Below are 58,814 nucleotides of genomic sequence, written 5' to 3'. Positions count from 1 at the left end.
GGAAGGTTGGGGGTTCACTCCCTCAACTTCCTCAAGTCTGCATATCAAAGCAAGATACTGAAGCCCATGTTGTTCCCCATCAGAGTGTGAGAGTGTGAAACAATGTTAGATTCTAAGAAATTGAAAAAAGCACTTCAAGCATTCAGAGTAGTACAAAAATGTATCAATTTATTAACTGACTTATTAGGAGGGTTTCTTTGAGCCCACTGACATCCTTTCCTTTGAGGAGGCAAATTCTGGGGGAAAGGGATGACTGGTCTATCCCTGGGCATGAGGTCAAGGAGGTAGTTAAACAAGGACATTTTTCAGTAGTTGGGGAGAGAGCGGTCTGGGCATCTTTGCCAAGACAACTGCCTCTGTAACCCAGACAAGCTGCAGTCGATGGATGGAAAACGTTTAAATTTCTCATTTAAGTTTGTTTTATAATGTGATACAGAATATTTTCAAATGATGAAATCCTTTTCCACTATATTCCATTCCATTAGGATAACTTAACTTAAGATAATTTTGATTTCCACTGTGTAATTTAACCACATTTATTTTTTGTATTTTGAGGATTTGAGGATAAAGAAAGCTCAAAAGCTCAGTCGGTCAAATGATTGGACAGGTTGTATGGCTTTACAGTGACAGGTCCTGTTCTCTTTTAGCTGAAGAAGAAATCAGCATGCGACTCATTATGACTGGGTTTTAATTTTAAGAGGTCATAGGTCAGGTTTGACTGAAGTGCTTAACAATAGTCTTTATGCAAACATCCTTTTTTGGAGCATAAAAATGCAACTTCTAAAAGTCATAGAAACTATTTTGTGTTTATAAAATTTTTATTGTCACTATATCTAATGTCTGTGTGTGTCCTGTGACAGGTGTTGCTCATTGTTGAAAATATGAGAATAGTAATTATGTTAACTGCGCACTTCGGTTCAGTTCGACTGAGAATTTTAGCATCTTATGCACGACCAAGAGGCATGTGGCTCATGCAGTTACATGTTACCAGATCAGATGGGCTCAGGTATGAACGGTGATTCCTGAGGAATTCAGACTGAAAGTTTGTTCTTTTCTCTCCACAGGAGTATGAATTTGTGGTTCTGCCCAATGCTTTCATGATCCATATGCCTCATGCACCCAGCTTTGACATCACCAAGTTCCGCTCCAATAAGCAGTACCGGGTCTGCCTGAAGACCCTGAAGGAGGAGTTCCAACAGAACATGTCGCGGCGGTACGGTTTTGCCGCCCTTAAGTACATGACGGCTGAAAACAACAGCTAGCCACCACTGCGGACCCTCATAGCCCCAACTCTGAACTACTGACATGCTCCACAGGCTGCACGAGGGGAGCATAGTGTGAACGGAAGCCTGTGTGGGTCCTGGGGATACTTTGAGACTTAAGTCCCTCAGAACATTGGACACTGAGTGTGACACTGCAGGGGCTCTTTTGTTCCAACTTTGTCATCAGTTGTGGATAAAGGAGAAAATGTGTGAAGTGTTTCCTTCTCCCAGGATGTTAAAGCTATGAATGATCGCACAAGGGACTGCTGGGGCTGGGCCCCAGGTGTGTGGGCCTCAAGCTTCAGTTATGGAATATGATAGACAGCAAACAAAAATATTGCCTTGCCATATTTCTAAGACCAATGACAGTGTTATGGCTATGTGTAACATTATGTGTGTGTGTGTGTGTGTGTGTGTGTGTGTGTGTGTGTGTGTTCTGCCAGGACAGTGCTTAGCAGGGTGTAGAGCACTGTGGACTAAGCTTTCCAAAACTATGAAGTAACAGGAAGCTGCAGTATGACTGACAGCACAGCCCCGGCTCCAATGCAACCGATCTGCAGGCAGCAGGACAAAGAGGTCAACATGTTGACAGAGAGTTAAAAAACCTTGTTGTGACGAGTGAGACACACTCAGATACTGAGGGTAGCAGCCATCTGACCATCTGCTGCTGCTGAATTTGTTTCATGGCTGATACAGATCAGAATAAATCTTCCTACTCGTATGACAAATAGGCTAAAAGTGTAATAATGTCTGGAGACCATCCGCTTGGTTAATTTTCAGGGGATCTCCACATCAGCCCTGTAGTGTGTCTTCGGTTTTGGTACGACTACAGAATGTGACAGCAGATGGAAGCATTGTCGCTTAGTTAACTGCCTCCCATAACAGAGTGCAGCAACAAGGCCCAACAGTCAGCATTATCTATGAGTGGGTTAAATGGTTGATGGGTGGATGGGAAATCTGTAAAAATCTACCAGTTCCAGTAAGGTGAGTCCCAAACACTTTCTTCCTCACGCTCGTTCTTTCTCCCTCTGGCCTCTAGTTTGACAGCAGTTCAATTCAGGTTTTTTTATATAGCGCGAAATCACAATAATAGGTCCCTGAAGGTGCTTTAATGTAAGGTAAAGACCCTACAATGATACTATAGCAGCCAAATGAGCCAATAACACAGTGCCAGTGTGCGCTCTCTTTGTTTGTGAGGTGTCACACCATCAGTTGGTGTATCGTCAACTTATTATTGGTCTGGTATGAATGTTGTGCCACTAATTTCATGTTACCTGGAGAGGCTGTGGACAGACTGGCAGCCATAGAGTCCTGATAACAAGACACTACTGGGCATTAATGTCCTGTATGATATTATAAAGAAAAACTAAAGTTAGATACGGGTCTAAAGACATTAGGAACACAAATCACTGCAGGAATAATTTTGTAATCAATACAGTGAAAGTGAAACTGAACGTTTTGACTTCAGTGGAAAACATCATGAGGTCAGGTGAGGAAAGAAGTAGTGAAGCAGAATCCCGGTATTTAACCCAGATTTGTTTTGTCACCTTTAAAATGGTCCTGAAAGTTGCTGACCCACTAATCATCATGTGATTTGCCCCAGGAGTCACAGTGTGAAACGGCTGTGTAAAGGTCCGATCGCTCCTCCTGTGCACTTCACACATTGCTGTAGTCAAATTATTTAATCTTGGCAATACCTAATAAGGTAGCCACCCCAGGTATCATCCCGGGGTGGCTGTAGCTGAGGATCTACTGATCGCAAGGTTAATGGTTCGATCCCTGGCTCCAAGTTGCAGGGTCTCTCAAGCATCCATCAGTGTGTGAGTGTTAGCTAGGAAGCACTGAAAGGAAAGTGCTTCTGTGAATGTGGCGTGTTGTATAAAGTGCTCCAGGAGAGTAGAAAAGTGCTATATAAGAATCAGTCCATTTACCTTTTTTATTCATTTTTATTAAGTCTGCTTTACAAAGCGTTTCACACGGGAATGAGCTTCATGCAAAGGTCATTTCAAGAAGAGTTCATTTATGGGCATAACAAATTGTTCAAAATATATATATCTTTGACTAGGATGTAGATGATGATCTGTGTTGCTTGTCAGTCCACTTATAGGACACCATCACTGCTTTCCTGTTATAGGAAATAAAGGCAGCGTTGAACCACGTTTCCTTAATTCACCCTGATATAATTATGGCTCACATTCTTCTGTGCAGCTTCGCTCAGCTAGGAAAAGACAATCTGATTATCTGAGCACAGCTGCTGCCCTTGTGTTTCCTGCTGCCTGCTGTACTTCAGTCATGAGTGTGGTGGTAAAGCAACCTGTTACCTAAGCAACCAAAATGTAATAAAACTAACACATGCATTTTAATCCACATCAGTCCTTCTTCCTGCAGGTTAGGCGTGTAAAAATTGTTAACTGAAGGTGCAGTCAGCTGCAGTTATGGATTCACTCTTCCACTTTGAGCAGCTGGAGGCACCGCGGCCTCTGTCAGGTCCCAGCCAGGATCAGAGTGAACGCGTCATTAGGCAGCAACTTGTCACTCGGTCCTAGTCTCCAAAAAAGTCCCTGGACTCACACAAACTTGATACTGATGTGAAACTAGAGGCCTCTCTCTCACACACATCCCAGTGATCTCTCACCCTGTACAGGAAGCTGCACAAGGTCTTGGTGCAGGTTAGTGTGTATGAATGTGAAGAAGCTATCTAAGTGACTGTTGTATGATATTCGGTCTTCGTCTGTTAGCCTTGCAGGGCTGAGTGGGGCTGCAGTGTGTAAGTAGGACAGTGCTGATTGATGCTGCTACCTGAATAAAAGCAAAGAGTCAAAGCGTGCCGTTTCATCATTCCTACTTCTGTGATCGCCAGTTTGACCTCATGAACACAATAAATAAGAACACAGCTGGCACTACAGTATAGGGGAAATAGCCCATTCTGTTTTCAGTAGTCTGAGGGACGTCTTTTTGGTTTGTGAAGACATTTCAGCTCTTATCAAGGAGCCTCTTCAGTTCTAACAACTGATGGAGACTCCCATTTAACCCAGACTTGGTTTGTGACCTTGGAGATGGTCCTGAAGGTCACTAACCCAATAATCATCATGTGATTTGTCCGAAGCCGAGGTGTAAAACAGCTATGTAAGGGTCCAAGCACTCCAAAGTGCACCGCACAGCTTAGACTACATTTTCATCCATTCTTGTGCCACTGCTGCCAGGATATCTGATACATGATGTGTCTTGGCTGTGTGTTGAAATCACCTCCCCAGGCACCCTTGTCAGACAAGCATTGTCCTCCACAGTAATGAGAAGAACTATTTAGCACCTTTTTATAGTGTTAACAAAATGCTTTGATCCATCCTTCCATTTTCTTCAGTTTACCCGGGTCGCGGGGGCAGCAGCCTACACAAAGAAGCCCAGACCTCCCACTCCCTAGCCAGCTTCTCCAGCTTATAAATAAAATCTCTCCAGTGTGTCCTGGGTCTGCACTGCACTACCCAGAACACCTCACCCAGGAGGCATTATTGTCAGATGCCTTTCAATGTGGAGGAGTAGCAGCTCTACTCTGAGCCCCTCCCAGATGGTCACTTCACACTGGCCTGTGAACCACTCCAGTGCGAGCTGGAGGCCACCATCCTGATAAAGCCAACAGAATCACATCATCTACGAAAAGCAGAGAGGAGATTCTGAGACACAACTTTTCGGTTTGGCTTTTAACCCAGTACAGAAATGTTCATTTTATTCAGATTTTGTTGTCTTTCTGATGTTGGTGTTCTATATTGTACTTTTATTTTTACTCTGGCAGTAGGGTGAGGCCCCACCTCACTTTGGTTATAAGACACTCGTGGCTTAGTGAATGTAACCTTCACATACTAAAAGCAAAAATAAAATTTCTGGTTGAAATGTTGCTGCCACTAACAGAACCTTAAGTCAGCCATTCCCTCAGTTGAAACTGACACCTTTGCCAAGCTCGACCTAACGACCTAGCCAAAATGTTCAGTAAGGATCTAGCACTCTCTCTTCCTTATGGTGCAGATGATTGTTCAACAGACAGAACATGAAGCCATGGATTGTGCATTACTGACTCATTAGTACAAGGAATGATCTGTCCTTCATTATCTCCTATGCACAGGTTTTTTCTTTGTAGAGAAGAAAGACAAGTTCCTTTGGCCCTGTATCAACTTCCGTGGTTTAAGATAACGACAAAGAATAAATGCCCTGTACCCTTGCTTACCTCTATTTTTGAGTTGCTCCAGGAGTGCGACTGTTTTTACCAAGTTGAATCTCAGTAATGCTTACATTTGGTGAGAATAAAGGATTGGGGATGAGTGGAAGACAGCAATTAATACACATCTGGGTCACTTTGAGTACTTGGTAATGTCTTTTGGTTTAACAAATGCTCCTGCAGAAATTTCAGACCCTCAAACGATGTCCAGAGATTTCATTAACAACTTTGTCAATCTTGATACTCTTGATCTCGATGATACTCTCATCTTTTCCAAGACTTCTTTGGTTTCATTGTGGAAAGAGGTCCTTTAAAGTCAGACACAGTAAAGGTTCCATCAGGGTGGAGTAACGGAGGGAGCTAGCAATAACAGTCAGGCAAGCAAGCCATGTTGCTCGGCCATACTCGCCTCTCTCGACTAACCCACAGAGGATGCCTTGCAGTGGGTGAGCGTCTTTACTGTGGCACAAAAGGTCATTTTGTTTCTACTTGTCCGGTGTGGCCAAAAGGCTGTGCCAGCCAATAAATCTAAGGATACTGGCAGTCAATATCTTCTCCCTAACAAGTAATACCTGCTAAGATATGTCATCAATACAGTTTGGTAGACTGTGAGGCCATAAAGTTTCATTAATTACTATCACCTATAGATCTGGTTATCAAAATGTCAAGATAGTTTTCAACGTCTGACTGATCCCCTGACTAGAAAACTATCCTTCCACCCACCTGCATAATTGGCTCCCTGACTTGGGAGTCATTAATCCAGCATGGCCAATGAAAGCTGTATGTTTGATTTTGATTACTGTTTAAATAAAAAACAAAACTATACCATGTACGTAAGTATTCATAGCCTTTGTTGAACCACCTTTGGCAGCTTCTCAGTTCTTCTTTACAGAACCTCTCGAGCTCAGTCAGGTTGAATGGGGAGTGTTGGTGTACAGCATTTTTCAGATCTCTCTAGAGATGTTTAATCAGGTTCAAGTCTGGGCCACTCAAGGACATTGATTGTGTTGACCCAGAGGAGTGTTTAGCTGTGTCTCTGAGGTATTTGTATCTTCAGTGATGGTGCACTTTTTGACCTACATTGATCCATTCTTTCATTCTTACACCAAATTCCACAATCCAAATCAGAGCTCGACTGGGACAAAAAATCAGACCTGGCATTTTTGGTCTGGGTGGCCACCATGATTGGTCAAAACTGATAGCCTTTGTTATGTATGTGCACATATGCGTGAAATTCCTTAAAGCAATAATAGTCACATAATCACATTATCTGTTTAAAAGATGTATTACTGGGAAAATTTGTTGTTTTTGGTTGTTAGCGTTTTGTTTGGGGTGGTATTTTAAAAGCCTGTATTATAGCAGAACTCAGGTGAATAACATAGTTTACTGACTAGTCTTATGTGTCTTTGTCCACAATCTGTTCCAACTAGACAGAAAGAGAGACAGGGGTGAGATCTGTTAATGGTGGTATTCCCTAAGAAATCCAAGAATGAAAAGAAATGGTCAAAAGTATTTGAGATCTATATTTATTTATTTATCATATATAACTGCTAGTCATTTTGAAGTCATACAGATCTTTTTCCCTTGGCCTCAAAGCCAGTGATGTCTTCAGCTTTCTGGACTTTAAAAAAATATTGTGGAAAAACCTGACCGGAGAAGAAATGGGGAAAAAAGTAGTAGTAAATGTTTATATTTCCTTATACAGAAGTTTAAAACAGGCAACAAGTTTTGTTGTATAAAAAGCTAAAGCCTTGTGCATACTTTATGAAGTGCAAATGAGGGTTTAACCATTCTGTTATGGGAATGTTTTGGGGAAAAACACTGGGATCACAAGAATGGAAAGGGCTGCAGACGGAGGTGAGAGAGAGGCTGCAGTCAGATGTGGACAAAATGATAAACTTGAACTTTTCTGCTTTTTTCATCATTTATTATCATCTTAACATTGAGGCAGACAGTGAGCTTGTTTTTTATTTTATTTTAAGATAAATAATACTACCCTTTATCCAACGTTCAATTGGAACCTCTCCATAATGCTCTTCTTCTATAATTATTAAATTGATGTGTGACGTTTGTTTTATTTATTTAGCAGGTTCTGAAATACATTTTATCTAAAAGGTTTGAAATTAAATGATCTAAATCATTTGCAAAACAAATAAAACCTTTAAACTTCACCTGACTTTGTATTATTGTAGTTCTAGGTATTGTTGTTACTCAGATTAAACTCAAACACCTTGCTTCCTCAAACCCCTGTTTACTTTCTTCATCTGTAGTTATCCCTCTTTGTTTTTTGCTAACCTCTTCCTTTGAATATTATCTTGCGATCACATAATAAAACCGGGCAACAAGCCAACTGAGACATAATAACCACAGTGAATGACACAAATGGAGGATCTGACCAGCACTGAATGGGTTGATACACAGATAAAGAGGGACTGTGGTTCATGTTGCTCTCCTAGCAGTAGAAACTGTCTCAGTAATATTTTTGATTTTTCAAAGTAAACATAACCAAAGATATTGTGGAACAGTTCTCAGGTCGAGTCTATGCAGAAACGGTTTTGCAGTTCTTCTGGGATGACAGTATCACAGACTGGTATTATGGGCTCTTTTCAACAGGTGATGAAGACTCACAAACGTCTTCTGAGCAACGGAAGAGGGTCGAGGAACTGCCACTGCTGACGATATGAAAGTTCGAGTTAGAAATCATTGTTCAGACGTTATGCAAAACAGATTAAGACCAGTAAGAGTAGAAATATATCGGCACCAATCCATTTATGATTCACCGTTCTATTTATGACATCAATACAAGTACACAAAGATTGCATGTTGAACATGGGGCTTCATTCACTCCTCATTTGGTAACTTTAGATTTTTCTTTTTTCAGTGTTATGATATTGGTTCTTCTTACCGGGATACACTGCCACGGTCACACCTCCAAATTTTGGAGTGTAGAGAAACTTGAAGCTTAAAGAACCTTAAAGTATGAGCCACATTAAACCATACAGTGTTTTAAGTACTTTATCTGTGTCACATATTGTGGGATAAAGCCAGAGTACTCAGAGAAACCCACTCAGGCTAACGCGTTGATGCCGCGCAGCCCCACACACGGGGCGATACGCGGTAACTCGCTAACGGAGATTTGCCGCGTTAATGCTGTTATGGCGTTAACGTAGTTTTAACGAGATTAACGCTGACAGCACTAATAATTTCTTAATTTGTTCTGCGAGCATGTGAAAGAATCTGACTGAAACTTACAGGTGACAACAACATAATAATCTAATGTTGGATCAGAGTTTAAAGCGATGCAGGGAGAATGCTTGCCAACAGATATCACACACCTGCTGATATGTTGTGCCATTGCTGTTACCTGTGATCAGTGCTAAGAAGGACAAACCCTCAGCTGTGGGGAGTGAATACGGAACGGCACTGTGGCAGAAGGCTACTGACAATCTGCAAGAAACTGACACTGTTAGATGGATGCAAACCAACTTTGAATGGTATTATTTCACATTTAACCACTTGAATAATAAAGGCTTATCAACAGGAGATTTAACACTTACCAACACATCCATGAAGAAAAAGGTCAAATTTGAATTTAATATTTCATATAAAGTAAGATTAAGGCTGTATATTTGCAGATTGTAGAGAGGCAGAACTACAAACATCTAAATACAAATGAAAATCATGGAAATTTGTCAAGTGTAAGTGACTTGAGCAGTGATCAGTAGCAAAGAATGACACATGGTATTCAATTGTATTTGCAATATACATTTACATAAAGCTGTACATTTAAAGCTTTGAAATACTCAGTATGTACACCTGCTTATCAAGTGGTTAGAAAGCAAACAGGCATTGAACACATTCAGCTGTATGACATTTAATAGTCTGGGTGCCAAAACGACAGATCAATAGCTGTTTGCACAGAACACCCAGTATGATCACAGCATGAAAAGAAAGCATGAATCCCAGTGTTGTGTAGTACATTCAGCAACATGATACTGGAAAAGCAGATTAAAATGTTGGTTATAAATTCAACAAAATTATTTGTTTTTAAATGCAAGCAGTGCAGTGCCCCTGCCTCTGACCAAAGTAAAACTCATACAAAGTGATGGAAACTACAAAAGATACAAAATTAGTCTAGAACTGAATACATAATAAGTGGACTTTATTCCCTTAATTAAATTGAATCATTCTTGGTGGGTCTATGGATGCATTTAAGAACAGTAGAAACATAGCAGCCACTTAGTTCCATGAAAGCTAAAGTGAAACTCATCTTAAAACTTTACATTTCCACAAACCCTGGTGTGAATTTTTCTGTTCCTGCTCGTGATGGTACATTGCTAAGTATATTGATAGTAAGCCAAGGAGGTGACCTCAACAGCATGTTCCATAAAGGACAAGAGGGGCAAAAACAGAAACCACTTAACCCCGGGGATCCAGTATGGCCTTCAACAACGCCAAATCATTTCTCTCCACATGATCATATAAATTGACAGGTGCCACATGATCCCACACCAAAATCGTTACCGTTACATAATCTGTTAAATTTATGTGGCTATGCTACATGAAATGCTGTGATTATGAGCCACGGTGAACAAGTAAACTGACATTAAAGTTTGATAAAAGTGCTTCAGGGTGTGCTAATAACTGAAGTAAAAAAAAACTGTTTCCTCCCTATTGGACGATTATTTTTATACTTCGTGTTTATAGCTACCAGTTGATCAGAACACCAAAACTACTTTGCTGTGTGTTCATAAGAGGGAAAAAAAGTTACAGTTGCATTGAATAAAATAAATATGTGCATATATATATATAATTGCTGCCCTTTTCATAAACTCCTGTGGTGTTAAAAGGCTCTAGGTATTTCATATGACCAGCATGTGAGCATTTAAGGTAAATGTTATCCCTTTAAATATTTATCTAGACTCATTTTTTTTAATGTTCAAGCTTTCCTTGAATCTTTCTTGTCTGGACATCTAAACTATGTGGCTCTCTGTTATACACTGTCTGGAGAAGCCAAATGTCCAGATACAACTAATTATTCATCTCAGGCCACAAATCCACCAATGGTTAATGTAGCCATCTTACAAATTGAGCACTTTGAAGACACTTCATGGTAAGAGGGACTCCCACAGGTTTCAGAGAGACCTCCATTTATACCACCTGTTATGACCCTAATAGGGTCTGTAGGGATTTTGATTTCTCCTGCCTTAGGTGTTGTCCTTTCCCCAGCCAACTTTACTAAGCAATTAAGGCGGAGATTTTAAGGCTGGAGAAAGGGCGCTCTAGTGCCAGAGAGTCTTGTTGGTTTGCAGCCAGGGACCCGTGTGTGGTAGCTGTTTAATCCTGTTCTGGTAGCACTTTTTGACTTACTTTTATATTTAGTCACCGACTACAGAGCCTTGTTGTGTTTCCATTCTTCTAAAGGCGATGGCGACTTGTCTCTTTAAGCTTGATTAGTTAGAACAGATTAATAAGAATATTTAATCTAACCATGTTGCCTTCACATCTTCTTTTTTTAAACCACATTTTGTTGCTTTTCCACATCCCCTGGACCTTTTAGGGAAACATGACAACAACCAACCAGTTCCACCAATTATTCATCGGATTTCTTTCAAGAGGGGTAAAAATCCCTCCAGCAAATAATCTAAGTTGGATTTCCACAACATCCAGAAAGACTAATTGACTAAATCAGGGTTCTAATAATTCACAAGTATGAATGTCTTAAATTTCCTCTGTAAAAAACTGAACAGAAAATTGGACTACTTATTGTGAAGTTCCTGAACATTTATAAAATATCAACTCCTGACAAGGATCCGTTTTGGGGGAAAAGAAAGCTCAGAACTTACTTCAAAATCAAAATTGGAGGATTTTTGAGAAACAACTGTAAAAAAAATATAAACAAAAAACTGGTATGAATAGGACTGGACTGGTAGTCTGGCATAATTGAAAGGCCACTGTGAGGATGAGAAAGCGAGAGGTGAAATTAACAAGGAGAGAAAATAGATGAAGAAAGTAATCAGAAAGGGAGCAAGTAAAGGATTCAAGTAAAGTGAACGGCTACTTTAGCTATTAGCAGTGGCTAATGGTCAAAGTGTAGCTTTTTGCTACATGTGTGCAGTGCAGCTAAGAACTAACAAAACAACAACTGTAACAACGTGATTAACAAGAATAACTGTTTCAAAACTGTGTGTGTGTGTGTGTATATATATATATATATATCTCTATCTTTGAGCAATCATCTGGATTGAAAATGCCAGGACCGATTTTGTGACCGCAGACAGCCATGCTGCCCATCACTGTAACTTGTCTTTCTGGGTGGGAAGTAACAAAGTACAAATATTTTGTTACTGTATTTAAGTACAATTTTCAGATATCTGTTCTTTACTCGAGTAGTTTCATTTTCGACTACTTTTTACTTTTACTCCCTACGTTTTTAAACAAATATCTGTACTTTCTACTTCTTACATTTTCTAAACAGAAAACGTTATGTTTGCTTTAACGGATTTGGGTCGAGTTACTTTGTCACTGCGAGCCTTCAAACATCAAACCCATTTGAAAATAATCACTTGAAAGGCAGTCCTGCGTGTTTAATAATCACCGGAGGATGTTGCATAAAAAGAGAGGACATGTACCACAGTCGGGTTAAAGTGGGAAGGTGTTTTTAACTTTAACTCGGACAACATGTGTCCTCTTTGGCTTCACCGATGTAACTAAAGTGATATACTGTATGACGCGGTAAATATGTCTCTGAGTGATAAACCTGCAGTGTTGCTGACAATACTGTTGGCTTTCCCTGTTTCCTGTAGCCTTCACTTAGTTCACTTCTGCACTGAAATCAAATTGTAGTATTCATCATGACTACAAAACAGTACAAGCATTGTTCTGCTGTGATCTTCTACACAGTTGTCTCCTGGAGCATGATTTGGCACACAGCCCTACAAACACGAGTAAGAAATCACATTTTTTGTCTGCTTTTTCCCAGCTTACAGTAGCTAAACATATTTATGTATTAAATGACTTCTGTAATGAACTAACTGAACGCTTGTGGAGAAGGAAATGCAGTATGACTGTTCTAGATCAGGACAATGTGAATGTGTTTGAAATGAAAGGACCGCAGTGGATAAGATTTGACGTTCTCTTAATCTGCTACATGTAACCAGTGTGGAAACATTACTGTTATTGTGTGCCTTAGTGAGTGACCTCTGTGCCTGAAGAACTGACCTCAGAAAGCTGTGTCTCTATTTTGTAAGCCCTGTATGCTAAACCCAGCACAGTAAACTGGCCTTACAGGGAGGCTGTCATACAGTCAATGGGCAGAAGAGACTAACAATGCTGAGGGCAGGTGTCTGTAGAAGGCCAAGCTGTGACTGTGAGTCAGTCTAACGAGCGTGTGAATACTCAGTGTGTATGCTAGTGCACGACACATTTTGTTGTACGTTATGGTTAAGTAACAAAGACACGAGGACTCAGACATCCTCACTCCAAAGAAGGCGACTGCTGGTGCGTGTGCTGAAGGCCTGACACCCCAGGGGTGCTCCTTGGTTTATTTGGCTCTGCGCTTTGTCAATGAATGGCACTGCAACAAACAAATCGTTTATTTATTTATTTATGTTTCTGACTGTTTTTAGTATCAATTAAATCTAAAAAGCAAGTGACAGGCCACACAAAGTTGATCATTTTGGCTCCAGATTTTTTTCACGAACAGTATCCAGACCAAAAAAAGTATTATGACTAAAAGTAATCCAAGCCAAAGACAAATACGTAAAGAACAGCATTTTAGCCTGAGGTACAGGAGGAGTAACATGTAAAAGGAAGCACATTATCTGTTTGTGTCCAGGTGAAGGCAAGCTGCCAGAGCAGGCTAAACTGTAAGTACCGTGCAGCTGGTTCCTGCTGAGATATCAGGTGTAACAGAATTTTTAAGGCCCGTCAAGCATCTTTCAAAATAACTGTCAGTAGACTCACATCACAAGAAGCTTCACATCATCTGTCAATCAAGAAGTGGTTACACAAGAGGCCAGTTTCAAAACAGATATCAACCTTGATTAACAAGCGTATTTCTTTTCACTCTTCCTTTAAGTTCACTCACTCACTCGGTTTAGCCAGTCTCTTCTCCCAGTTCAAACCACACCATGATGCTACAGGTCATCCAGCTCCAGGATGACTCGTGCCAGGCTGAATAACATATGTCAGGTTCACTAACTTTGGTGAGGTGAGCCCTCAGCTATGCTGAAATCATTCATTCTTTTACAGATGCTACACTGTTGGCATGCCATTACAACCAAGTCTACCATGACAGGAGTGAGTCAGAGTAATGCTTAATCACTTCCGCTCAGTGTCTATGACAGCATATTACAGAAAAAGTGATTTTAGGGAAAATAAATACATGAAAGAATTCAATGATGGTTCTGGAGGATATGGTAGCTTTCCAAGAAAACAACACAGTGATCTACTAACTAATGTGTTAATAGCTAATGTGCTCTTCCCTATATATCCATGCCATACATGCAGTGTGTTCTGTGATTATGTTCATGGGTCAGCGCTTCTTAAAAAGAATATGCAGAGAAAAGGATTTCCTCAAAAAAAATCCTTAAAGGAATGAACACTGATTAACTTAAGCTAGGTTATTCATTTTTAGGGTAAATATCTGGTAAAGACTATAAATTGGTCTTGGAATGATGGATCCTTGAAAAATCTAAAATATTTGGATGTCCAGTCTCTGCTATCAGATTTAGAGGCCTGTAGAGAGCACAGTGTTGAAGGTGGGGGCTGCTGTATTCTGTACATTTCTCGTATACAAGGCACATAATTCATATTGTTTAACCCTCACATACTGTTCAGGTCAAATTTGAGCAGTTTTGACATTTCACAGCAGGAAAAACATCCTTCATTTCGTTCTTTTGCCACAAAATGTGATGACTTTTACTAAAATGACCAAAAATGGACAAAAAGAAACACACAGAAGTGTATCTTTCCCTTTGAATCGTTTCAGGCAAATCTGAAATTTGATGGGTTGGAGAGCCTGACGCAGCCTTGAGTACTGCGCAGAAAAGAAAAATCAGAAATGTGTGGCGTCTTCAACTAATAAAATTATTAAACTTTTTCTTCCTTTTAACGAAAACTCTAATCTTTGGGGAAAAAAACTTAACCAGAAAACTGTGTGTTGGCTACAAGAACACATGAGATGAGATGGTACGGTTGGTATACTATAGTATCAACTGATCATACGGTGATCATACAGTTTAAGGTCCCTCATCCCAGCTTCCTGTTCATCTTAAAAGATTTTCTCCATCCCAAACCTTCCAAACAGCCTTCAACTGCAATTACACAGACCTTTCAAAGGCAAGCAGAGGGACAGTGAACATGCATAGCTGAGTGTATGGCTATATATAAAAAAGAACACTGGGTGTTGCTAGAGATGAACAAAAAATACTGAGGGATGAGCTTTATCATGGCAACACCCTGGACAAAGAAGACCACAACGGGAGGAGTGTCCCAAGAATGTACACTGGCCTGCAGCGAGGGAAGGAAATGAAAACGAGCAGCTGTAGACAATTGTCCACACAACCTGTGGGCTCCACGAGAGTAACTGAGTGCCCAAGCTATGCATCATTATCTGTGCCATGAGGATTTTCACCGTGGTCTAGGACAGAGGACCCACAGCAAAAACACTGCTTCCTCTGTGTCAAAAATGTGTCGGTTTAGAGGATATGAGACAGACTACCAATCAATGTGAGTATTAAACTGAATACAGAGTACAGTGTTTCATGTGTCATGAGCCCCATCTAAACATGTAAGTGTCCAGTCAATGTGTAGTCAACCTGATTCATCTAAATGCTAAAAACTTTGGAAAGTCTTCATTAATGTCCTCCTGTGAACCAGTCAGCAGTCTCAGAATAAAAGAAGGCGGGGACGTTTGTGCTCCATATAATCCCTGAGCAAAGTCACTGAACATTCAGAACCCACTGGCCACGGCTTAGGCACAGGAAACGGGAAACCAGTCTGTCCTCCTTTCTGTGAGCCCCCTCTTAGGTGATAAAAGAGAAGCGTTATGGGGGCTGCAGTTTGTTAGAAACGGGGAGCTCAGTGCAGTAGCCTTTGACAGACTTGCAGTACAGCGTCATTCCCGGGGCCTGTAGGAGCTGTAGAATCTGGGGTAGAGGGGCGTGTAGTGTGAGGAATGGCTGTAGGAAGTGGAGGTGCCAGAGGTGAGGTAGGAGCTAGAGGGGGTAAAAGCAGAAGGGGAGCCGTAATAGGCAGATGAATAGCTGTGGGAAGAAGATGGGGAGTAAGGGAAGGAGTAAGGGGAGGATGAGGAGGGAGTGTAAAGGACGGATGAGCGTGTCATGCTGGGCAGGGGACGAGTTCGAGGTGAGGGGCTCCACGTGGACCGTCTGAGACCCAGACCAGGGGACCGATAGGGAGAGGAGGGAGCAGATCCTGGCTGGGTGGGCCTGGTAGTGGGGGAGAGAGGAGGGGTGTGAGTGTGTGGAGTGCAGTGCCTGGATAGGCCTGAGGGGCGAGCGGGAGCAGGGGAGATGTTGGCGCTGAAACTGGGGGAGTCGACCACAAACGTCCGCACCCCAACCGTCCACTGGGAGTGAGAAACCCTCAGAGGGGTTGAGGGTGGGGTCTGTGCTGAAGGAGGCGAGGGGGGCTCCAGAGAAGGGGGGCTCCCTGGCATTGGAGGGCCACTCAGCGAGGCAACCGATGGTAATGACGGACTGTGAGAGGATGCGTGCGAGGTGAGGGAGGTGGTAGCTGAGGCCAGAGCCGCAGTGGCTGGGCTAAGGTGGTCAGAGGGATCATTGCGAAGAGCTGGTGTGGGGCTGATAGAAGGGAGGCTGCCAGGGGCCAAAGCTGGACTGGACCCTTGAGCAGGATTGGAGGCTGTAGTCAAAGTCGAGGGACTTACTTTGGGGGTGCTGGTTTTTCCACGGGTCAACCTGCTCCCCCGGGTGCGATGGGACTGCTCCTGATCAAAGGCCAAGTCCTCCAAACGCTGGGTGAGGGCCAGTTTCTGCTGGATGGCCATCCGCAGGAGAGAGTTCAGAGTCTTCTTCTCATCCTCGGCTGCAGCCAGCTGCCTCTGCATCTCATCCAGCTGGGTCACATACTCATCACACCTGCACAAAGCAGACATTTGAGTAGTGTAGAAAATGAACTAAAATGTAAAATGTGGAAAGAAAGACAGATGATGTTTGCACTCTAATTGGATAGCTACACATTACCTGGTGGAATGTCTAAGTTTGAGTATGGTGAAAAAGATACGTGATGCTAGTTAATAAGCTCCAGATAAAAGCAGCTGGGTGCTGTGTGGAACATTTGTAAAGACTGAAACAAGTAAAATGAGGAAAATGTAAATGCATGAAATATCAACCTATTCTTTAAGATGACAAAGTCTGTTGACTGAGAGGAAACACAAAGCTGAGTTTTTGGACCGTTTGTCTTTAGAAATAGAGCTGGGCTGTGATGTACATTAGTACATTAATGAAGTACATTCCTGGTTGTCTGTGTGGGTGCTCGGTCATCCAGATCATGGTAATCTTAAGGAGCTTGGAAAGAGAAATGACTGGACTTCTTATTACATCCTGGTTAAATTCTTTAGAGGCTTTCCCTGACACACTAACCCACAGGTATCGAACTCCAGGACTCGAGGGCCGGTGTCCTGCAGGTTTTAGATCTCACCCTGGGTCAACACACCTGAATCAAATGATTAGTTCATTACCAGGCCTGTGGAGAACTACAAGACATGTTGAGGAGGTCGTTTAGCCATTTAAATAAGCTGTGTTGGATCAAGAACACATCTAAAGCCTGCAGGACACTGGCCCTCGAGGCCTGGAGTTCGACACCCCTGCACTAACCCAACACATGGATTCTCAAAGAGTTTCTGGAAATGTTTGTGCTTCAGTATGTTCTGTTTTGTTCTCTGACCTGGTAGCAAACATGGCTCGCAGAGAGGAGAACGTGGCGGCGTCTTCCTTCAGGGCCTTTAATTCGTTCCTCAGCTTTGTCATGGTGTCGGTCACCATGGACTTCTCCGCCTCATACTTACTCTTCAGGTTGGCCAGAGCCACTTCTGCTGTCTAGTTAAACACACAGACATATTAGTGACTGTATATTAAGCCCCTTTTCCATTAGTACCTACTTGGATAAACTGGTTTTGAATTACTGTGAAGTGTCTGTGAAGGTTCATCGTAGTCTAAAAAGCTTGGAAAGAAAAGCATCTGGACTTTAAGTTTCTTGAAGACGTTTCACCTCTCATCCGAGAAGCTTCTTCAGTTCTAAAAGCAATTTGTGGAGAGTTCCAGATTTTCAAGCCCTATTGGGAGTGTCCCTAAGAGGTTCCTCTGTCTAGGGAGAATCAGAAGGGCAAATGGAACAATACTGTCAACCCTTATGTAGCAGGTTTGTCAGAGAAACTCCGGAGAGTCTTCTCAAAGCACGACATCCAAGTGTACTTCAGACCAGCCACACAGTCAGACAAAAACTGGTTCATCCCAAAGACAAGTTTAACAATGTAGTGTATGCTGTACAGTGTAGTGAGGAATGCTCAGACCTCTACATTGGAGAAACCAAACAGCCACTTCATAAACACATGGCACAACATAGAAGAGCCACCTCCATAGGACAACACTTGGCTGTCCATCTGCATCTAAAGGTCAAAGGTCACTCTTTGAGGATGCCAATGCTTACAATTTGGACAGAGAGGACAGATGGTTTGAAAGAGGAGTAAAAGAAGCCATCTATGTCCACTGTGAGCGACCATCTTTGAACAGAGGAGGTGACTTATGACACCAACTGTCTGCCACCTATGATCCAGTTTTGAGATCCTTCCCAGACGCCTTAACGCCCACTCACATCCTGGGTCATTTGACCTCAGTAAATCACATGATAGGGTGGGGCTAGGTTTCACAATGGGTTCATCCAAAACCTTAGCTGATTGTGATTCACACCTGTTTTCACACCTTGGCTCGTGTGATTAGGTAGAGGATCAATAGGGTTTCCAGGACCCTCTTATGGACACTTATCTGACAGCCAATTGACATGAAGTCACATTTTAGTACCTGCTCAAATCGCTTGGAACCCCAGCTGAGCAGGTACCTGGTATCAGGTAATATGACCTTGATCCAAGTAGGTACTCGTATAACAGGGGTTTTAGTGTATATTATGTATACCGATTCAGAATGACTTTCCTTGACTATTTGTCTAGAATATTTAGCAGTGGACAGCAGTAATCAGTTGTTTGCAAATATCATTTATATGTTTCATATGCATAACGGAGAGGAAGAAAGCAAATGTGAGATGTACATGGCCAACATGTGAGGAAGTCCAAGAACCAGTTTTTAGGAAGAAGGGAAGTTGGCATCTGTGACTGTTAGAAAGAAAGCACTTAAGCATAAAAACCAAACTGCTCCGTCCATTCAAACCAACAGTTCTTTTCTTTTTCACTGTCTATGAGAGAGTAGAAAAGCACTATATAAGAATCAGTCCGTTTACCATTTATTTACATGCTTATGTCACTACTTGTTGGGTTGGTGCTTAAAACTCTCTGAGGGGTTTTACTTTTTTGTTAAATACACGTAGGGAAATGTCAGCAATGGAAAATTATTGAAATATTGTTGCCTATAATAACTTAACCATCACGTTTCCATACTCACCTGTTTGTTAGCCTTGAGCACCAGTCGAAGAGTGGCTATCTGCTCTCTCTTGGTGCTGAGTAAAGATTTGAGCTTCAGGATCTCCTCCATGCAGCTTTCCTTATCCTTATCCAAGAGAGGAACCAGTTCCCGGGCTGCAGTCCTCTGTTTGGACAGCTGCAGTGACCTGTCCACTGCCCGCTGTAGGTGTTTCACCTGGGGAGGAGACAGGAGCAGATAAGAAAAAAGGAAACCACTGGAGGTGTCACATCTTATGCCGGAAGAAAAGAAGGTGGTAGAGAGGAGGAACAACGATTAACACTATATTGCCTAAAGTATTTGCTCATCTGCCTTCACACGAACATGAATTGGACCATGTCACCACTACTCTAGAGTCCAGTGGTGGCGTGCTTTATAGCATTTGAATTGTGTTTGGTGATGTAAGGCTTGGATGTAGCTACTCGGCCATGGAAACCCATCCCATGAAGCTCTCTACACACTGTTCTTGAGCTAATCTTTACAAGTTTGGAGGTCTGCAGCGATTGACTCGGCAGAAAGTTGGAAACCACAGCCACTATGCACCTCAGCATCCGCGGAGCCCACTCTGTGATTTTATATGGCGTACCACTTTCTGACTGACTTTCTGTTGATCCCGATTGCCTCCACTTTGTTATGTACCACTAACAGCTGCCTGTGGGATATTTAATAGTGAGGACCTTTTCTTTAAAAAATGTTTGTAGAAGCAGTCTGCATGCCGAGGTGATTGATTTTATACACCCATGTTCATGGAAGTATTTGGAACACCTGAATGCTTGTAGGGATGAGAAAAGACCTTTGGCAATATAGCAGCACATCAGGAGGTACAGGCAGATGTACCTGGTCTCTAATGATGGCGCTGAGGTTGTAGATGTTCATGGGCTCCCTGCGCAGCTCACCAGCAGGCTCCATGGCTGGCGATGAAGATGACGATGATGATGAAGAGGCACTGATGCTAGGTGAGCGGGTTGGAGGTGTGCTAGGTGGCAGGCTCTGCTCAGATGGCACCTGAAGGACCTCTTTCTCCACTCTTCGGCTCCCTCCATGTAAGGGCTCTTTGGATGGAGACTCCGAGGGCGTCCGCGACTCTCCTGGAGTTGAGGTTGTTGAAGCAACAGCAGCAAGCCGTCTGGCTAGGCGTGGTGTGAGAAGAACTTTGCTGTTGTCTGTACACATGGCTTTGAGACTAGAACTAAGGCCCCTGAGGCCCCTGCCTTGTCTGGAAGAATAGAACAGATAATGGAACAGAACCTTTAGTGTCATAGGTGCTTTAAACCTGTTCTTTCTCAACTAAGACATCAAGTAAAAGAAAGCAAGCAAACAGCTCAATGCTCACCAAACCCTCACCCTTAAGCTCCCAGGCCTCTCGTAGATGATATTATTTTTTAAAGAAGTTTTTATAGAACAGACAAACACACCTATGATGTGAGTGGTTTTATTTATTATTTGAATTTCCATGGATACTCTAAGAGCAGTAAAACAGTCACACCTGTAGTAATCCAGCATGACACGGTTGGGCGTCTCATCGTTGCACAGGCAGACATGGTGGTAGAGCTGGGCGAGCTCCTCACTCAGGGTTACCAGCTCATCCTGAGCTGCGTTCAGTGCCCCTTGGCTCTCATTGGCTGCTGACTGAACAGCCTGCAATTCAAACTCCAGGCTACAAATCTGAAAAGAGAGGAGAAGGAAATGAGAAAAAATTAACATATGCACAATTGTTAAGTACCTGGGACACATAAATAAAGTGTCCCAGGTACTTAAATTTAATAATCGAAATTTTAATCATATACGTAATAATTTAAATATGAATGTTGCAAAAACTTATTTTTACTCAATGATCATCTCTCATATGGACTATTGTTTGACGTCCTGGTCACTTGCTTGTCCAACAACACTAAAACTATTGAAAACATTTATAAAAGAAGTTTAAAACTACTTGACAAAAAACCGACTTCCCACCACCACTGTCATGTGTTAAAAAAAAACATAAATTACTGAACTTCAATAACTTAGTGAAACTTAAAAGAGTGAGTTTAATATATAAAGTCTTACACTCCCTTGCTCCACCACCACTAAAGCAGTTCATTAGGCATAAAGAAAGCTCAGACAGGACCACTCGAGCTACAATCCGAGGAGACTTGTTTATACCCCACAGACGGACAGCATTTGGGCAGAACGTCCTCTCTGTTAAGGGAGGCCATCTGTGGAACAGTCTTCCTCAACCCATTAGAGAATGCTCTACACTCAATTTGTTTAAGGCAAAGGTTAAAAACTGGTTATGGACAAATCAAGTGTGTGATCATGTATGAGTTGTATAGTTTTAATGTTTTATTTGGGAACAGAATGGTGTGTATGTGTAAGTTTGGTGATGGAGTTTTTATTATGAATGAATGATGAATTTTTATGAATTATTATGTCTATTTTTTTATGTTTAAGGACAACAGATGGAAATTAGCCTTTGGCTATAATCTGGCATGTTTACATTCATGTAATTTTTTTTTTTTTTTACATTTATGTTCATTAACATGCACTGTCCTAAATAAATAAATAAAATAAAAAAACAACAAAAAAACAAAACTGAAATTGTAGTCCCCCAAAAAACAAAAAGCAGAATATTGATTGATGTCCCAGAAGTTCAACACTAGCTGTTTCTCAGTGAAATTCTTTCTCTTTCTTGGCTCTTGGTGGAGGTGGACGCATCTTTTTCCCCTCTCCCTCCCTTATCTTTTCCCGCTTGGCTTTTATGTCCTTGTCAAGTCTTGTCTTGAAGTTCTCCAGAGGCCTGCTAATGTACTAATCATTTGATTCAGGTGTGTTGACACAGGGTGAGATCTAAAACCTGCAGGACACCGGCCCTCGAGGCCTGGAGTTTTCTACCCCTGAGTTAAACAAACCCTTCTCATTGCTATGAGCTGAAGGATAGTTGGTATATTCCAGTCTGCTCCTACCATTACCACTGAGCCTACTCTTTACCATTGATATCTGTGCTTCACCCACATTATTGTAAGTGCTTTTCTCCCCTTACTTTACTCAGTGTCCTCATCCTTTCCATGAACTCTTTGTTGTTTACTTAGCTGTTCGTAACCAAATGCTGTTCCCTTCAGAACAGAGATAATAAATGTGTCACCCTGTTACTCAGTATCTGAGAACTGGAATAGAGAACCATCTCTTTGCTTTCATTCAAACATACTGCATATCGGCTTCAGCTTTCATTCCCCATCTGTCCACTACCTTCATTTTCCTCCACCTATCTGTGAGCCGACTTCCTTATTCTCATGCACTATTCTTACAACTTTGCCAAATCAGTTTTCAGGTTTGCAGCCCGTTTGTTGCATGACTGCAGGAGCTGGTGTCACCAGCACTCTGTAGCTGACATCACCATCCTGCCTTAGCTGGTATAACCACTGTAAAAACCTATATAAATCTGTGAAGAGACAGCTGAACACTGTTTGAACTGAACACTCCTCTCAGAGAAAGACAACAGCAGCCACATTCATTGGAAAGCAATAAGTGATACTTTCACATCCACCTGTCCTCCCGCAGCCACCAACCCCGAGTCTGATAGACAGGGAGGCCAGTTCTCTCTGCAGAGGGCCTCCAAACACAATCCACTAGGTTTCATTCACTCAACACACAAATTCATGAAACTGGCAAAACTAATCTTACCTTCACATTAAGTTCACAGTGTAAAGATAGAGAATGTGAAACATTCACTCTCACAGACTCACAGGAGAGGAGAGGAAACAGACTCTATGACAACAGGCAGTATGACTTTGTTACCTTATCCCGTCCCTCCCGGCAGTTCTTTTCCAGAGAGGCAACCTGCCTCTCCAGCTTCTGGAGCCGACTCCTTTGCCTTGGCTTCTCCTCCACAGCTCCCTCCACACACTGAGCAAGCTTCTCATGGAGCACTTTTAACTCTGCCTTGAGCTCAACCACCTCTGTCACAGCCACACGGTACTTGCACTGCAAGATCTCCAGACTGGGAGTTTGGTATGAAAATACCAGACTTTTACTCTTCTCCTCTGCAGTTTCTCCTTCCTCCTCAGCCTCATCGTCTCTATCCAGCACCAGCAGACTTTCACAGTTGAGTTGAGAGGTGGGACTGCTACAAGCCTCCTGGCTGACCCTTCGATGAAGACAGCGGAGAGCAGAGACTTTCTGGCTCAGGCGGAGGGTCTTCTCGTGCTGCTCAGTTAGGGCCCCCTGGGTGTGCTGCAGCTGAGTCTGGGACTCCTGCAGGCTCGTCATCAGTGCTGCTTTCTCATGTTCAACCTGAAGAAGCCAAGTGCATGATTAAGGAAAGCCGTATCCCGCGTGACTTAATAAACTGCAGTTTCTGAGGTTACAGTGATGTCAACATAATCGTTGTAAGAAAGTAAAAAGATAAGAGGTGCAACCACAATCCCATTTCTGAAAAAACTGAGAGGCTGTTTAAATGAAAATAAAAACACAACATTTAAATGGGAAGTAATTCAGTGACAGTAGCACAGATATCACAATCTGACCATCTTCTGGAAAAAATCGTTTTAATATCTAAACGTATTAAAAGGGGAAAACCAAAGATTACGCTGCTACTGATGTGAAGATGTGAATTAGAACCCGTTCAGGAAGAAACTGTTCTGAGCCGGTACTTGCCGCCAAGGCCGTGTATACTTGTGTCCATGTTTGACATCATCATCATCTAAGCGACACCTAGAAATGTTTCCTTGTCTGCCACCAGAATGAGATTGTCCAGCACTAATTCAAACTAAAGTTCATCAGCAACTGTGCAAACAAACCCAGAAGCAGCAAGCTGCAACCTGGAAGCCACTGGCTGTTGGTGGCTAAAGCGTAGGTGGACGTTAGCTGTTAGCCTAGCCCTTATCTCACTGATATATTTCACATACATTCTTACTAACTGGGCTTCCTGGGGACCACAAGAACAATTTACTTTGAGAATCACACAGATGCACTGATTTCCAGTTTTCAGCCAGGAACAGTTATCCCAGAAGACCAATTATGAACCGGTGTGTTTCATGCACATTTTGTGCACAGCAGCGAGCCACATGCTACACTGTTGGCATGTAAGTGAGTGAAGACATCAGTGCATCTCTAGTCATAACAGCAAAACAGGAATAATAGCCAGATATATTTCTTCTTAAAGCATTATTAGTTATGTCATCCAAAGAAAAGCTGATTTTTTTGTTGTTGGTTTTTTGTACTTTTATTCAAAGTACATGCTACATTTTTCCTCAAAAAGTACATGCTACATTTTTCCTCAAAAAGTACATGCTACATTTTTCCTCAAAAGCTTATTTATCATCCTCACAGTTTTTAGTCATATTAAACAAACACTTTTTGTGCTCAGTTTAATCCCCCCAGGGTCAGTAAATCTCTCCAGCATGCTCTGGGTCTGCCACTTTTCTAGCCTAGAACGCCTCACCCACGAGATGCTCAGGAGGCATCCTGGTTCTCTCTATGAGGGGAAGTAGCAGCTCTACTCTAAGCTCCACACCCTACTTCAGAGGAAGCAAATTTCTGCTTATATCTATGATCTCATTCTTTCTATCTCCTGCTTCATTCACCCTTCACTCACGAACATCCTTAAATTCGTGCATTTTTGTGCTTTCCCGGTCTTGAACCACGGGCTCAAACTGGGAGGTGCTGATTCTCTTCACACTTGCTTCGTACTCAGCTGCACAGCACTCCAGTGCAAGCTGGGGGCAGATGAACCCAACAGAACCATCATCTCCAAATAGCAGAGACGAGATCCTGAGACCACCAAACAGTCCACGGCTTGGCTGCTCCTAAAAAGCCTGTTCCTAAATGCCTTGAACAGAACTGGTGACGAAGCAGTCTGACTCACTGCTGGTAATGTGAAGCAGACTGGGTGCGGTTGTAGAAGTAAATTAATTTACTTTGACATAAACTATTACATTTATTAAACTGACTGTCTTCCTTAGTCTACATGTCAGGATGATATCATTGGAACGTACCGCTATCAGCTGCTGCTTGAGCTTCTGAATCTCTGTCAGGTTCATCTCAGTAAGTAGGTCTGATGTGGCGGCCCCCTCAGTTTTCAGACACTGCCTTCTGCACTCTCCATTAGCCCTGAGCGCTGAGCCCACAGCCGTCACTGGTCCTGAGCCACTCTGAAGGTGACCGTTACATCTGGCAGATTAGAGCAGAAAGTGTCTTGTCACAAGCTATAGTGTCAATAACAGTAAGAAGAAAAGTTTTAAAGCAACTTCATGTAAGCAACGACCTTTGAACACAAGCAGCTGTGGCCAGTGACCAATTAGTAACTGCTGCACCCCCCCCTTACTCTCCCATTTCTGCAGATTACAGTCTGAATGCACTGGGTCGAGGAGACAGGTCTGTGTGCCTGTGTTTGTAGGTGTGATATCCACCTTGTTGGCTCCTCTGTGTTTGGGGAGAGCAGAGTAGTTGGGGTAGCAGTGCCACTGGGCGGTGCTGAGGAGAATATTAGATTTGCACTCCCAGTGTAGGCCACATCACACATGCTGAGGTGGTGAACAAGTTCTCTTCGCAGGTGGTTCTTCTGCTCGCGCTCACTCTTCAGAGACTCCAGCGCCTCCTCCAGCTGGGCGTCTGAGATGTCCTTCAAACGCAGTGCATCCTGTAACTGGCTGGTCAGCAGCTCTGTCTCCTCCTCCAGAACTTTGATCTCATGTTTCAGGCCTTCATACTCCACCTGAACAAGAGTGGACATTCACATTCAAATGTATGAACCTTTATTTTGAGTTGCTGCTACATTGTTTAGGTGATTAATATATATTAAAATCAAAATTGCTTTGAAATGTTTGTAAACACAATATATATTTATTCTAAACTTTATGCATATATTTTGTGCAATTGCAAACCTAAATACTTCAGCTTAGATAGGCATGTTGATGCCCAGAGTGACAAGTAGGTCCAACTTTGTAAAAAACACATTCCTCCTGCTGCTGGTATCACTCACCAGGCTAAGCAGGTTTTGTTACTGTGGTCACATGCCACAGTAGATTGAGGGCTGCTGATGCTAACAGACTCAATAAACTGATCTGCAAGGCCAGCAATGTTGTGGGGATGGAGCTGGACTCTCTTAAGGTGGTGTCGGAGAGGCGAATGTTGTCCAAGATAAAGCCAATGTTGGATAATTCCTCCCACCCACTCCATGACATGCTGGCTAGCCACAGGAGCACGTTCAGTGAGAGACTGAGATTACCAAAAAGCACCACTGAACGACACAGGAAGTCATTCCTGCCTGTGGCCATCTCCCTGTACAACTCATCCACCTAACACACTGTATACTGCAATAGCTACACCCTTTTTGCACATGCTCTTCTTTCTTATTTAGATATTAATCAGTAAGTGACTTATATGTATATATTGTGCTATTTCTTACTTCCTGTATTGTCTGTTATTCTTACTGTTTGGACTGGAGCACTATAACCAACATAAATCCCCTAGGGATCAATAAAGTATTCTGAACATCTTCTCCTTGACAGTTCACAAATAAAGCCAAACCCCCACCTTTTGTTTTGCCAGTAGCTATCTCCCCATATGTGGGTGAAACCAGGCAGATCCACATTGGTCTCAGATGTACTGATTCAACCATGTTTCAGAAAAACATGAGTGAGCACTGACGGTATATGTGGTCGGGCGTGGCCTGCGGTGCCGTGCAGCGAGGGTGGACGCACCTGCACGGCATCCTTAATCAAGCCTGCCGAGTTAAAACACAGGGACTCGGGGGTTGGTGGGAGTTGTGGTGTGATGTGATTTAAATAAAATGGCTCAAAACTATGATCCCTGGACCCGCCGCGTCTCATTTACACCACAGTATACTTTCTGAGTTTTCACCAATATCTCTAGATTATCACTTTTGTTGGGCAGAGCTGACATTTCTCATTATGACTGCTGCCAGAAAGGGTCTCTATCTCTGATTCCAATCCTTCACCTTTGCACCAGCACAGCAAACACAAAAACACCTCTTGTTACAGGCCCTGGCCTTGGAAGAAGGGAACCAACCTCCTGTCAAGCAAATTCAAGCATGGTAACCCACACAGATGGTTTGCTGTTGGAACCTGTGGTTACTTCCGCGGGAAGTCTATTGAACCAGCTGAGGGACGCCGGACCAGTCAGCGACTGATTGAGCACAGGATGGTATCTTCTAGATTTGCTCCGTTTCAATGAAAAAGAAAATCATTGAATTGAATTTCATCAGCATAACAGTGATGGGAAATGTCCTCGAAGGGGCTCAATATATGTTGGAGGGGAAGAAGATATATTAAAAACAATAAAGGCCCCAAAACCGAACCTTGAGGGACACCGTAAGTAAGGGAGGTAGAGGATGACCTGAAATCAGAGACTGCCACAGAAAAAATCGGTGATGTAAATATGAGGAGAACCACTCCTAGTCATTTAACACTGAACAGGTAGAAAAACCAACCGTAGTGACTGACTGATTGAAGATTCTCCATAATACAATGTAGTGAATCCACAGACATTGGCCTGACAGTGGATGAATACTGAAATGCTGCACATGCTCAGCGTCTGACTAATCTTAATGTCTTACCTGTCAAACTGGAAGTTCCACAGGAAAGTGAAATGAATCGGAGATTATGAAGAAATCTCATCTTCGCCCATATTCTAAATCACTTTGTGTGCTTCATTTCTTTTATATCCATATGTTTGGATTGTGATAAAATACTAGATGACAAGGAGAAAATCTACAGATGCAGAAAGGCCCTGGAAGTTTTGGACCCAGGACCACCTGTTTGCTCTAGCCTGACCACATATTGTCATCTGCGTGGGCATACCTGGTATAAAGCTGGGACAGGCTTCTGACTCCCCTGCAATTGTTGCTGGTTAAGTGGGTAAGAACACTAACTAATGGATGGATTCTCAGAGTTCACTCAGAAAAGAAGTATACAGAAAGACAGAGGGCTGTCAGCAGCAGCTAGGGACATAGAAGGGTAATCTTTTCTTTGTGCTAGATGAATTGTGCTTCTTTAACTTTTGGACCTCTTAGTAGATAAGTACACCTTTGATTGACATCTGAGCCAGCAGGGAATATACATAACTGTCTGGTAACTGTAGCTAATAAGTCAAAGACAGCGCTAAAGTCTAATGACCTTCAGCATCATACATACACTTTGAAACAGTTTCACGACGTTACTTGAGCACTGTCTGTACCTGACTCTGTTTAAGGGTTGACACCAGTTTCTGCAGAGAGATGTTCTCCTCCTCCAGCTCGGTGTAGTCCTGGAGAAGCCGTGACTCTCTGAATTTGTATTCTCTGATCTCTTCTCGCATTCGGGTCCGCTGTAGCTCCAACATCTCATTGCTCTGCTAAGACAGCACAAAATGAGAGCTGGAGCTGCTTATGACACAGTTCTCACAAAGGAAGGTAATGTAACCAGTATTTAGAGTTTGCAGGATGAAATTTTTAAAAGAGGGAAGGTGAAGGATGGATTACAGTATATCTCCACACAAAACCATGAAAAACTGACATAAAAAAAAATGGAGAATGAAGCTCATATACAGTCGTGGTTAAAAGTTTTGAGTATTTGCAATGTTGTCCCTTCTTTTTCAAGACCTCTGCAATTGGCCCTGGCATGCTGTCAATCAGCTTCTGGGCGAAATCCTGACTGATGGCAACCCATTCTTTCATATTCAACACTTTGAGTTTGTCACAATTAGTGGGTTTTGGTTTGTCCACCTGCCTCTTGAGGATTGATCGATCGCAAGTTCTCAATTGGATTAAGGTCTGGGGAGTTTCCTGGCCCTGGACCCAAGATTTCAGTGCGTTGTTCCCCAATCCACTTAAGTTATCACTTTGGCCTTATGGCACAGTGCTCCGTCATGCTGGAAAAGGTGTTGTTCTTCACCAAACTGTTGGATGGTTGGAAGAAGTTGCTGTTGGAGGATGTTTTGGTCCCATTCTTTATTCATGGCTGTGTTCTTTGGCAAAATACTAAGAGAGCCCAATCCCTTGGATGAGAAGCAGCACCCCACATGAAAGGTCTCAGGATGCTTTACTGTTGGCACGAGACAGGACTGATGGTAGCGCCTACCTTTTCAGATGCCCCAAACAATTGGAAAAGTGCTTCATCAGAGAAAATGTCTTCACCCCAGTCCTCAGCAGCCTACTCCGTGTACCTTTTGCAGAATATCAGTCTGTCCCTGATGGTTTTTTTGGGGAGAGTGGCTTCTTTGCTGCCCTTCTTGAACCCAGGGCAGCTTCCAAAAATCTTCGCCTCCCTGTGCGTGCAGTTACACTCACACCTGCCTGCTGCAATTCCTGAGCTCACAGCTGAATCATCTTTAGGAGACAGTCCTGGTCGTTGCTGGACTTTCTTGAGCGTCCTAAAGCCTTCTTCACAACAACTGAACCTCTTTCCTTGAAGTTCTTAAAGAGCCAATAAATGGTTGATTTACCTGCAATCTTAGTAGCAACAACATCCTTGCCTGTGAAGCCCTTTTTATGCAGCACAATGACGTGTTTTCTTGTAGGTAACCATGGTTAACAGGAAGAACAATGATTTCAAGCCTCACACTCATTTTAACAATTCCGGTCTGCTTTTCTAATTCAGTCAGCATGACATAATGATCTTCAGCCTTGTGCTCGTCAACATTTTCACCTGTGTTAACGAGAAGATTATTGAAAGGATCTCAGCAGATCCTTTTATGGCAGCGATGAAATGCAGTGGAGGCTTTTTTTGGGATCAAGTTCATTTTCATGGCAAAGAAAGACTTTGCAGTTCGTCGGATCGCTCTTCATAACATTCTGGAGTAATGAAATCATAGCAAATTGCCATCATAAAAACTGAAGTAGGAAAGTTTCTGAAAACCAATGTTTGAGTCATTCTCAAAACTTTTGGTCATGACTGTATGTAAAGGGTTTTTAAAGTCTGGTTGTACTGAAGTCTCTGACAAAACAGCCCTTCCAGCCCCTTGTCCATGAACTCGGTAGTCACTTTCTTGATGAGAATGTGATCGAATTTCAAGTCTTATTAAACATGCCATGATCATGATTTTGATGACACTTTAAAAACACTCTATCAAGTTATCCATAAGTCTAAACGTCCAGAGTAAGTATCTCTATTAAATATGAGAGCCTTATGATTGTACCGTACCTCCCTGAGCTCCTGCAGCAGGCTGCTCAGGTGCTCGCTGTCAGCCTGTGCACTGGAGGCAGCCACTCGACTGTGATTCAGTTCCAACTGGAGCTCCAGGAGACGACCCCTAAAGTAGGCCTCCTTGGTGGCAGACTCCTGCAGCAGTGTCTCCTCATTGTTCTCCCCGTCCTCTGCGACCTTACGCTGGGTGGAGTATGCCTGGCCGAATGCCTGGAACAGGACAGGAGGGGAAAGGATTATTTCTCTTGACTTTACCTGGGGAGAAAGGTACAAAAATGAAAGTCCCTTTCACCTTGTATAAATGATACATGAGTGATTAACAAGATTTTTTTTATCCTTTATTTTTATATTGTTTCATGTACTTTAACGCAATTAGTAGAGACCAAGGTAATGCATGCCAGATAGAATAGAAAAGTGCTACATGAGACCCGGTCCATTTAACTATCTATTTATTATTTACCATCCAGAGTAAGTATCTGATTAGTGGCCATATTTCTAAGATTTTTAGGGCCTAGTACAAGAACCTCTGTTTTATCTAAATTTAGAAGCAGAAAATAAAAGGTCACACAGCTCTTTTTTGTCTCTAGGACATTACTTCAGTTTGACTAATTGGTATTTGATATCTGGCTTCATGGGCAGATAAAGTTAGGTATCATCAGTATATGCTATGTCTTCTAAAGGAAACGTATGTAACATAAACAGAACTGGTCCTAGCACTGAACCCTGTGGAACTCCATAATTAACCTTAGTGTATAAAGAGGATTCTGTATTTACATGAACAAATTGGAGTCTGTTAGATCAATATGATAAAAACCACTGCAGCACAGTACCTGTAATACCTACGGCATGCTCTAATCGCTTTAATAAAATATTATGGTCAACAGTATCTGACGCTGAACTGAGTTCTGGCAATGGTTTAACTACTGCCGTGAGCCTTCAGCAAGTGACCTAATTTAAACATTGTATCAGACTAAGTTGACAGTTCCTCTGTATGTTTTAATGCAGCCTTACTTCTGTACATTTACTGTATGAAACAAATGGCAGTGGATGGAGCAGCTATGAAGTTCACTTTTCTTCACATTCCAATTTGTTGCAAAAGTGATTTTTTTTATAATAAAGCTATTCAAATTATTCAAATCTTTGCAGCCCTAGATCAATCCATCTCTGTTAAGAATTGTTAAAATGAGTGTGATGCTATTACTAAAATAACTGATAGCTACAGCTCTAGATTGATGATATTTAAGATTGAAGCATTAATTAATGGTAGGACTTTGATGAGCAGTCTTGTGGGAATGGGGTCTAAATGACATGTATTGCTTTTTGAGATTAAATAGAACAGGATACGAAGCATTAAAACATGTTAAAAACACAAAAGCCTTATTAAGCGCAGTGTTGGGCCCAGAAGTCTTATTAAGTCCTGTTAAATAAAACCTTAAAGTGAACGAGGGCTTACTTTCTTCTTCACATGACTCTACCTCACCTTCTTTGCCTCCATCATAATTACTTTGACTTCAGAATGCAAAAATAAGTCGTTTTTAAGCATTTGCTGTGACCAAATCTCTTGAGGTTGCTTAACAAGATAACATCATTATGTGTTACAGTAAGCTGTCACCGGGTTGGACTCATCATAGGCCCGTACTTAATGAATAATTCATCACATCCTCTCCATTTTTGTGCGGATGCTTTGAAACCCTGTCCAGGCATGCATCATTTAGACCTCCAGGCTGTTTTTAAGAGCAACTCAGTTTTGGTTGTTCCTTCCACAACTGACAGAGATCAGAAATAGAGGCCAAAAACAAGTCACTGCAGCGTCTCGATCTATATATCTATATATATCTATATATATCATATCTCAGCAATTTTCAAGCAAAGCTCCTCCTGGATGAGAATTACTTTCTACTAACTGATTTTTGCCAGCATAAAGACTTTTCTTCCAAAGCACCTGCAGAGTGAAAGGATCCATCCCACAACATTAGGTGAGTAAGGATGGCAGTGTCTGATGACTATAAAGGGAGGGGTGCCATTGGCTGCATGACATCACAGAGGATAACTGCACTCAGTCCCCTTCTGTTTTTAGCCTCATCAGCTACACTAATGAACTCACTGCATTTTCCCCTCTGCTTCACTTGTCACATATCCCATTCACTCAGGCTGACTATTAAAAGACATGCGGTGTTTGTTTCTGACCTCTTAGCATCAGAGTACTTTTTTTGCCTAAAACCTTAACACTACTGTGCAAACCTGTTAACCAGCACCTTATCAACAACATTGCCAGTGCAATAAAAAACATTCATAGAAGAAAAGGGACATAGAAGAACACCATCAGTCCTGAAATGCCCTGCCCAGAACCCAGACCTCAACATTGTTAAAGCAGCGTGGCATCATTTTGACAGAGAATGAAGGAAAAAGACAAACATCAAAGAGATCTGAATGAACCCTGGACACCTATTCCTGAAGTATTATTTACAGAAATCACAGAAAGCTGCCTGACAGTGTTCAGGTTGTGCTGAAGAATAAATAAGAAGACTTTTGCAAGTATTGTACATTGTGCATATTCTTACAGATATCCTGTTTGTATTATGTGAGTATAAAAAAATGATAGTGATGACATCCAAATACCAATGATTAAAATGTCCTGCATAGGGAGCAGATTTAACAGAAACAGTAAAACCCCCGAAATGGAACCTTATGGCACACCGTAGGAAAACGATAGGAAGAGTATGGAATTACATTTCTATCAAAAGTCAAGTGTGACAAAAAATACAATTCAGGCAACTAATTTAATTTCACGGGTGCAGGTAGATGGATAGGAACTCAGCAGCCACACACACAAAGAAGTCATCCCAACATGGGCGTGCTGCTTTCTTGCATTTGAGCAATATCTTTAAAATTAGAAATATCCGCTTTCATCATTCGTTGAAAACTGGTTCATGCATTTATTACTTCTAGGCTGGACTACTGTAATTCATTATTAATGGGCTGCCCTACAACTTGTTGAAAAACCTTCAGTTGATCCAAAATACTGATATAGACTAGAAAGAGAGAGCATATTTCCCCCAAATTGGCTTCTCTTCATTGACTCCCTGTTAAATCTCAAGTCTCCTCACAGATCTCATAGTACCATATTACCCTAGTCTAAGACTGCTGGCTGACTTGTGGTTCCTTGAACATTTAACAGTGAAATGGGAGGCACAGCCTTCAGCTTTCTGGCCCCTCTTCTGTGGAACCAGCTCCCAGTTTGGATTTGGGAGCTGGTTCCACACTCTCTGCTTTTTAGTCAGGGTCACTATAGTTAGTGACCCTGACTCATCCCTTAGTTACGCTAAAATAAGCTGGTTTAGGTCATCTTATTAGGTCTAACTGTCAGACTACGCTAGTGACGTGGATCCTGGTTTCCTCCACGGACATGACAATGCATACCCTCATGTGAGGAGACTAGGGCTGCAGTTATCAATTATTTTAGTAACCAAATAATCTATCAATTATTCCATCAATGAATCGAATAATCAGATAAGAAATACTTTTGTTTTATTGATGAGCAATAATGAATGTCTTGATGCATGCTCAATCATCCAGGTAAGTAAATCTCCAAAAGTTGATTCTGTTCATCTGGACATAGTGTTTTCAGTGGGAGAAACGTTTCGTCACTCATCCAAGTGACTTCTTCAGTCTCCAGAAGTCTCCTGAAGAAGTCACTTGGATGAGTGACGAAACGTTTCCCCCAATGAAAACACTACGTACAGATGAACAGAATCAACCTTTGATGGGTAATAGCAAATATTCAAAAGAGAAAAAAATTCAGAATGAACTGCTAATTGGGTTCCATTTTAGAAGTTGCAATGTTTTAAAGTTTACCAGCATAAGACATCTGTTAAGAAAAAAAAAAACAATAAAAAAACTTAAATGCTAAATTTTATATTTATATATATACTATTTACTCGATGAATAGTTGCAGCCCTGGATGAGAGCATGCAGGCAGTCCTGGAGGATGAATGAATTTATGACAATGTCTGCCCCCCATGCTTGCCTGACCTAAATCTGCAAGAACACCTAAGGGACGTCATATTTCACTGCATCTGACACTGCCAGGTTGCACCTCCGACTGTCCAGAATCTCAGTGATGTCCTGGTCCAGGATGGTTTCCTGTGTTCTTGGGCCACTTAACACAAACTTTAAAATGTGTGAGGGATTGCCTGAATTAACACTTAGGAGTGGATTTATTCAAGCATGGTCATAGGAAACAACATTAGTAGGGCTGGGCTATATCATACCGTTCACGGTAATACCGGTATAATGTTGGGCAACGATAGGAAAATGAAATATCGCCATAGAATATGGGTAAAACGCGCATGCGCAGTGCCTTTGTTTACATACGCACATGGCGGCGATGCAGAATGAGAAGAGCGAAAGTGGATCGTTGAATGAAACGGATGAACCAGAATTGGTTTGTAAAAATGCTGCAACTTCAGTGGTGTGGGACTGGTTTGGCTTTCATCCGTCAGATACACAACAAAGCACTATTTTTGGTAGCGCATGCTAGCGGGCCGTCGTTATTACCGTGTTTTTTGGAAAATACAGCACACTTAAAATCAATCCTTTGATTTTTCTGAAAATCGACAGTGCCCCTTATAATCCCGTGTGCCTTATGTATGAATTCTGGTTGTGTTTACTGACCTGGAAATGATTTTATGTACACGGCGCTCGAAAATCTGTCAAATGTTTCAGTACGACTTTGCTAAGCTATGAACCCACACTGCTTGATGGATTGTCGGAGCATTACGGCTATCGTAGGCGGAGCCTCGCGGAGTGATACGTACTGTGCTGTATTGTGTGTGTATAACCTCTTTTTAAGTTTTGTGGATATTATACATGGTTATGCTGAGGATATGTCGGCCAATTTCCACTGGAAATGCCTTTTGTTTAAACTGTCACCAAGGAATTTGCATTTGCACTGTTACATTTTTCTATAACTTTAATGCACTTAAAAAAAGCTGCTTGTTTAAGTGAAAATACATTGATGGGGTTTTTTTTTTTTTGCACTAATAAAGTTGAGGAATTGTAAAGTATTTTGTCTAGTGTCAATTATATCGTCAGTTATATCGTTATCGCAAATTTTCAAATGTATGATAAATATTTTTGGTCATATCACCCTGCTCTAAACATTAGCTCCAAAAAGTTAAAATTTCATGAGAATTATTTTTTGCAACCTGAAGACAACAAACACAATGCTAACTTGTGCTGCTATTAGTACACGCTAACTTAGTCTTAATTGTTGCTGTTCATAGCAATGAAAACAACTGTACAATATCCCAAAAAGTTGATTCTGTTCTGTCTGCATCTGAGGCTGAATCTCATGTGGTTCCTGTAATCACCATCTTACGTGCTGTTTGCTCATACTGACATACACATTTAGGCTGTCCTTGCCAAAGTGGGTTAGAATTTCTTGATGCATGCTAGATGATTGAGCATGCATCAAGACAAACTGTAAAAAACACAAAAATGAATCATGGATTCAGTCCTGCTCCTGTAGGTCATCTCTGTCCTGAATGTATTTTTAAAAAGAAGACAGAAGAGAAACAGATGCAGTAGAGATGTAGCCTGGTCACTTGAATTTAAGAAATTCCTTATAGAAACCTAAATATTCTCTAAATTAATGGAGTCGCATGGACACATACACATTCTCACAAACTGGCAGATTGGTGTTAGCATACAGTAGCTCTCCAATAAATGTAAGTCAGAAAAATTACACAATCCCAAAATTATCCCTGAGACTGACTATGAGACTCACTGGAGGTGAATCATTATCACCATTAAGCTCCAGTGTGGATAAAAAACCCCATGCAGAATTACATAATTCTATAAAATATATTGAGTAGTAAAGCTGAGTACTTAAAAGTCTTGAAAGACAAACAACCTACACGTGGTGAAATGTCCCAATAACATGAGAGGCGGTGTACACCCTGGACAGGCCACTAGCTTGATGCAGGGTTAGCACAGAGAGACAGAAACCAGTCGATTATGAGTGAACACCTAATCACCAGTTAACCTAACCCGGTTAATTACGTGTCTTTGGACAAACACATGGAAATTCCACCACACCACACTCCGCAAAGATTCCACAAAGTCAAATTGGGGTTGTTCTTGCCAGGAGGCAACAGTGCTAACCACTGCACCACCTGCCAACTAGCATGAAGGAAACCAAAGTCCATGGGGAGTATGGTTGCAAAGCTGGAACTTAAAAAGAAGGGGACAACCAGAAGTGTAGCCTGCACCATTTTTTAACTCTAAATGGAGAAACTTCGCCCAGCCTGGACACTGCTACTATATCTGGTATGTTGACTGAGATTTATATAAAGCTCTTCTAGTCTTACTGACCACTCCAAGTGCTTTTCTACAAAAAGCCACATTCACACATTGATATAGCCCTTTATTCTTTGCCATAAATGCTTCAACTTTGCCACTCAGACAGTGACGGACTGGAAATTTGGGGATTTGGTATCCTGCCCAAGGACACTTTAATATGTAGACCTCTCTGATTTACCCTGAGATTGAAGGAGAGTGAATACTAATCTCATGTTCATTATATGGACACAAACGCAAACAGGTTTATGAGGTTTCAGCGTTGTTGTATTGTATTTTTTCCTATTTCTTAAAGACATTTTCCATAGATGCAAACAAAGAAATGGGCAGGTGTGGCTCAGGTGGTGGAGCAGGTCAGTGGATTGACTCCTGACTCCTCCAGTCCTACTTGTGCCCACAATTAACCTTGGACAATGTACTGAACCCTGAGCTGCTCCTGATGCATCTATTGGAATTTGAGTGTGAGTGAATGTTAAAAAAATGCTTGGGCATAGATTAAAGCACTGAATGCGTATGTATGGGATTGAGTAAATGAGACTTGCAGCAGGAAGTCCTGTGAGTGCTCAACAACAGCACCATAAAAGTACCAGCCTATGTAATAATAATGTGTTTTGTTTCCAGCAGCCTGCAATACAAATTCCTAAAGATACAATTTAAACTGGTTCTTTGAAAAGTTGCCTGTTATGTGTAGTCATAGGGTGTCTTTTCATGTTCGAATGATTCATAAGTCAGTGTTAAATGGATTTAAAAACAAAAACCATTCCTCTGAAAATCGTCAGGTACAAGGACTGGAGTGAAGATGAGTGGAAAAAGCTGACATTGTCCAAAAAAGCCCATGAGAAAGCTAAGAACTACTGAAACCAGTTAAAAATGACAAGAAAACCAGACTCCTTGGAAGCATGATATAAAGAAATGGTGGGTGTATGAGGGGAATTTAGTATTTTGCCCAGAAAGTTTGTAGTGTGTGAAATATAATGACTTGATTTAAAAACAGATTAAATAAAGAGCATAAAGCAACTAGCCTGTATTACAGTACTGTCTTTAATCTTTGACAAGCTAAGCCATATTGGCTAAAGAGCTGGCATGTCCAGCAGGTGTGACTACAGGTGAAGTGTGCACAGACAGGCTTTTTAATGAACCACCCTGTGAGCTCATAACATCCTCCAGCGGGTGCAGGTGAGAAGGTGCTGTCAGAAACGCCTCACGCTAATCAGATCAGTGCATGGATTTCGAGTAAGGAGTCATACCCCTGCTGACCCCACCTCCTGCAGCTGCTCCAGCTCCACCCTTAGCGCCTCCTGCTCGGCCTCCAGGTCGGCGTACTGCTGCTTCAGGCTCTGGTTCTCCTCCAGAACCGCCAGTCCGCACTCCGCCGCCCGTATCTTCTCGCGGTTGGCCTCCGCCAGCTCCCGGGTCAGGCGCTCCACCTCGGCCCGATATTCCTCTACCGTATCCCCGCATCCTGCTCCTCCGGCAGCCATCGTTCCTCTGTCCCTCCCTCTGCCCTCTCTTCCCTGCGGCGGACGAACAGAGAGCCCTGCCAGAGGGAGAAAACAAGCCCCACCGCCTCCTCTGGGGGAGTCCCAACGTCCTGCAACTCAAACAGCACCAGCGAGCATCCACGGCTTTCACAGCGCTGCTGCCATCGCAGCGGGAGTATCCTCAGCGATGCTCGGAAAGATGCGTCCTCTCTCTCCTCCCTCTGATTGGTTTTTCTGCTTATTCACCGGCAGCGGGACGCCATCTCTGCCTGCAGCCGTGAAGCAAGGCACCTTCCTCTCTCCCTGTCATCCTGCTGCACACTGAGCGTTTACATCCATGCACTCAGCGCCCTCTGGAGGTAAGAGTATAAATACATTCTTTCTGTTTTATGGGGGCGAACGAAACAAAGAGTTTTAATAGTTTTATTCCTGGTGTGAGATCTGCCGGTACCTCAACACTAAAAACTAGAAAGCATTCGCATACAGCTGCACGTCTTTTACAGCCTTAGAGCTTTCACGGGCTCTTGAAGTGCGCTCATCCAAGTAACACTGACACTCCGTGCTGTGATAATATTACATACATAAGTAATACAAATAAACAATCAATCTCTGTTTGAAATATTAGTATAAGTCCTGTTTACAAAGTAGCTTTGATGCCTTCCATGTCACAACGTTTAACTGTGTCTTTTACACGATGAAAAGTCTGAGTTAAAGTCTGAAAACGAAAACGAGCTGACAGGTAGCTCATGAAGAATAGTGGTGGGTAGATCAACCCAGGTATTGATAATAACGATAGATATTTATAGAACATTTCAACTATAGAAGCGCCATTAAATAATTATACATCTAATAAATAATGACACACTGCTCTCCCCCACATAAGCCTCCTTTATGGGTGAAAGGTATTGGTATGGACATTACTGTCCGTTTTTACTTGATAACAGATCGATATCAACATTTCTCTCAGCACTGCTGAAGAAGCCTTTATTCAATATTTGTTCAATCAAAATTTTAAAAGTATCAATGTCCGTTAGAAGCGATGACACTTTTACTATGAAAGGCATCGGAAGTGTTATCGTCATGATTAGCGGAACTGGCGTAACACACCGGCAACATCGTCGTCTCTATGGTTGTTTGGCCGTGTCGCACGTTGCTAGTTAGTTGCAATGTTGTAGCTATTAGCACGGTAGCCGTTCCTTCGCTGGAAGGTAGAGCTGTACGACAGACCTACAGTTTATTCTTTCTGATTCACAGTGTGAGCAGCAGCTAACTGCTATCCAACGGAACATAACCTACAAAGCTAGCTTGTTATCTTGTTTTCCTTCTACTCCGCTAGTTTTCCTAGCTTGCTAGCTAGCCGCTAGCATCCAACCGTCTCCTCTATCAGTGCAAACCGTCTCCCGGCCGGCCGGAGGACCATGGCGATGAGACAGACTCCCCTCACCTGCTCCGGTCACACCCGGCCTGTGGTGGACCTGGCCTTCAGTGGAATTACTCCTTATGGATACTTCCTCATCAGCGCCTGCAAGGGTGAGAGGTGTTGGCAGGACTATGAACATAAAGTAGCCTGTGAGAATCTGGTGTTACTTCTGGACGTGGTCTGTTGCGGGTTGGGCTTTAAAATGAGCCCTTTATAAAACATGATGTTCTTCCATTGATTGACTTTGTGTCTTTGTATTGTTTTCTGGTGTCATTAAGTGTGTCTGTGTGCGCTCGGGGGCGCATGTGTGTGTGAGCCTGAGAGAGAGAGAGAGGCACATGCGGCTAGCTTAACTACTGATGGTTTACCTTCCTCCTAAAGTTTGATCTCGAATTGTACAACTTTGTTGAAAAAGTATAGAAAAGATTACATCCTGTTTATCATTATCTGATCATGTCCTAAAGTCCATGATCAGATAATGATCGTCTCTGGGCTGTCAGATGGTATTCATGTCACTGAGTTGCTACAGATCTGCAACTAAACAGCCCTGAGAAAGATGGTGTTTGAGAGCAAACAGTGTTCCTATTCCTAGATTCACTAGGTTAAGTTCATTTTTTTCCTTTTCTTTCTTTTAGGAAGAGTCATTTATTAATAGCTTGCATGGAGGATGCTGACTCACCAACTAATCAGTATTGAAGTGAGCAGTAGTGAAGCTGTTACAACTGAAGGCAAACATTTTCTGAACAGTGAAAGTGTGCCTTCAGTGTCAAGGTTGTGCCTAACTGTTCCGGGGTTAAACCAACACATTGCAAAAGATGCAGCTTTTGCTTTTTGTTTGCACTGCACTCTTAACTTTCACTACCACTTAGCAACTAATTGGCAAGTGCTTGCAGACAAGTCTGCATGTTCCATACAAACTGTGACGTGGCAGTCTGCTAGCAAAAAGAGCAACCGCAAGGAGGTTTTCAATGCAGTACCAACTCTTTACAACCAATTTTACCTAGCAACAACCAAATGTCACCCTAGAAGTCAGTGACCCCTGCTTGTCGCACGGTCAGCAGGACCTAGCAGACACCTGTGGATTATCCTTACTGCCCCCTGCCGTTACACTGTGATGCTCACATCCTCTCTGCTTCTCTCCATCAGATGGCAAGCCCATGTTGCGCCAGGGAGACACAGGGGACTGGATAGGAACGTTTCTGGGTCACAAGGGCGCTGTCTGGGGAGCCACTCTAAACACAGACGCCACCAAAGCAGCGACTGCTGCTGCCGACTTCACAGCGTGAGTTCACACACTCAGACTAAACTAGCCTGAAAGAGGCAGTTATCCTCAGTGCTCCTCTCTGTGGATAATCTGTCATGCATCCATTGGCAGTGTTGTATTGTTGTATGTACTCTGAAACCTCAGTTCATGTGTGATCTGGTCTCATTTCATTTCAAGATAACCTTAAACGGCTGTTTTGCTTCATGCTATGGTATTGAAAATCGATCACTTAGATGTGAGTGCTAGTACAAGCTTCAGGGACCTTTCTAGCTTGGCTATAGCAGTGACGTAGCCCACATGCCTTTGTGATAGACATGGTCACCATGGTGACCCTTGCTTTCCCAGCATCCTTCTAAGAAAAAGCTTTACACTGAATAAAGTAAAGCCATTTTTATTAGTGTGATCATGAGCTGAACTCTGTGGACAATAGAATATCTTGCTGCGCCTATTATTTCATTCTTATCTATCCCTTTGTTCCAGCAAAGCAAGGACAATTCAGTGACACAACAGCTAAATCTTTAGTCCCGCTAAATGTTCTTATTTTCCAAGAGTCTGTTATAAGCCAATATATTGATGTACCCGTCATTCTCACTGATTTGTAAGACGAGGCTCTGACTTGTTCTATCACATGTATGTCACAGAGGAAACAGTTTTGCACACTGAGCTTTGAATGAGTTTTCTGCATATATGTGTCTTCTGACTTTGTCTCTTGTATAAAGCAGCCTCTGCATTCACACATATTACACTGACACACACACACACACACACACCCAGTGTGAGGTCACTGTTAACAGCTCCCTTGTGGACTTTTGCAGAAAGGTGTGGGATGCAGTGAGTGGAGATGAGGTCCTGTCTCTGGCACACAAACACATTGTGAAAACTGTCAGCTTTACTCAGGTCAGTGCACTTCATCATGTGTTTCTGTATGTGTTTCTCTACTTGTGGGTTTAAATTGATGCACACCTTTCACCAAGAACAGAATATAGTTGATAAGGTAACATTTTAGTCCAGTCAGTGCTGTGAAACAAGTTCTTTGTCAATGTTGATCACTAACCAGAAGTTAACAGGCCCTGGCCTGCTCAAGTTCAAATCACCATTTAGTAAAAGATTTAAGATTTAAGCTCAAATGTTTAAGTAAACATTTGAGCCTGCATGCCCGTAGTGATTCTAGGGCCAAAGCTTTAGCAGTGTTCAGCTCCAGTTACAATGTCAGGCACGCGGTGCCTCGTAATAAATATTAGTTAAATATGCTGTTTGCAAAGATTCACCGGATGCATGTTACAGTATTGCCTTCAAAAGCAAACAGATTATCTGGATAACCTATTGTAGTGCGTGAGGTGTTTTCTCACCTATAGTTGGTTTCCTCTGGTCTGAATTGTTTGATGAGTTTGCAAACTTGTAGCTTTTCGAGCCAAAATGCAACACTACAAACCGCGTGAGAATGTTCAGTCTGCTCATTGGCTAGATGTGTCTGGGATGGAAGAAAGTGCTGTGTTGTGTATTATTGGAAAACTTGGAGAATTTCCATTCATTTCACAGGTAGCTTCTAGCCCGTACAGACCTTTGCACATCTGTAGTACCTTGTTCCATCCCAGAATACAAAGCATTCTGTTCATCAGTCTGAAAAAACGTTTCTCCCACTGAAAACGTTTGTGGGATTTTCTTACCTGGATGATTGAGCAATCATCAGGAGATGGCTACATAACCTTTTTTTAGCTCAAGCTTGTAATGTAGAGGTTTGGGTAGTTGGTTCTGATCGGGGTTGAATCACGTTGATTTAAATGAACTAAGCGCACAGCTGTGAAAACACCTTAAGAATCACTTAGAAGTTCTCCCACTCCTGGTGAACTCTAGAATAGTGTACTCAGATGGACACATTTGGGGCACCATGAATTTTGAATAAAGCACCACACTTAAAGAACTCAGAGCAAGTGTTTACCCACAAAAACTTCACTTTCAAAGTGAAAAAATAAATATTATACAAATACACACACACACACACAAACAAGGTAGAGAACCCACAGAAAATGAGAGGGATTCAATGATGACGTTTGGATACTGGTTGACAAAGTGAGAGATATGGAGGGCACATGAAGTGGCAAGCTCCTGTGTCTGAGTCTCGGTGGGATCTCAGCAGTTTCACAATCACAGCAGCAGCTCCAAAGACTGCGAGAGGAGGAGGAGGAGAAAAGTGCCTCTGCAGACCACGCCCTGGCCTTTACAGCCATAACTGCACTATAGCGCTCACAGCTCTGTGGAACAATGAAATGTGTCACTGCCTGTGCTTTTCATGCTTTGTTTTTTGAGCTTGTTTTTTGCGTTTTGCCTCGTCCTCATTGAACTCTGCTATAGCTTCCTGCTCTATTCCGGCTCACTTATCAACCAATCAACATTCGGTAGCATGTCTCACATGGGTGACAAGTAGGGATGGGTACCGGTGTCGTTCTGACATAAACGGTAGTAACCAGACCGAAAAGCAGCGCACATTTCGGTGCTTTATTTCGGTGCTTTTTTTTTTCCTGAGCTGTGATACACTTTAGATTCTAGCCAATCATTTTACGTTTCCGAGGATAGTAGGCGGGGCCAGGTACGTACGTACGTTCTGTTAAAGCAGAGCTACAGATTAAAAATGTCCAAGGCGAAGCGGTTAAAAGTCTGGCTGTACTTCACAGCAAAATATGCAAACTCAGCAGCCTGCAACAAGTGCTTTAAGCTGATACTGTGATACTGTCAAGGGAGGTAACACCTCAAATCCGATGAAACACCTGGCGACGCATAGCGTTTTTTTTTTTTAAAAGCCCAGAAATGCGCCGTATTTGATAGCTTGCTGCGAGACCTCACACCGAGCACATCTACTGCGGGTGGGTTGCCTGTTATGCAACATCCCCCAAAAACACGAAGAGGAGAGTCCTGGCCCCTAGCCCTGCCAGTGTAGCAGAAATGATGACGGATGATGATGGCAGCAGCAGCCGTTCTTCTCTGCGTGAGTAGGCTAACCACGTTATTACATTAATGCATGTAAGGTGAACTAGCAAACATCATCATAGCTACATGCTGCTGTCTTCTTGTTTGATGGCAGATACTCCCTTCACCCTGGCTAAAAAGGCTAAAATGACCAAAGAAAAAGTGGAAAACAGTTAAACATGAGAGGTTTAGGACAAAGTTTGTGTTTTTTCCATTGTTTAAGCACTGCTTCCAGCCAAGAGTGATACCATATATGCCCCATAGCTGCAGAAAAGGCTAACATTGTTATATTTTTACAAAAAACAGCTGAACATGAGAGGTTTTTGGACCAATTTTGTGTTCTCCATTCTTTAAGCACCGGTTTGAGCACCGTTTGAGCACCGGCACCGTTTCAAAAGTACCGATTTGGCACCGGTATCGGATAAAACCTAAACGATACCCATCCCTAGTGACAAGCCCCCACGCCCTCACTCCTCTTACAACTGAAAACTGTTTGCAAAATGACACATGTGCAGGATTATAAATCCAGCTTTACTCTCTGTGCTTGTTGGGTGGGAGTGAAGAGCCTCCCATGAATACGTGCTTCTTTTTGACAGGACAGCAACTGCCTGCTAACTGGAGGTAACGACAAACTGCTGCGTATCTATGACCTGAGCAGCCCTGAAGCAGGTAAGTGGACATGCTCATGCACACACGTGTATGTGTGGACCATATGACCAGTACATGCTCCCACATATCCATATGTACTGTCGCTAGACCATTACTAGCCACTTGCTGCATGTACTGCAGAGCTGTGTGGGTGGTTATACAGCAGCCGGCAGCATTGGTTTGTGCTGGAACACACAGTAAGACTTGGTAAAATCACAAAATGATCTGCATGATCACTCTTTTGAGATGAAGCTGACAAATTCATCAAGTGTAAATAATTATATACAATGTAACAGTTTATTGTGAAAACTTCCACAGCAGCAGGTGTTACTATGGTAACTCATGAAGAAGGTGCCGTCTGTGCTGGTGGAGGAAGTTGCCTTTATCGATCACTTGTTTACAGTGAGCAGATGGTTACTGTCAGCACAGCTTGGAGCAGTTCACAGCTCACTGTAACCTCACAGAAAGATCCTGGACACGTCAAAACCTAGATATGCCCCAAAGAAGAAAATGCAGTTATGAAATTTTATGCCCTGAAGGTCAAAGGTTGAGCTATAGCAGGTGTAGAGGTAGCCTGCAATGTGATGTTTACTGAGGCACTAAACCAGGAGGAAGTGATTCTGGGTGTGGTATAATGTGTCTGGCTGTTGCTTCTGTGTCCCTGTCAGCTCCACAGGAAATTTCGGGCCACACGTCGGCCATAAAAAAGGCTCTATGGTGCAACAACGATCAGCAGATCCTCTCTGCTGCTGACGACAAAACCATCCGGTCAGTGCACTGTGACACACGCCCTCACCCGTCTTACCTCTCACTTCTGACAGTAGACATAGCAACCACTCTGTTCATGTGTGTAGGCTGTGGGACAGGAGCTCCATGGAGGAGGTGAAAACACTGACCTTTGACACGTCCGTGAGCAGCATGGAGTACGTAGCTGATGGACAGATTCTTGTGATCACGTATGGAAAGACCATCGCTTTCTACAACGCTCTGAGGTCAGCCTGCAGCCACACCCGTTCATTGTCAATGAGTGACGTGTATAAAACAGAGGGCATCCACCACCTCTATTAATGCTGATTTATTACTGACTTTGTTATTGATTAAGCATTCATCATTTATAATTTAAATTTGTTTCTATTTTTATTAATATTATCAAGCTTGGAATTGATCAAGACTGTGGAGGCCCCAGCTCCTATCAACTCAGCCTCCTTGCATCCAGAAAAGGACTTCTTTGTTGCCGGTGGTGATGACTTCAAGCTCTACAAGTTTGACTACAGCACTAAGGAAGAGCTGGGTGAGCAGCAGAGTGCTCCATTGTATCATGAAGAGGAGCAGTCTGACTCCTTTAATGAAATTAGAAACAGAACCTGTCAATACAGAATAAATGCAAGTCATAAACTCGTATTTTATTCACAACAGAACCTAGGAAACATATTGAATAATCGCACTGAGCAAACCGTTCATTTTGAATTTGATGGCAGCCACACAACTGTGGAAGAGAGGACAGGGCTGTGTTTCCCCCTGTGCACCATCCTCGCTTCTTTTAACTGCTGAGGGGAGCAGCTGCTGACTTTTCCGCTGAGCCCTGAATGTCTCAGCTATCCAATACTTATGTCTGGCCTTGTCCCTTGCACGCAGAGACGTCACCAGATTGTCGTAGTCTGTACACGATACAGTTTTTACTGAATGTGAACCTCTGGCTCTCTAACAGAAATGATCTTTTCATTCCCACTCGTGTTCCTGACCAGGACATTCCACGAGCTGATTCTTTTTTTTGTTTGTTTTTTTTCTTCCCCCAGTCTTTTGCTGCCAATGTGTTGCTGAGATCAAATTCAAAATGAGCGTAATGAAAAACATGTGTTGCCAGCGTGCTAGAGCAGGAGACTAATTTAAAAACATCTGGGTTCACGAGCTTCTGTTTTCATTTCAGTTTCACATATCCCAACGTTTCTGTTCTGCTGTCACTAGAGAGAGAGGGGGTTGTTTTTTTTTTTTGTTTTTTTTTTAAACTCGCTGTTTGACCAGCTCAGCTCAGTTCATGACAGGATCTACTTACTTATCTGTAAATGTAAAAAAAAGGTTAAACCCTGATTCTTTGGTCAGTTACTCCTTTATGTTTTCATAGACCAATCGGAAACTGATGGTGCTGCTGCTCATGTGTCTGCAGAATCCTACAAGGGGCACTTTGGTCCGGTGCATTGTGTTCGCTTCAGTCCTGACGGGGAGCTGTATGCGAGCGGCTCGGAGGACGGCACTCTCCGACTGTGGCAGACAGCGGTGGGAAAAACCTACGGCCTGTGGAAGTGTGTCCTTCCTGGTAAGTCTGAACTCTGAACTGATGACACGTGTTCATGCTTTCATCTGGATTCAGTTACACTGTTGCACTGTTACTGTAATGACAGCAATGCTGAACGAATGAATGAAAAAGTTTTTATAAAGATTAGAGCAATACAAAGCAGTCTTTGGCAACACTGTTTCAGTTGTGTGGTGTTGTGCACTGTATATGCACAAGAGACAAAGGTTGTGAGGCGGTGCTGCTGCTGACCAGTCATCTGTTCTGACCTCAGAGCTCTGTGAACTATCCATATGATGTTATACCACAGCGTAGCACATTTTTCAAACCATGTCATGACCACATGGAAAATACTCGAGTTTAAACTGTGGCAGCATGTAAAATGTTTGTGTATGTGTATATTTACAGAACATAGTATGATTATACATATACGTGTGTGTGTGTGTGTGTGTGTGTGTGTGTGTGTGTGTGTGTGTGTGTGTGTGTGTGTGTGTGTGTACACACACATACGATGATATTACACTGTCATGTATCACATTGTTCTTCACTTCCTTCTCAGAGGACCTGGGGAGTGAGAACCCTGAGCAGCTGTACACCTCCACCCCTGAGATCAAAGCCTGAGGAGAGGGCGTCGCCTTCTGGAGCCTCAACGAGATCCACGAAAGGAGCCAAGTCCAGAGCATTTTCATCCATCAGAACTGATGTGGACACTAAGACTGGCCTGTCTGTCACAGCATCAGTCCACTCACCTGCACACCGACAGTCCATGGACAGCATGGGCTGCAGAGTGAAGCAGTAGAGCTGTGAGTGTGAGCTCGTTGCTGCCTGCTTTCTCTCTGATCAGCCCACTTCTGTCTGTCCTCTAACTTCTATTAATGTAGAGCCGCCAACCCCAAACTGCACGACGTCATCATCATCATCGGTTTTGGTTTCAGTGTTGAGGTGTTTGATGAGCTGGACCAAGGCTTGTTTTCTGTTCATGGTTACAGGAATAAATGAGTTAGTGCTCAAGTTCTGAGGCTTTCATTTCTTAAAGAAGCATTGCTTTGAGTATTTTACAGTGTTCTGCTTGAGTATCTAAAGTTGTTCTAAAGTGTCCAAATCAAAGCTAATATTGTTTTGTGACAAAGGAGAGGAGATTATTTCTTGTTTGGTTTCTGTCTTCATTTGTGCACAGTGATGAAATAAACTGAGCATTACACTTTTATTTGAAAGTAATGCACAAAGAAAAAGGGACTTTGAGCTTTTATTTCTTGACCGTCGCGCCTGCCAAATGTGCAGGCTTACTGTAAATACACACTCCAGATGCTGAAAAGAACATAACCATAACGTTTGCTGGTGAGGAAGGTCTGGGAGTTTCTCTGCTAACTACACTTTTTGTATTGAGTAAACAATAGTTCATCAGTTTCAGAGAATTAAATCTATAAAATAATGTAGCACTGGCTGACTTCTGCAACAGAGCTGATCATCAGGTGTGAACTAGAAAGCACAAATATCCATAACTGTGACATCTGAGCAAATTTTCAGTGACAGAACCCAAAAGGATCTTCGTGTCTAACATGATCACATTACATCTAATGGTGTTCCTGTATCCAGTTCCTCAGTGAGCAGTCTGTGAATGAAGAGCTGGATTTCACTGGGCATGAGTTCTGCGCAGTGACTGAGCCTCTGGCTCTGATCAGTCCCAGCTTGTAGCGGAAGGAGGTGGGCTTTACCAACTGCCACTTCCGGTCAGGACCGTGCAGCATTCCTCATTTCTTCCCACTTTAATTCCTTCCTTCTCCCGAGAGGAGGAGGGAGCGAGAGGATAGACAGCAGCTCATATCCACGTGCTTCTTTGAAGCACACACTACTCTGCCAGTTCGGTCCAGTGGGCGGCGCTGGTTGCCCGATCCGCCATCAGCGGCTCCGCTGTTTTCTGCTAGCTGTTACTTGCTGACCCGTTGCCCGGTCGTCTTCTCGCCGACATGCCGGAGTACCTGGGCGACCCCTCTGTGCTCACCAAGGAGAAGCTAAAGAGCGAGCTGCTGGCCAACAACGTGGAGCTCCCGAGCGGCAACCCCACGAAGGACGTGTACGTGCAGCTGTATCTTACGAAGCTGGCCGGCCAAAGCACACGCCCCGCGGCTGCAGCTGCGGACTCGTTCTCCAGCGACGAGGAGCTGCCTCCGCCCGCGCTGCCTGACACCAGCCGCTCCTCCGGTAGAGTAAGTGCTCTCCCACTCCCGTCTCATTTGCACACTTCCACACCCACCAGGATTACTCAGCCACCAAAATCCACGTTCTGAACTCGTCGTCTGTTAACTACTGTAAATGTTCGCAGCATAGTTTCGGATGTTCAGAACACATCCATCGGACACGGCTCACATTGAAACGTGCGCTCTCTCCTCACAGACATAACTGGAAACGTCATTCCGATTGAAAGTATAAGGCAGTCTCGTGAATGAATCGCAGAGCAAATCCAGATCACTTCCCACAAACCAGTCTCACAGGTCTCACCTCCCCACAGAGTTTCCTTCTTTGCTTCAGTTCCAGCCCCATCCTTACTAATCCCGCAGCAGCTGGGGACTCTCCATCGTGACGCAGAAGAAAGTTTTAGCGCACATACAGAAAAGATGTAGACAGAGACACAGACACAGATCTGTGAATGAAGGTTTCTGCCGACTACATTGAACTGGAACGAGAGCCTTTTGATAGTTTTCAGCTCTGCATCAGCGCGCTCATGTGCACAGCGGTTACTCGTTTTTGTAGGTGGGATAAAGAGTTTGAGGTTAGAGGAGCTGGCAGACATGCACTCAGTCAGGAAGAGATTTGTTCTGATGCTGAGGAGGAAATGGGACAAACTGGCAGGTGTTCGAACTGATGTCTGTTCAGGTCTGACAGAGCAAAGTGTCTGAAAACAGGAGTGACACTACTATTTAGCATTTTATTATAGACCAGGAGGCGGTGTTGAAGTCTGCAGGGTATCCTTCCTGAAGCAGCCCTCCCGCTTTGTCCCTTGGGGAGGCTGGCACTCCAGCCTGTTTTTTAGCGGGTTTCTCATGAAATAGCTGAATTTGGCTGTGACGCAGATTGATGATCAGTTCAGGTTGTAACAGAAACAGTGCATCTTACACGTTTCCACTTTTAAAGTGAGTGGGATGTGTGCCCACTTTAAAACTACAGGCAGTACTAGATGATACTAGTATGTAGTTTTTATAAAAAGTACACATTTCCATGTTGTCCAAAGGCCTGATGTTTCAATAAGAGTATAATGATTGCAGAGGTGATGTGTGAGAGTGAATGAATAGTGGCATTGTAAAGCGCTTTGGGTGCCTTGAAAAGCACTATATAAATCCAATCCATTATTATAACTGAGCCACCATGTGCTGTGGCTCTTGCAGTGAGTGTTTAGTGCGGTTTCATGGTTTAGGTGGTGGAGCAGACAGATGTTTTCCTGCAGCTGCTTACATTATCATTGTGAACATTGAGGAAATGCTTTTGCTAGGAAGAACTCCGACTCAGCATAGTTGGTGTCTTGGCACTAGAGTGTTGATGCCGTTTATCTTGTGAAAGCTGCTGCTCACATACCTGAGGGATTACAGGCTGCAAAGGGAGGTGCCCAAAAATGAATTCCTGACATTTTTCAGTGACTGACATGAAAGAGGATACTCGCTGTGACTCTTCGAGTCTGCAAAGCTTCATGTTTTCAGATTAGATGTTGGTCTGAATGAGATTTGGATGGATTGTTGTAAAGTGTGAAGAGTCTGAGAGTCCACAGTGAGTTTGTTCCACAGAGCTGTGAGCTCTTTAGTTCAGTTATGGCTGTAAAGGCCAGGGTGTGGTCTGCAGAGGCACTTCTCCTCCTCCTCCTCCTCCTCCTCCTTCCACTCTTGCAGTCTTTGGAGCTGCTGCTGTGATTGTGAAACAGCTGGGTTCACATCCAGCTGTTTCACAATTGTCATTGTTTCTAATACAGAGTTTCACTTCAGCTCTTTGTATGTTAGAGCTTTGCTCTCCCTCTGCAGACAGACGGCAGTTCGTGGAGTACAGTGGACAGCGAATGTGGTCGCTCTGCTTGACCATAAATTCTACTTCAGTAACCAGGAGTCACATTTTTATAGCTGTGCATTCAACACACACATGTACGCTCCTTTGGAGCCATGTAGCGCCTAGCTAAGAAGAAAGCTGAGGGTTCCTGTCCACCAACAAGCTATCGACAGCTGTCCTGTTGAGTCTTCAGAAGTATGATGTCGCTGCTGCATTCAGCAACATATTTACTGTACGCTTATTTGATTTGCTCCAAGGCAGAGTTTTGTTAATTAGGAGACACAGCATCATGCCACTATGCTGGCCTCACAAGTAATTTCCTGTCAGCCGCTAAGTAAAACTTCAGACTATGATGAAGCGCCTCCAGCATCTTCAGACGGTCCCATTCTCCTCCCTAAATATTTCCCCTGGCAGCTTCCTTTCAGGAAATTAAAGAACGTGTTTGTGTACATGAGTAAGTTTTCACATCTGCTCAACGGTGGTTTAGGAATGAAGTATTCATAAAATAACGAATCTTCCTGCATACTACTCCTGGATTTTTGAAAAAGGCTTTGCTTATGTGCAGTGACAGCAGTGTTATCCAGAACGTTACAGGTGGTAACCACCTTTCTGCTCTGGAAAATTTCTGCAGTTTGACTTCTGTCGTTCACATGAGTTCCCATGTTATGAGCAGAGTCCTTCTGCTACACTATTCCGGGTGACAGAGGGGGGGAGAGGGCTTTTCACCCATCTGAGAGGCACTCCTGTGCACTCTTCCAAGATCCTGACTACACATCACCTGAACCAGATGACATAATTGTCTCAAAATGTTGGGCCAGAATAGAGAAGGAGCGATAGTGGGGTTCAGCACGAGGGAGAGAACTGCAAAAAAAAGAAAGAAATCCAGCACTAAAAGCACAGGCAGTGACTGCAGCGATATGTTTCCTTGTTTCTAACACAGTTTCACTTCAGCACTGTCAGGTTTAGAACTTCACTTACCAACAACACAAGCAGAGTGGCCCACAGACTGTACACTGCCTCCATCTGACCACAGAGCTGTCTGCAGGCAGAGAGGAGGTGCTACCTTTGACCATAAAATCAGCTTCGGGGAGAGAAAGAAGCATATATAACAATAGATGTACAAAGATATTTTAAGTGACCAACAACAGATTGGTTGGATTAGGGATCATGTTGGTACAGTAACACAGAGTCATAAAGGTACCTACAAAACGGGTAACTTCTTTATTGTATGTATAACCCCTTTGTAAATCCTGTTCACTGAAGTCTGTTAACCAATACGAATACATAAAAACACATGGAAACATCGGAATTGTCAATGGTTAGTGTTAATGTTTATGGTAACAATTTAATATTTGAGTGTTGTTGAATCAGCAGCTTTACTGACCTCTGACAGTCCTAAAGTTTAACATGATGCACGCTAACTACTCCAGCTGTAGGTGTGTGTGTCTGTGTGAGGCTGGCACTGCAACTGAGTATATAATTCAGTATTCATTTTTAATGTTGCTTAACGTCTAAGTATTTTTTAATTTATTTTTTATTTTTTTAATTTTTGATGGCTTGGTGAACTTAGCAGTGTGTGTGCTGGTTCTTTGAAAATGAAACTGTGTTAGGTGACTCTTGTCAGTCATTACTTTGTGATTATTTGCCTTCAGGCTAAAAAAAATCTATCGCTGGCTCCGTTCTGGCTCTGATCATTTGTTTTGTGTGCTGCCCTGCTGTTTTCCACAGAAAGCCACCAGGAAAACAGACAAGGTTCGACCGACTGAGCTTGATGTGACTGCGCTGAGTGACAAGAGCCTGAGGGATGAACTGCTCGAGCGTGGACTAGACGTGGGGCCAATTGTGGGTGAGTGTAATCCTGCTCACCATTGCAGACACCGTAGTGGGCACAGAGACTGCACTCACTGCGCATTTGTAAAATGACAGATGCAGACAGTCCCAGGGGAAAATTGGTTGCAAAGAGGGTGTTGCACCAAAAACGTTGTTGCTTTGGTCGTCAGCAAGGTTGCTGAGATTGCTTATAGTTTGCTTGACTGTCTGCAAACAGCATTTATTCTATGAGCTGTAGTGAAACTTGAAAAAATTAGGAAGGGGACAGATACTTCTCCCATTACTGGATTAACCAGGTTGGTTTCACTGCTACAACATCACCCTTGTCTTGTCCTCCCAGCCTCCACCCGGAAGCTGTATGAGAAGAAGCTACAAAAGTTGCTGGATGAAGGGCCTCCACAGCCTCCGCCACCACAGCTGATGCTCGTAGGCTCAGAGTCTGACCTCTACAGTGACAGGGAGGACGGTAGGAAGGACCCACGGTGCAGCTCATTCAGCGCTGCTGCACTTTAATGAGTGCTTGGATTTGAAATGTTCCCTCATCACCTATATGAGAAATGTGATATCGTGTGTTGATGAAGGGGATGTTGTGTGTAGAACAGATGTCAAACGTATGTCCTGATACAGTTGTATCCGGCCTGCAAGATAATTTCATATGTCATTTATTGATGGCCTGTTAGTACGTGGGGGCTGAATCTTCAGCCCTGCTGAAAAATCATGGAGGCAGAGGTGGGGGCTTTATTTTGAGGGGCACAATCATATCACAATCAAATACAGACTGGGATCGTACCATTACGTGAAAGGAGGAGGGGGGCAGACGTTCCAAGACAGCAGGTGCAATTTAGTTTTATTTATATAGCACCAAATCACAACAACAGTTACCTCAAGGGGGCTTTATGTTGTGTAACACATGATCTGCTGAGGCATGTATTCAGACATCTTTCTGTAGCATGGGGTCAGTGCAGCTCCAGCTCCTGACCTTTGTCTGCCACTATCTTGGAGGTTTTGAGGAAAAGGTTGCAGTGCTGGAGGTCCATCATCTCTCCTTTAAGACGGTCCTCCATCACATCAACCAGAGCCAGCTCATCACACGGGAGAAAATTCACTACTGTATTTCTACATATCCACATAGCCATATTAAAGGAGCTCCAAATTGCCTGCAAATTCCAGACTCTGGAGCTTCCCAAGACTCCAAAGATAAAGAAAAAAATTTGTTGTCAATTTGTTAATTCAATTCAGTTTTATTTCAGTTTTAACCACAACAACAGTTACCTCAAGGCTGCAGCATTGCAAGGTAAAGAGCCTTCAGTAATACAGAGAAAATGAGAGCAATCATATGACCCACTGTGAGCAAGCGCTTTGGCGAGAATGAAAAGGCCACACCGCCTTTTAACAGGAAGAACTCTCCAGCAGAACCAGGCTCAGCGAGGAGCAGCAATCTTCTGCGTCCAGTTGGGGTTAGGGGAGGAAGACAGGACAAAGAGACGCTGTATAAGAGAGCCAGAGGTTAATAACTAATGATTCATCGTAGAAAGGTGTATGAACACATAATGAAAAATGGGACTGAAGAAGAAACACTCAGTGCATCATGGGAATCCCCCAGCAGCCTAGACCTAGGGTCACCTGATCCAGCTCTATGTGATTTATAGCATATAGTTACTACCTGAACTATATGCCCTAACAATGGGCGCAGAGCCATTGCAGGGGGGAGGGGGTAAAGAATTCTTGGACACTGCTAGCATAATGGACATGTTTTTGACAATGTAACAAAATCTAACCAGTTAATGTAAAAAACAGTTAACCTGGAACGCCAGGGCTGAGCGCTCGGTACACTCTGTCAGCAGAGCTAGCGACATCTCTACCACCAGTTCAAAGCAATCAGATTATCTAGGATTGACCTGTCTTGTTAACCCCGCCCCCTGACTTTGATGGGTGAGGCTGACCAATAAAATTAATTCATGAACACAGCAGCAGGGTCAGGAGTGCCAAAATGAATTAAAGAGATGCATCATTAAATAATGAATTAAATGTGTCAATAATTAATAAAAATTGGAAATGAATGAATAAATAAGGTATTAAATGTTTTAAATAGTGTTTTGTGTGACTGTCCGTTTTGCCAGAGGTGATTGCAGCTGGTGGTCCAGAGCCTGTGGAGGAACCAGAACCAGCTCCTGTGGTTGAGAGAACAGTGAGGAGCAGAGAGAAGACGGTCATGTCCACTCGCAGCCACAGCAGCCAGCACGCTGCGGTAAGACGAGTGTTCACCGCACTTACAGAGAACAGACCTGTCACTCTTTCCGCTCAATGTCCGTCACTGGCAGCAGAACAAAGGGATGTCTGGTGCTCTGTGTCAGTGCCCGGCTGCTGTGTTAGTAGAGCTGCGTGTCGCTTACTCACCGGGACCCCCTGTGATGGCTTCCACTCATCTGTGACGGCAGCAGCTTGACACGGACCGTTCATAATTCCACTGCTGGTCACTCTTTAAAGCTGCAACTCTGTTTGTGTCACACCTAGAAACGGGCTAAGCGGTGAGGGGAGTCCCAAAGAGGCTCTTAGGTGTCCGTTACTTGATAGCATCCAACGGTAATCTGCTCTTACCCATGTTTACTTTGTATGCCGTCAATGCACTGTAGCGGAAAGTGCGTTCAGAGAGGTTCTCATGTTTTTAATGGTTCTGTTCTTCTTGACTATTAGGCTTCTAGCCGAGAGCAAGGCCACGGGTATTGTGTGTGGAGTTCGGAGGGACCACATCATGCGTCCTTTAAAAGGCCTGTAATGAACCAGGCTCTGTATCTCTTGCTCTGTGCTACATATGAGAAACTGCTGAAAATTTACCTGCTAAATTCTCATAGAGCTCTTATTCATGTATGAAAAGACGTACGTGAATATGAAATGAAATTTATACTGCACCAGAAAAACTAAAGTACAAGTGTGGAAGTGACCCACAAGTCTTTGCTTCAGGAACAGGACTCCCTGCTCCTCTATCAGTGAAAGTGGAATGGTTCCAATGACCTGACTTTTTGGATTTTGGCGATCAAAGCTGTATGTGGCAGCAAGAAGCAGATCATTGTGACGTATCATGCAGATGTAGTAAGTGTAATATAGTGGAACCCCTGCAGCTGCCTTTAATCACAGTTTCCTCTGACACGGCATGGTATCTTCTTCATCCTCGAAGCTCAAGTGCACTCACTCAAGCTCAGTGTGAGACTGCTTCAGTGGATCAGCTTGCTTCTAGTCACACTCAAACCACATGATGTGGATTAATTTCTCCACAGTGCCTGTGATATCTGTCTGTTTGTGTCCTTGTTTACTGGAGCCACCTGAAGCAGTCCACTTTTAGCCCTCTCCCCACTCTGTCTGTACAGTCAAAGCTGCTTAAAGAGCAACATGGCCAGACTCATTTGAAGAAATAACAGCAGTGTGAAGTTATGTAATGTGAGTGCTGTGATCTGATACTGTGCTGCTGGTTGTAGCAACAGAACCCCCTGCTGCTCAGGCACTGCACATGCACCTGCTGAGGTGTTTTTCCATTTCATTTCTACCAGTGTTGCCATGATTTCAGTAAGTACAGTTGTGAATATTGTGGAGGTTCTCTCATTGCTCCGTAATCAGATTAAGGGAAGTTAATGAATATAGCGTGGTCTTCAATATGCAGTTCACTTAATTTACTTCCTCCTGCTGAAGTAATAAAACCACCATCTCCTTTTCTTAATTTAAAAAATTCAAGACAAACTTCAAGTCAATCTGGTTTATGCTGCTACCAGATAATCTGAATTTCAAAGGGTTCCACTGACAAATTAACGGGACTTCATTAAGAACACAGAACCCTTTACGAGAAAGACTGAGGTCCTTTACTTTCTGTCAGATGAAGGCCAGCAGCAGGCTGAGGGTGGCAGATGTTGTGAAAAATCATTTGAATATCTAAACCAAACTGACTTTCTGAGATTTATTTAAAAGAAAGTTAAAACCTTTGCAAAGGCATGAACGGGGTTTATAAAGGTCAATTAATAACAGCTCCTTTATACCCATCGTGTGGATACAATGTTGTCTGTTCAGCTGTAGGCCTGAGACTCTCCAGCAGCCTCTTTGATGAGAACTTAAACTTCTTCACAGACCTAAAGAGGTGACGTTGTCTTCTTTCTCAAGCCCTCTGAAATGAACCGGCTTGAAGTGGGAGACACGGAAAGTGTTGTGGATCGTCACATTTCTGGATAACTCAAGACAGTTGAGAGATTAAGAATTGATTTAACCACAAAAGGACGAATAAAGCAAAGCTCAGTTTATCTGGGAAGACGAGCACACTCGCTGGCCTGTTTTGGACTTGGGACCAGAGTCCCGTGGTACTCAGCCAGATGTTTGTTTTACTGAAAGGTCCCGGGTAAGGCAATGCGGGTGGTGCTCCGTATGCGACAGCAGCATCAGATAGGGTGTTGCTTTTTTCTTCGTTGGCACAAAATGAGGCGATCGATGTCCAAGGGAGGCATCGAGGGGGAGAAGTGAGTGGCAGAGGAGGACACGATGGGCTGTGCATCTACACTGTCCAACAGTGTGTTCATTTCCCAGCTTAACCTTGATTTCTCTTGTCTGTGTAGGTGGAGAAAATCGCAGCCAGTGATCAAACCCTAAAAGTAGACGAGAAAGACGTTCTGAAGGAGCTCTTTCTTAATGACCGGAGCGGTCCAGCGGGAATCACGTAAGTGCAGTCGGCTGTTCTTTTCTTACCGGAAATGAAGTTTGATGTGTTTAGTCAGCAGTAAAATAAATATTCAGAGATCTTCTAAAGTTGGCACCACAGAAAGCAGGACATGAACCCCAGAGCGAAAGTAAAAGATATTAAAATTACTACTTTAACAAGTGTGAAGGGGCCAAATACTAGTCCATGGCATTGTAAGTGGAGCAGAAGTCTCTACAGTGTCTTTTAACTTGGCATGGCCAGGGTCAGTAAGTGCTGTCATAACAAGGATTTTTTTTGACAGCAGTTACTGGATTGACCGAGACTCAGAACAGTGGAAAGTCCAGTACATTATCTGCTCTACATGACGAGCTGAGGTCTCTGTGAATATTAAATCTTAAATGTTTCTCTTGTAGTGCCACCTGTCGCCGGCCCATCCGAGGAGCAGCAGGGCGCCCTGTGACATCCAGTGACCTGTGGAGTGATGACAGCCTGTTCTCTCCAAAAGCCACCAAGACCAGCATCTCCTCCTACACTCAGAGCTACTCAGTAAACAGAGTATCCAGCCTGCCACCCAAAACCACCTCCTCCAGCCTCCCGCCTGCAGGGCAGACCCAAGCAGCACAGCGCAGCATGTCTCTGTGGATAAAGCTCTTCCTGTTGGCCATCGTGGCCACTTTCCTCTTCCTCGTTTACCAGGCCATGGAGACCACCTCCATAAACCCATTTCAGACCTCAGACATGGAGGTGGCTGCTGGTAGCACAGCATAGAGAGCACAGCTGGAGACTGAGAGGTGAAGAAGACTTAGTCTGCTTTAACTCGTTCATGTTTCATTAATGTTTAAGTGTGTTAAGTGTTCTTTACATTTTGCTGCGATCACAGATTTTGTACTATTCTACTTTTTTGCCCTCATTTCTGAATAAGCTTTTATAGAGAAGAGAAATACATTTCAATGACTCTCATTGTGAAAGCACCCAGCAGCCCTGTCTGCGGTTCATCCTTAAGCTAGGACCTCAGGTGATGACGAAGCCAGTCACTAATCAACACACACAGGAGCTTTCAAAGACACAGGAGCCTCGTCGTTTTGTTTTTAGTCGTACTTGCATGGTGTGAATGTGTGTGTGATTGTAACTTTTCAAAATATGCCTTAGTATCTCTGTTCTTAACAGTCTTTAAGAGTCTGAAGCTGCTATTCTGGTTTGTACCTTGGACCATCTTTGTTATTGAGACACGGAGGCTTCTTGTTATAGTTCAAATGCTTTTTAAAGCCTGCCCCACTATTTTCCTAATCTTCTCTTGTAATAAAATTTTATACCCAAATACATTTTCTCAAACAATGTATTACATTTTCTCTTAAGTTTAATGAAATTCTGATCAATACTGCAGAACAGGGGTGTCGAACTCGCGGCCCGGGGGGCCACTTGCGGCCCACGCCACTCCTACTTCTGGCCCGTATACTCACATGAAGAACTAGAATGCTAATGAAGTGACTTTTTTTGTTAGGCAGGATTTGTGTGCAATGTTACAATGATTTAATATGAAGGCAATATGAGCAGAGAGTACAGACATGCTGAGGCTGTG

The 58,814-nt window shown here is 43.0% G+C and overlaps 4 protein-coding genes across 15 annotated transcripts in view; 3 read left to right on the top strand and 1 right to left on the bottom strand.

The window, feature by feature from the left end:
• large1 (LARGE xylosyl- and glucuronyltransferase 1) overlaps nt 1-4,085 on the top strand; it is a 65,623-nt gene extending 61,538 nt beyond the window's left edge. For both annotated transcript variants that reach the window (XM_082504790.1, XM_082504789.1), the window contains exon 15: nt 1,065-4,085. In XM_082504790.1, the coding sequence (XP_082360916.1) occupies nt 1,065-1,262 (198 nt within the window). In that variant the 3' untranslated portion in view covers nt 1,263-4,085. The remainder of the gene's footprint in view (nt 1-1,064) is intronic.
• Nucleotides 4,086-13,552: 9,467 nt separating this feature from the next.
• On the bottom strand, nt 13,553-38,115 carry LOC309688808 (protein bicaudal D homolog 1-like; the record flags this gene model as incomplete). 8 transcript variants are annotated; one of them, XM_082504780.1, is made up of 11 exons in its annotated part: nt 13,553-16,598; nt 17,407-17,558; nt 19,134-19,328; nt 19,989-20,367; nt 20,638-20,816; nt 22,929-23,423; nt 25,127-25,301; nt 25,541-25,845; nt 28,329-28,484; nt 30,272-30,484; nt 37,882-38,115. In XM_082504780.1, the coding sequence occupies 11 exons, from the start codon at nt 38,113-38,115 to the stop codon at nt 15,593-15,595; spliced, it is 3,489 nt and encodes a 1,162-aa protein (XP_082360906.1). In that variant the 3' UTR covers nt 13,553-15,592. The 8 variants fall into 8 exon arrangements, with proteins under 8 accessions (XP_082360906.1, XP_082360907.1, XP_082360908.1 ...); XM_082504781.1 differs by having other exon boundaries at nt 28,329-28,481; XM_082504782.1 differs by having other exon boundaries at nt 37,897-38,115.
• Nucleotides 38,116-38,366: 251 nt separating this feature from the next.
• strap (serine/threonine kinase receptor associated protein) lies at nt 38,367-47,933 on the top strand. 3 transcript variants are annotated; one of them, XM_082504794.1, is made up of 10 exons: nt 38,367-38,474; nt 39,452-39,645; nt 40,682-40,817; nt 41,615-41,696; nt 44,360-44,432; nt 45,080-45,179; nt 45,266-45,403; nt 45,566-45,702; nt 46,534-46,725; nt 47,261-47,933. In XM_082504794.1, the coding sequence occupies exons 2-10, from the start codon at nt 39,534-39,536 to the stop codon at nt 47,320-47,322; spliced, it is 1,032 nt and encodes a 343-aa protein (XP_082360920.1). In that variant the 5' UTR covers nt 38,367-38,474; nt 39,452-39,533; the 3' UTR covers nt 47,323-47,933. The 3 variants fall into 3 exon arrangements, with proteins under 3 accessions (XP_082360920.1, XP_082360919.1, XP_082360921.1); XM_082504793.1 differs by lacking the exon at nt 38,367-38,474 and adding an exon at nt 39,186-39,323; XM_082504795.1 differs by lacking the exon at nt 38,367-38,474 and having other exon boundaries at nt 39,188-39,645; nt 46,576-46,725.
• A 105-nt stretch (nt 47,934-48,038) lies between these two features.
• On the top strand, nt 48,039-58,553 carry tmpoa (thymopoietin a). 2 transcript variants are annotated; one of them, XM_082504791.1, is made up of 6 exons: nt 48,039-48,908; nt 52,459-52,576; nt 52,901-53,026; nt 54,681-54,808; nt 57,153-57,253; nt 57,649-58,553. In XM_082504791.1, exons 1-6 carry the CDS (start codon nt 48,669-48,671, stop codon nt 58,001-58,003), a joined length of 1,068 nt encoding a protein of 355 aa, XP_082360917.1. In that variant the 5' UTR covers nt 48,039-48,668; the 3' UTR covers nt 58,004-58,553. The 2 variants fall into 2 exon arrangements, with proteins under 2 accessions (XP_082360917.1, XP_082360918.1); XM_082504792.1 differs by lacking the exon at nt 52,901-53,026.
• Nucleotides 58,554-58,814: the final 261 nt, after the last annotated feature.

The sequence above is a fragment of the Aulonocara stuartgranti genome, assembly GCF_965226115.1.
Source record: "Aulonocara stuartgranti genome assembly, chromosome: 15".
Classification (NCBI taxonomy): Eukaryota; Metazoa; Chordata; class Actinopteri; order Cichliformes; family Cichlidae; genus Aulonocara; species Aulonocara stuartgranti.
The sequence above is the reverse complement of the archived record's forward strand: the minus strand, read 5'-3'. Positions and strand labels throughout refer to the sequence as shown.

What these genes read in the sequence shown, in the direction of transcription:
- strap (XM_082504794.1), top strand. Translation starts at nt 39,534, where the DNA reads ATGGCGATGAGACAGACTCCCCTCACCTGCTCCGGTCACACCCGGCCT. An exon ending in GCTGCTGCCGACTTCACAGC is followed by an intron (nt 40,818 to 41,614) that starts GTGAGTTCACAC and finishes GGACTTTTGCAG; the next exon opens with AAAGGTGTGGGATGCAGTGA. An exon ending in GCTGACGACAAAACCATCCG is followed by an intron (nt 45,180 to 45,265) that starts GTCAGTGCACTG and finishes TCATGTGTGTAG; the next exon opens with GCTGTGGGACAGGAGCTCCA.
- tmpoa (XM_082504791.1), top strand. Translation starts at nt 48,669, where the DNA reads ATGCCGGAGTACCTGGGCGACCCCTCTGTGCTCACCAAGGAGAAGCTA. An exon ending in CCAGCCGCTCCTCCGGTAGA is followed by an intron (nt 48,909 to 52,458) that starts GTAAGTGCTCTC and finishes TGTTTTCCACAG; the next exon opens with AAAGCCACCAGGAAAACAGA. An exon ending in AGCGGTCCAGCGGGAATCAC is followed by an intron (nt 57,254 to 57,648) that starts GTAAGTGCAGTC and finishes TTTCTCTTGTAG; the next exon opens with TGCCACCTGTCGCCGGCCCA.